At 47.3% G+C, this 71,419-nt stretch overlaps 1 protein-coding gene across 2 annotated transcripts; it reads left to right on the top strand.

Moving 5' to 3' along the window:
• The first annotated feature begins 48,670 nt into the window (after positions 1–48,670).
• CSRNP1 (cysteine and serine rich nuclear protein 1) lies at positions 48,671–65,248 on the top strand. Of its 2 annotated transcripts, XM_065832315.2 has the most exons (5): positions 48,671–48,843; positions 56,028–56,223; positions 59,026–59,285; positions 60,087–60,383; positions 61,479–65,248. In XM_065832315.2, the coding sequence occupies exons 2-5, from the start codon at positions 56,052–56,054 to the stop codon at positions 62,460–62,462; spliced, it is 1,713 nt and encodes a 570-aa protein (XP_065688387.1). In that variant the 5' UTR covers positions 48,671–48,843; positions 56,028–56,051; the 3' UTR covers positions 62,463–65,248. The 2 variants fall into 2 exon arrangements, with proteins under 2 accessions (XP_065688387.1, XP_065688386.2); XM_065832314.2 differs by lacking the exon at positions 48,671–48,843 and having other exon boundaries at positions 55,914–56,223.
• The last annotated feature ends 6,171 nt before the right edge of the window (positions 65,249–71,419 follow it).

Raw genomic sequence — 71,419 nt, 5'->3', positions numbered from 1 at the left:
GGAAATTACCTTGCAGAAACAGCCAGGAGCCCACGCTGCAAGGATGAGCAAGCCGGCAACAACTGCAGGAGCTGTGGGGTGCCCCATCCCTCTGATTGCAGCAGGTCAGTTGCGGAGCAGATCAGAGGAAGGGTGGGAGAGCCTTTTGCATGGGGAGCAGGTCAACCAAATGCACCCAGACACATCTTGTCCAGGTGCCTATGTATGGTATCTCAGTGGTGTGAGAAGGGTGTTCGCTTTTTGCATAATCTTCACCCACGCTAGATGAAAAGCACCTTTTTGGCTGTACAGATGCCATGAATACTTTCACAAAAACCTGTGGTTCTTTGCAATTTGGTGTAAGCTTTAAATTCTTTTTTTTTTTTTTATTCTTCTTCAAAATCATGAGGGACTGAAGGATGAAAGCCATTAACCTTATTTTCACAGTATCTAATGCTTCACCGTCCTCAACTGAATGGATCCTTACTGCATCTGGGGGCTGGTGCTGCCATTTAGCAATGTGGAGATGGGATGTGGATTTCAATTGGACTTAATAGCTTGAATATCTTTAAGCAACCGGGGTGTACAGATTTGTGGGCTATCACACAGGAAATCCACCGAAACGCAGGGAAGGGAGGTCATTTATCTAAAAATGTGTGACAGCTACCAGGCAAGCTTTTCCTCACAAATGGCAAGACTGATGAATTTTGCAGAGCCGAGTGCTGCAGGCATTGGTTTTGGATGTCTTGGCCACCTTGTGTCCTCTTCTCATAGTGTCTTCTCCAGGGAGGCCCATTCCTCTGAGGTGTAGCATAGGGTTGCTTTGAGAATAACGAGGGAAAGTACCGTCTTGTATTAAGGAGCTGTGGTTTCTACTCGCCAGAAATGAAAATACGAATGGATCTGGAGATTCTAGAAATTTAAAGGTTCTGCTCTACAGGTCTTGAAGGCCCACATATTTAATCTGATCTGGACATTTTTGTACCATCCTCAAAACTGTAATGGTGTGGGTGACATCCGTACTGAATTATTGTAAGAGGATTTTGTGTTTCAGTCCTGTTCCTCAGCAGCTTTGTCAGGGTGAAGTGGAAAGTTTTGTGGTTATGGTTTCAGGTATGCTGGTAGACACCCACTTTGCCTCTGTGATCTTCTGCAAGTCACTTCATCCCTCTGCTGCAGTTCTCCACCACAAAATGGAGGTAAAAAACCCTTCCCTGCCCCAGGGGCAGCCTTCTGAGGTCAGACGCTGTTGGTATCTGAGAGGGTCAAATGCCACCAAGATGGGAGAACCATAACTTGCTGCGACCACTTGGTTGCCCCAAGGTTGAACAGCAGAGCTTAAGGAAGCCATGAATCTGTACCAGTTCTGGATGGAGATAAAACTGAGACAGAAAACCTGAATATTGTGACACTTTCTATATTGATCCTACTGTTTGTCTTCCTAAAGCACAACAGCAGAAATGCAGTTAAATGTCACATCCAGAGAGTTTTGGCCTTAGTGACTGAGCAGTGATCTTCAGAGATAAGGGGCAAAGCAAGCACAGAACTCTTGTGAATGGCCTCTGTACACAAAATTACCAGACATTAGGATTTATTTATTTTTCCTGAAAAGAATTCTGACAGTGTAGAGTTGGTTTTGGTTGTTTGTTAGTTGTGTTTTTGTTTGTTTGATTGGACTTGTTTGGTTTGGTTTGGTTTTTTCTTTTAGAAAGACTACTCATTTAAAAAGTCTTCTTCTCTCTCCAGTTCTTTAAATGCTGCCGGACTGCTGGGCTGTGAAATATGATGTCTTTTTAAGAGTTTCAAGATTTTTGCCTAGAAGGAAGAAAACACTGTTCAGGTTGGTCTCTTGAGGGTTTAATGATCACATCGTAAATTTCTCCCGAGAAATGAAATAGCAGTCAGTGGGTAATACCCTGTCTAATGCTGTTTTTTCCCTGTCTTTTCTTCCTCAAAGACCCAGTCTGTCTCTTCAAACCTCTCAGATTTTCTGTGTAACGGGAGGATGCAGAGACGTGGGGTGATGTGCCCTTCACAAACCAATTCGACACACTCAGATTTTATTCCTGTTCCAGCTTAAATCTTCCTGCTTGATCTAAACCCCTTCATGCCCCAAAAAGAACTGTGTTCAGTGCCCCCAAAAGCCAAAGCAATTGAAATAAAGACACGTTCCTATATAGCTGGTGTGTTGTAGTCCACGCATCTGTGCTCTTGCATCCCAGCACATCTCAGAGGGCTTCAGCTTTTACTGGAGGGACACAGATATTGAAGCATAAATTATTTTCATTTCATCAGCATATCAGTGGTGTCCTCCAGGTTTTCTCCCCCTAAGCCCTTATTTTGGAGAAGACTTTTTGGGGTTAGAGTTCCTAGTTCTGGTACTAGCTTTCCTTTGAGACCATGAGCCATGTCTTTAACCACTCTGCACCCACATTTCTTCATAAACGCTACAAAATAAGGATGAACGATGTATTATTTGCAAGGGCATCACTACCCTTGAGCTGAAGACTCTTCTGACAGGTAAGGTTTTACCTGTTTTTTCGAACCACCCCAGTGTGTGACTCTCAGCCCTTTGGTGTCCAGGTACCTTTGTTGAAAAATGCACAAAATTCCCTTGTTATCTGTTTTTTTATCTAGCCTTGCAGCCCGAATCAGATTCAGGGGAAGCCAAGACGTGCCCTCCTTGACCTGAGAGCGTTTTTTAAGCCACATCTCACCCTGTTTGCTTGTCTTCCTGCTGGCCAGGGGTTACATCCACGTGAGAACAGGCTGCCCTAGCCACTCTCACCAGCTGCAGAAGAAAAGATGGTGGAAATGGCATGAGAGCCTGAAACACTGCACTGAGTTGGGTGCAATCCTCTCCATTCAGATCACCAAGTCCTGGTGTGTGTTTTTCGGGCAGCAAAATGGTCAGATTTGAAGAAGGGTTGGGAACCCATGCCCTCTCCTCACACCCACATGCCTGCTGTGCTTCGGTTTGCAAAGCAGCAGAGATAAGTGGTTTTAGTATCTCTGGGCAGATCTCTTCTTTGTTCTCTGTGTTTCGTGCTTCTTTGTTAGTCATGAACGCCATGGACTGCAGGCACAGGCAGTAGCAGTGGTGGATCTCTGGTCCCACCTTCCCACCACCTGATAGGGCTTAGGGCAGATCTTCACCCCTTGGGGATTTGGTTTCCTTCTCCTACCCTGTGAGTCAAGCTGCACACAAATCTTACACACAGCAAATCTTAGAATCATTTTGGCTGGAAAAGACATTTCAGATCATTGGGTCAAACTGTTAACCTAGCACTGCCAAGTCCACCTCTAAACTATGTCCCTAAAAACCTCATCTACACAATCTTGTACAATATTCCTTTACAAAACATGGGGCATCAGTGCTGTATTCCACTCTTACTCCTCTAGATAAATCTTCTGCATATCGGTATGTGGACATCAATGGATTTTCTGAATGTGAGACACAACGCATTGGACATAATTTCCTGACTGCTGGCTCTGTCTATACCTCAACAGAGAAAAATAAAAGACATTTTGCAGTACAGCTGGAGATGGGCCCAAGCCACAAATTCATACATGAATGAAGACGGAAAGTGTTTGGCTCCAGGGTTTTGGTTCTAGTCCTTAAATAAAGCAACTTAATTTACAGTGTGCTTGGCCCAGAGGAGCTCGTGACAAGGAGTGGAAATCCTCCACCAGAAGTTACAGGTTTCTTATGGAAATCTGTGGATGAGAATCCTATGGCCTCTGCTATGAAGATATTGGTCCAAATCATCAGCACATAGCCTTGTCATTTAAATCAGTGCTGCAACACACTTTCACTTGACATCATTGGCACACACTGTCTCAGTACACTTACATAACTGGTTTATAAGTATACTTTGTCCTGGCAGGATGCAATCCCAAAGGATGAATTAATAATAAGCCACATACACATACACACAATATTCAGAATTGCATAACAGTTTCAGCGGTGTACACTCCATGTAAAGCTGGGCAAACTGTATTTTTTTTCAGGTCCTTCCTCAATGGGCACATTCCCATTTTGTGCTGCTAATGTTTGCTGGATTTAGTGTTGCATGGATGGATGTGATTCAGTAAAACAGGCAGATACTGCCCAATCTAGAAGCATCCATTTAGTGCATTGAAAAAGCAGCAAATTACGTATTCCCTCAGAGAGATATGAACAGCTTTTTTGAATGAAATTTGATTTCAGGGTGCTGGGTCTATTCCACATCTTCTCATTTCACTATTCAGTCTTCTCATTTCATCTTCATGGCATGGTCATAATTTTTTCATGGTTCTACCGTAGTTTCTACAGGAAATAAACATCATCACATCTAAATAATAACATTACCTTCTTCTCTTGATTCCTCTGTAGCCTAATGAAGCCAAGAGCTCTCCTTCTTTTGGCAAAGCCTCTTTTCCTCCTTTCTGCTCCCAACCCATCTAAAGGGAAAGGGACTGAGACGGAGATGGTTGCACCAGCTGCACACCTGAATGTTTGGAAAGCAGAGAGGGGGCAGCTGCAAAGTTCCCAAAAAGTGGACGTTCCTCCAGCCAGGGCTCACGAAAATTTCTGCCTGGCACCCCACAAACACAAGGGCCTGGGGGTGGACAGGCAGCAACAGCCAAAAGCAGCTTCAGTTTCCTCTGCCAGGGCAAGAAAGGAGATCGTACGAGGCCTGGAGAGAGGCAAGGCTTTAGCCAAGGGCCTCAGAGTTAGTGAGGGTCTTTCTGTAAAGAGGTTTTTAGGTAGTGCCAGTAGAAAAGACCCCATGCTCACATGGCCTCACACTGTGCACACATTTCTGAAGGCATCTAGCTGGGATCTGAAGTGACCTACTCAGGAACCAGCTGGAGAGCAGGGACACGAGATGTGGTGCTCTTAGTCTTCACACCTGGCCAAACACCTGAACTACTCCTTCTTCTGCTGGGCTAGCCTTTCTCCCTCCACACCATGCTGCTAAACAGTCCCCATGGTCACACTGACCAGCTTCAGCCCTGGTCTTGATCAATTCTCTTCCACATTGTCCCGGGGCAGGGCCATGAACTTGAATCCAGATGGTTGTCAGGTTCCCTGCATCTCTCCAGAACTTGGTGATGAATCTCCTTTGAACTTTTTGAACCTGCCCAGTGTATAGTTGGAGAAGTCAGCCCGTGCTTGCTGGTAAGCAATGTATTACAGAGCCCTGTTGAGTACGTGCCTCCTGCCTAGACCTTCTAGCCACAAGGAAAGAGGAGACCAAGCTCAGTCGTGCTTCTTGCACTTGGTCTCAAATAGAAATCAGACTGAGATACAGATGCACAATGAGGTCTGTGCCTGGAACACCCCAAATCACACACTCTGGATTATCAGAGCTCTCTACCACCAAGCAAAAAAAAATCACATATTGGCTAAAAGCCGAGTCACAGCGTTGGCAGCCTGTTGTTACTGATGTCAAGCAAGCCAGTTTTCTGCCTGGCAATAATCGTCTGCGATCACATCCAGAATGCCAAACTTGCACCCGTGAGTCAGAGCAAGGGTGCAGGCAGTGCCGGGCAGGCTGAGAGCAGCAAAGCGGGGGGCTGTGATCTCATTTACACCATGGCAAATCCAAGTTAACTGAGTTTTTTTTTCCAAGCTTCTGCCAATATAACTAAAATCATAATCTGGCCTCCAGTCATTGCTTGGTTCCAGGGCCACGAGAATATTTTCTGCTCACTGCTAGGTGAACCATCCTCTCTGTGCCTCTAATTGGGAATTATTTTTTCCTTCACAGCAGCACTCAGGAGCGGCTGATAGACATAAAAGAAAAAGGAAAATCATAGCTGTTACCCAAAAGCCATTTATTTTCTGTGATTTTTATCGCGGGCAGACAGCTAACCCGCACAGCTGGGTGCTCGTGTCTGCCCAGCCCCGGGACGGGCAGATCTGGGCGAGATGCCTACCTGTGCAAGCTGCCTGTAGGAGCACGGCAGCCAGGGCAAGATAGCACGGGCTGCAGCAGGACCTGGCAAGCGGTAGCCCAGGGAGACCTCGCACGGCGGTTGCTAACATGTTTCTCAGTCAATTCCGCGGCTCCCTGAACCAGCTGGATGAAGCCAGACTTGGTACCTGTGGGATGGGGCTGCAGTGTGGAGGCTGCACAGAGGAATGTGCTGCATGGGCAGTGTTCATGGGAGATGTGTGCTTCTTGGCCTGTGGGTAAAACCATGTTAACCCTGTTGACGCTCTTCTGCAGCATTTGGGTGCATGGCCCCAGCATCTCCATCCCTAGAGCCATTCTTCCTATCACCCATCATCCAGTACTGCGTCTTACAGACTGAAGCACGGGAGGTTCCATCTAAACATGAGAAACTCCTTGACTTTAAGGTGCCAGAGCCTGGAACAGGCTGCCCAGAGAGGTTGTGGGGTCACCTTCTCTGGAGACATTCAAAACCTGCCTGGAGGCATCCCTGTGTGATCTGCTCTGGTGAACCTGCTCTAGCAGGTGGGTTGGACTGGATGATCTCCAGACATCCCTTCCAAACTCAACCATTCTGTCTTGGCTGTGAAAAGACAGGAGCTTCAGGGCAAGTAAAACTCACTCTGGGGTTTTCCATTGGCATTCACACTAGACGTGCTCAGATCACACCATGGCTGATGCTGGGTGGTCCAAGGCCCTCTTCTCATTCTCTCTGAGGAGGAAGAGTCAGGCTCAGACTCACATGTTGACTCCAGAAATACTTCTGGTTGTGTTTCACCTTGCTGCAGACTGTTCCTCTCCTCCTGGGACTCAGTGTCTCTGCTAGTTGCAAATCTCCTCTTTGTCTTTGGTGTCAGGCAAATCTGCCCTTGGACTTTGCTTGAGCAAATGACTCCAAAGCCTTCTCCTCCAGAGGCATTTTCCTGATTATTGTGCTAGTACAGCACGTGTGCACATTGAGACAGGTTGGGCAGCTATAGGGACATCTCCAAAGCCTGTCAGAATGCTGGGCCTTGCAATGGAATTGGGATCCTTGGCAGGGAAATGAGCTTCCATGGCACTGGCCAACAAACCTAAAGCAAACTGCATCCCTTCACACTAGAAGTCTTCAGGATGAAGGAAATCTCTGAGGGTAAAACCAAAGGAAGACACAGTGTGGTAATCAACTCTGCAATATGCGCTGAAGAGGGAGGTAAAATAGCCTGGGAAGTCCCCATGTGTAAGTCATCCCCTTCGATGTCCCCCACACTTGCTGTCCCTGCACAGCATCACTGAGATGGGAAACAAGGGTCCTACCACAGTGGCAGCTTGACATGATTTGCAAAGCAAGGCGGCAGTTGCGAAAGACAGTTTGGGAAGAAAAAAAAAACTGAGCTGGAAATTTAACTACCAATATCTGTGACGCAGAGTCAAAGGCTCATGCCAGGCCATTGAGATTTCGCAAGGAAAGTCCTGTCTGCTCCCTCACGAAAGCAGTGGGGACCTCAGCTGGTTTTGCTCCCAAGGCGTGACGCCAGTCATCTTGAACAATACCCAGTTTCCACGTCTCCTTGCTCATGTTTGCGGACTTTTGAGAGTTGCGTAATTTCCCCTTCCTCCATCATGCTGGAGAGGGTGGACACTAGCACTCTTCCCAGCCCCAGGGTCACAATGCTCAGCCTTTGAAGATATTTCCTTGGAGTCCTTGATCCTGAATTTCTTGGCCTCTTTGAAGTTTCCCCTTGATGTTAGTGTGTATCTGGATGACTCAGTTCCCTCCCTCTCTGAGCAAGATCAGATCTCGTTTGCCAAATTTGTCTTATGTCCTCCTGCTTAGATAACTTCCAGATACGTGTTCTCAGGCCACTGAGTCCAAGGGCTCTGAATTTCTGGGGGATTCCGCATGTACCGTCATTGTCTCAGTTCTTCTTTTGGTAGCACATTTCCCTGGCATGGGAGTCTTCGGTGCATCCCTGCTTTCTGAAGATGAAATCCTACAGCTCAGTTTCATAGGTCCCAGGATTTCTACCAACCTTAAAATGGGACATTTCACCCTCATTCTCTTCCAGACTTTCTGTGTGGGGCAGAAAGGAGGTAGAAAGAGCCGCAATGCCTCCCCTAGGTCCTTAAGAAAAGTCCATTTGACCTTTTTATTTTTTTCCTCCTTGAGGAATTTCTCTTTTGCTCACAAGTTTTCTGAAAAACTTTTCCAATAAACTTTTCCAGCTGCACTTGTCTTCTGAAGGCTGTTGTGGCGACCTTCAAGAGCATGAAGTTGCCCAAGGCTTGCATTAGCCATGCGTTGGCATGAGCGTACAGCCTGGCAGCAGACTTCACTGCCACACGGGGCTGGACCCAGACACAGAAACAGAGGGGAGGTGCCCTTATCTGCCATCCTCTAGACTTGATTTAGGCCTTTAATCTGGGAAGGAATTTGCTGCAGGTCAGGTAACGCCAGTGGATAGAAGCAGGATCCTCGCCATGTCCCAGCCCTGCAGCACCGGCCTCTTGGGCACATTTTTCACCAGGGTGGATATTAGTGCACTTCTGGCCAAAGAAACCAGTCCCTCATCTTCCTCTCCTTGCACTCACTGACCTCTGAAACCTGGAATCATAGAATCATTGAACAGTTTGGGTTGGGAGGGACCTTCAAAGCTCATTCAGTGCCACCTCTACCACGAGCAGGGACTTCTTCACCAGCTCAGGTTGCTCAGAGCCCCGTCCAGCCTGGCCTGGGATGTCTCCAGGGATGGTTCATCCACCACCTCTCTGGCCAACCTGGGCCAGTGTTTTACTTCTCTCATTGTAAAAAATTTCTTGCTTACATCTATCCTTTGGAAAAAATGAGGATTTAAATGATAGAAGCCAGCGGGCAGAACCCACAGCCCGTCCCTAGCTCCACTGGCACTGCTCTAATTAGGTGCTGTGGAGTCAGACAGATGAGATGGGGAAACCCAAGATAAACAGGGTTGTATTAGCGCTGCCACGCAGAGCCAGCGATGACTCTGCTCGTCCACGAGAGTAAAATCCTTGAGCCGGCAAGCCGGCCTGCTTGTGGAGCTACAACAAAGGATTCAAACGTGTTTCCTCTTGGAACAGGATGAAGCGAACCATCCGCAACCCCATCCATTGGGCAGGTTTTCAGCCCCCCTCTCCCCCCTCTCCATCCAGAGCAGCTCTGCTTCTCATCCACATCCACCCTCCCCTTTGAAAGCAAAGCTTCCTGCTCTGGGCTATTTCTGACCTCCTGAGCCAGGCTGCCAAGGTCCCAGCGATGAGCTGGATGCTGTGGCAGGGGGATGCAGAACCCCACATGCCTGAGGAGACTCTCAAGAAGCTGCATCTCTTTCCTCGTTGGAAGGAGGCAAGATGCTTCCCTCATCAGTCAGGTCCAAGCAGATGATGCTTTACCCACCCTCTGTGAGTCAAACAAGAAATTGTCGTTGTTTGGCCCCTGTTTTCAGACATTCCCATACTTCTGCATGTGCATATATTCCCTCCTATTCACACGGATGTATAACCAGGCAGCAGCTGTAATGTAATACCAGAGTCCTGTATATAGCTCTGAAAACACCACTGGAGCAGGCTTATTATCGTGAGACCAATCTGAGCAGGAAATATTATCATTACCAGGGGGCATTATTTTTTCCAATCACACTTCATATCAGTTGTCATCAAACCCCGTGTTTTATATAGTGTTACAATAGCCACAGTTGCCATGAATTGTCTCTGGATGGACTGTAAGTATTAAAAACAAAATAAGAAGCATATGTTGGAATGTCTGAAACTAGCAGACGAAACTCAAGGCTTTGACAACGTTACGGGTTTTTTGGAAGGAGCCAGATTTTAGCAATAACATTCCACTGTTGTTAGTCTACCCACCAGCATCTAACCTGCCCTATAACATCTCACTTGAGTTTACAATTTCCTCCACCTCCTGTTCCTCTCTAATGTAAACTCTCTGGCTTTTCTCGAATGTCTGGCTTGGAAGAGGAATAGCTGAGGCTCCAGCCTCTCAGGTGCCAAGTGGAAATCTTCTTTCACAGTAGACGGGCAAGAACAAATGTACAACCTAAGGAAAGTGCTTATCCACAGCGCTCTTTTTTTTTTCCCTCCTGCTCGAGCTGTAGCAAAATGTCAAAGGCATGATGAACACATTCCTTTGAAGCCATTCCACCGCCTGATGATCCATTTTGCTTACAAAAGGAATGTACATTCAGTGCTGTGATTTTTGTTGGAGGCCTCAACAGCCATGTAATAACTGCGAGGAACACTGCCAGGTCCTCCCCCCTTCCTTATGCATTCCAAAACTTCCATCCAGTGAGCAATAAATAGCAAAAAAATATTAATTACCCAAAGGAAGAATTCTCTCCTGAACAAATATTGGCTTTGTGACAAGAAGGAGCTTGTGAAATGCGTGTTTGCCTACCGAGCCCACTCAGTCTATTTCTGATTCCCGAAGAACATAACGACCTGTGTGCCAGATTTTGACTTTTTTTTTTCGCATGGCCAGCAAGAACTGCAACAAATATACAGGAAGGAAAACACCCTATTGTTGCTCTCGGTCTTTTGGTGGTTTTTCTTCTGTGTTTTTAACTGTGCTTTGCTTCTGGAGCTGCACAAAAAAAAAAAAAGAAAATAAAAAAGAAAAGAAAAAAAAAGTGTTCTTTTTTAACCTATTCACCAATTGTCCCAGCTTTCCACTGCTTAAAAATGTTCAGTAAATTAACTTAGGAGAAAACAGTTTTGAGTCACACAAACACACATGTATATGCATACTTTTGTATATATTCAGAGATACATAAGCATACGCTTCACTCTGGAGTCACATGGGTTAATGCAAAAAGCCTGCAATCCAATCCCTGCTCCAAAGCAAAAATGACGGGCTCCATCCTGTGCAAAGTGCTGTGTACAAGGGTCAGCCTCTGAGGAACTTGGTGTAAAAGAAGGTGAATACCTGACGTTTCACGTTTGGGATGAACACCATCTATTCTCATCCCTGCCAGCCACCCTCCAGGAATCACAGAATTATTTTGGTCGGAAGGGACCCTAAAGATCTTTGAGTCCAACCATTAACCCAACACTGGCACTAAACCATGTCCCCAAGAACCTCATCCATGTGTCTTTTAAACTCCTCCAGGGATGGTGACTCCACCACTGCCCTGGGCAGCCTGTTCCAATGCCTCACAACCCTTTCCAGGAAGAAATTTTTTGTAGTATCCAATCTAACCCCTCCCTGGAGCAGAATCTGTGCTCTCAGTTGGGAGCACCTCAAGACCCCTATCAGTTGGGGAGGTCACCCCACACGCACACCAGCACTGAGCTGGACGGACCCAGCAGAACCCAGGACTGGTAGATGGGGAAATTCCTTCTGTGGTGCGCAGCCTACACTTCGGGGTGGATGGGGGCAAAGTGTCGGTCCCCGTGCTGCAAAACTCCTGTGGCATGTCCCCAGCAGGTCCCACAGCCTCCGCACGTGCTCCCAAGCTTCCCTTTGTAAACGTGCTCAAATCAGTCGGTCTTACAGGAGCTGAAAAGCCATCTCTGTATTTGCTCCTTGCCTGACTTGTTTTTGGGCCTATATTTTTGGGAAAACAAACAAACAAAAACCAAACAACACTAAGTGCAGTGAGGGCAGAGAGAAGCACTTGGAGAAGACCAGAAGGGTGTCGAGGTCTGTGCAGCCATGGGGCACAGTAACCACAGTCCCAGGACATGTGCAGCAGTGACATTTCGAGTCTAAGAAAATGATGGCAGCCTTCCTGAAAGCAAAGCGTACTTCAAAACACTCAGAGGAGACCACCCAGAGAAGACATGCCTGGAGATCCCCAGCAGCCAAACTCTTACATGCTAAGCCATCCCTCATCTAAGTTGCCCCAGGCAGGACGAGATCCATTCAGAGGTTGTGCCCTTTTCTGCTGCTGGGAGCCAGCTATATTGTAAGAATAGGCAGTAGTTAGGAGGAGTTACACGGAATTATTTATCCACATAGGGAACTTTTAATGAACAGCATAGCAAATCTTTTCATTCAACAATTTTTAGACAAGAGCTATTTGTTAATATGACATTTTTCATCTGTACCAGTGCAAACATCCATCAATTTAGTTTTTTACACACAGAAAACTTATTTATTTCTCTTTCCAAAAAAAGAGAGGGAGGATGAATGAGAACTGGATGTATTTTGTTGTTGTTGTTTGTGGTGTGATTTGCTGAAAAAGGAAAAATGTCAAAATAGGATGTTGTTGTGAGTCTTTAATTTGGGGGAAAGGCCATTTTAACCACCCAGAATCACTTGATTCAATAAACATTGCCCAGCTCTAGTGTCATGTATTTCTAATCTGATTTCAGGAGATGTTCAGCACAGCAGATCATGCTGCCATGTCTTATCAGCTAAACTAAACGTTGTGGTTACATCAAGCAGCAATATCACAACAGGAACACTCAGTCTTCACAGGCAACTCTTGTAGGACCCAGAGCAGCGCTGTTGGTTTTCTGCACATCCTTAAAGCCAATTCAGCTCCTATTAGGAGAAAAAAGACAGGGAGAGACTGGATTGGGGATTGCAATGGTCAGCAGCATCTCTTGGGATTCTTTGGAACCTTAGATACCCGTCCTCGCCTTCCCCATGGCGGTGACTGTGTAATGTAGGAAGGATGCAGTCCTCTTGCCGTATTTATTCTGCCCTTATGCTGAGAATGCTGAGAAGTTATGATTTCTGCTTGTTGCCTTTTTTTTTTTCCATGCTCATCTACCCTTTCAACAGGATTCCTTTCCCCTTCGCCAGCGGACGTGAGAGTGGATTACAAAGTGATTCAGTTGGAAAAACTGCCAGAAATGAAACAAACAATCTATTAAATTGTTTTGTGCACAAAAATTCAAATTCTGGCTTAAGTTTCTAGAGCTGGAATACCACCCAGGGGATTATGTGCAGTTGTCTCCATCCGCTGAGTATTCATATTTTCTCCTGGTATGTTTCCCTGACCACCATTTGTGTCTGAGCAGAAGATAAATTTCTCTTAGTTTGGTGCTATTCCCGGGGCTTCCTTGGTGTTCACACATAAAACTGTAGTTGTGATAAACCTCTTGAAATCTACTCCACGTAAAGAAATAAACTGGTTTGATAAGCAGCATTCATCACACCAAAGTAAGAACAGGGTTGATTTCTATTGTGCAAAATCAGGTTTGGTGTCTGTGTTCGAATAGTAAACAGGAGGTTTCATGGGAAAGCCTGCTTGTTTGCCTTTGAATATTTTGGGTGTGACCCATTTGACAAGAGCAGACACCTAAATTGCCCATCTGAGCAAGTCTCCCCGGTCTCCCTTTGGAGTTGATGGAGATCTCATCAAGGGACTCAAGGGAGTCCAGGGCTGGTGTCTTCCACAATCAGGCAGCTAAACCTGGCCTGATGCCCTGTGCTTTCAAGTCCTGACCATGGTGGGGTCCCATGGGGTTAACAGAGGTGCTGGGCTGTAAAGCACGACGAGATGAATGTGGGGGTTTTTGTGTCTGTCGAGGGTTAGGATTGCGGGGTGACAATCAAACCCTGGCAGATGTATTGTTAACCTCTTCTCCCCCCCACTTCCCCCTTTTGCCCCTCCCTCTCCCCCCTTCCCACTCAGGACAGGCGATCGGGAGGGAAAGAAGGACAGAGAGAAGAGAGTTGGAAAAGTTAAAGATGTTTTACTAATGCTACTAATAAGAATAGAGAAAATAATACAAAATATACAAAACCAATCTTGTAAGTCTCAGCAACTGCAGAGCCAGCACCCAAAGTCCTGGATTAGACTCTGTAGCCAACCGGAGCTGGATTCAGTCTCTCACTAGGCCTCAGTTCGCAGGGACGACCAGCAAGGTCCTCTCCTAATGTCAGCCATGAGGAAAAAAAGGGAAAAGGCAAAGGGAAAAGGACCGAGATCCTCGTGATCTCCCACTTTTATATGAAGTATTCACGTGAATGGAATGCTATACACCGTTGGTCAGTCTCTCGATCATCAGTTTCTCGTTGCCCCTCTCGTGAGATGTCCATCCGTGCTTATCAATAAGTTTGCATTCCATTGCTAGGTTTAACCAAAGCATGTGTTGGGTTCTCCAGGAAAATGCAGCTGACATGAAGGCTTTAGCTGACAGGCAAATTCACTAAAAGAGAAACTTGTTTTTAACAAAACCAGGACAGTGTCGGAGCAAATTTTGGTGTTACGACATGCTGGAGGGCATGCTATCAGCAGATATGATAAACCCAGACCTTGCACTTCTGCAAGAACAAACCTCTTGTTACTATGTCAAGTTTAACCTCAGCACAGGTCTGCATTCAACATGAACCCTCTAATTTGATGTATTCAGGAGCGCAAGGTGGTTTGCCATGTTCCCATCACTTAAGAGGTCGCACTCTTCGCTATAATAACTCGGGCTGCATGCAAGGCCTTGTCTCTGCAAGGAACACTTGGCCAAAATCTCACTATTCTTGGTCAAATCTTGAGTTGGCAGCTGAGTACCTTTGGGGTAAGATATGGCCACCTACTCCGGGTGGCCAGCAGGACGGGGGATCGGAGGTGGCCTAGTTGTGATGCCATGTAAACACCCCTGCCTGCACCTCTCCCTGCTCAGAATGCCTTGGCCACCAGCAGAAGGACAGACCTCCCAAAATGACCACCAAAGGATTAATTCCTCTGCTCCCCAAGCTGCAAAGGGAGAAACCTCCTGTCCTGCCAGCGGGGAGACATCTCTTCTGAACCAAGGGGTTGTTGTGAATGTCTCAGGGCAGGGGGGAAGCGTGAGGAGGAGCAGATCTGGTTTGGCTGAAAGACAAATCCCCATTTCCAACTGGCACCCGGAGCTGTCAATACCCCGACCACACCTGGGCATTTCCAATGAAAGGTCCAATTTGCATCCGTGCACTGCTTTGAAATCCACCAAAATGCAAGCACTATTTCCATCTCCTGCTCTTCTTGTGTGGTGACGGTCTGTATTTGAGCTACGCACAGGCTGGAGACACAGCACATAATTTCTCCCAGTGAAGCAGAGACAGTCTGTCTTATTCCTGTGTCGCATCCTCTAACACAATGTGGTGTCGGTTATAAATGAACCTGAAATTCACGTAGCATCAAACTTTCCAAAATCCAGTCTTGATCAAGCCTCACATTCTGAATAGATTAGTGGCTATTTCTGTTTAAAAAAAAAAAAAAGCCCTGACCCAGTGAAAAATGTGAAAGGGAAATTGCAAATGTTATGCTTGTCTGAACAGGAGTCACTCTGGGAAGCACACTACAAACATATTAATTTCTGAGATTTCCCCCCGCCTATCCTGCGTACACTCAGACGAGGAATGCTCTGTTTTGTCTTACTCTTCTAATACGAACACTGCTTATCAGAGATGCACTAGTTAAGGTGGAGGAAATTAAGGTGACCTCTACTAGTTCAGGTCTTTATGCAATTTGAGACGGTCATTAGTCACATATTTTGGCATGCTGTGGATTAAAGAGGGACACAGACTTCCAGAGTATCTCAGGCCTTTTACTGTAGATTTTATTCTCCTTTGTATGACTGAACACCCAGGAAGGTTGTTTTATTCATCTGGCTCTTAAAACTGATTACTTTATACAATGCAAAAGAAATCTGTAGGTCTTCTCTGGCTCTTCGGGCTAATACCATGTGAAAAGCTCTTCCAGACTCAATGGAAAAAAATGTTTCCCAGCTATTAATCAAGTCATTGATTTAGGAATTTTGCTCAAGGAAAGAACTTAGCCCTCACACAGGGAAAGGACCATAAATCTGCAGGGGGAAGAACTTCTGGGGTCCGTTACTCATCCTCTTCCTGCCTGCATGAATAAAGTGACTTTTGCAGACCAGATGCAGGAGCCAGTACCGCACGAGCAGCAGGGAAATCCTCGCTTCCTTCTCTCCATGGAGGAGACACGGTTTGGACACATTTGGATGGAGCCAAGGAGGGAAAGGCAGAAAACAAGGTAAAAATCACCCCTGGGCTCTGCATTTTGTGCAGAAAATGCTGCTATTGGGGTACCCACGCTTGTTCCCACACATGGGTCTAAATGCTGCATGATGAGGTGCCACCAGACTTCTCTTTACAACACATCTGGACCCACTTCACTTCTCTAAGCCTTCACAGACCACCTCCTCCTCCACCACAACCTCATCCCACCCTGGCCATTGCTCTCATCAAGGCTGAGCTGCCCCTGGGGACAAAAAAACCCAACAGAAAAACACCCGGTAACTGCAAAAGGGAGCAGCCAGGGGCTGGGAAAGGCACTGATTTTGTGCCTTTATAGCTAAAAAGGGCTGCACACAGCTGATTTGAATAAGTTATCTCAGTGTTAAACACATCTTCCTGTTAGGGAAAACATTGCCTAAGACTGAAAGGGCTACTAATCACTTTTTGAAGCCGACTTTTTGTGTGGGCTTAGCGACTTTTTGGCTGTGTCCTAAATAGCACGACTCCCACTGACTTACTAGAAATATTAAGAACTAATGACTCAATTCCTAAGAATAATGTCAGGTGACTCTATTTATAGGTACCAGCCCTAAGCTCAAAAGCATTGACAACACCCAATTCTCTATTTTTCCGTCATGCTTTCCTATCACACCAGAATAGCCTGGAAATCAACACTTTCCACTGTTCCTTGTTTCTGGATATCTGCCCTTTCCAATCCATGTATCTCGCAACACTTGATTTCCCAGGAAGGGACATAAGCCGTCAACTATTTTCAGGAAGTGTCGGGAAGCTCAGCTTAAAATAGAGGTGGAGATGTTGCAGGACAGATGCAAACTCATCCTTCAGTGGTGGATTAGAAGCATTAGAGAGCACTTCTGAAGTGTAACTGGTGTGCTGGACATGTTGCTGTTAGAAACTATGGGGGGAAAGGCAACCCTGTTGTGGGGATGAGGATGGAGAAGCAGGTGATGGAGATGCATTGGGTGGAGGAGGAGATAATGGAGAGACAAAGCATGGAGAGGCAGCTTTGAAACTATTTAAGCTCATGGCAACCAAAGGACCTCCAAGCTTCCACAAACCTTCATAATCAGACCCACCTCAATCACTTTTGATTGCACTTTTCAAAGGTAACCCACGATCTTTGGAGGACAGACATTAATACTAGCCAGGCATCAAAATATTGTGGCAAGAAAGTCATATATAAAGAGATAAAGAAATCAGTACTGTATATCTGTAACCAAATAAAGAAAATAAACCCAATTAAAAATTAAAAAACTTAAATATAAAAAATTAAACACAACTAAAAACTCTACAGAACGTGTAGAAATAGCCATTTGTTACAGGAATTTCCAATGCCATTTGTTTCCTTTTAGGACTATGGCATACCTGTTACTGTAGGGCAGAAAATCTGCTTGCTCATGTTTATTATTTGGAGAGGAGGGGCGATCCCATCACGAAGGTGCTAGTGGAAGGACGGGCTGCATTTCCTCCTCGGCAGTGCTCAGCACAGCATCCCCACACCCACGGTCAGCACAGCGACCGAAGGCTATACAGCGTGTCTATGCAGCAGTGGCATCGGTGACTTCAGTGCCGAGGCACGTTCACCTCTTCTTTGGAAACTCTCTGCTGGACACATTCTTGCCCTTCTGCCGTTCAGCCGTGGATGAGGGAGGATGCTGGCGAGGCCGAGGGTGACTCATCCTCTGGGAAACGGAGCCTGGTGTGGCTTTCTGAGGAAAGAACCCATGAGTAAGGGCTTTCTTTCTCTTATTTTTTTTCAAGGGGAATCGGGCCGTGCAGGACAGCGGCACATAAATGGAGGTCACATCAAGTTGTTGGGGATGAGAGGAATTTTCAGGAGTCTCAGTGCTTCCCCTCTGCTCAAAAGCCACAGAACTTAAAGGTGTGGTTAGGGGATATTGCTTCCACATTTCGGGCAAAGAGAAATGCTATCAAGTAAGATGTATCTCCTGACAGCTCACTGGATGCAATTGTTTTTCAGGAGATGTTGCCTCTCCTGAAACATCGGTTTTGAACAATATTATTTTAACCAAATGTTGACCTGTTGCAGGATATTTTAAGGAGGCTGGGATACACATGGATCAAAACAACAGCCTTTCCCTTTGCAAAACCAATGGTGTGTCTTTTCCCACAGGATTTTTCATTTTGTGTTTTGTTTTGTTTTGTTTTGTTTTGCTTTGTTTTGTTTTTTGTTTTCACCAGTTATGCTTAATTACCAGTTCAGACAGCAAAACCAGTCCATCTCTGATTTTTAGGAGAGATGAAACAAGCCTTTCAGTAACAGCACCGCCCTGCCACAGCAGGTGTTGTGAACCTGTTGCTATTAGGAATCATTAGTCATGCAGATGCTTTGCCAGCAGCACTGACACACGTGCCTGGATGAGTTACTCTTTTCATAGAACGTCCTGAGTCAGAAGGGACTCACAAGGGTCATCAAGTCCAGCCCCCGTCCCTGTATATGACAACCCCACAGTTCACACTGTGAGTCTGAGGGTGTTGTCCAGTCTCTTCTTGAACACTGTCAGGCTTGGGGCTGTGACACCTCCCTGGGGAGCCTGTTCCAGTGTCCAGCACCCTCTGGGTGAAGAACCTTTTCCTGATATCCAACCTAAACCTCCCCAGCACATCTTTCTGCCATTCCCTCGGGTCTCATGATCAGTTGGCAAAGAAATTTCATTGGAAATCCTCTGCTCAACACCCTCTCCAAGCATCCTCCTGCCCTCAGCCGACCAATGTGCTCCAGAGGCTTCTTGCCAATCTCTCCCAGTCAAGGTGACACGAGTTAGCACCAACCTAATGATCACACAAGCTCATTTTCTCTATCACCAGTGCAAGGAGGGGAGCCAACAGCCAAAGGATGAGGCGGGAAGTGGCCTCCAAGAGGGGTTACATTGGGTGCCATGGGGAAGGCTTGTGGGACCTGGCATCTCCTCCCAGAACAGAAGATCTTGGAGGGGACACAAATGCTGTCCACCATGAGCTGGGGACTTGTCAATGAGCCTTCCCAGTGGCATCTCCCAAAGGAAGGCAGAAATAAAGCAGGAAGCCAAGGAAAAGCCAGCCCAGTTTTCTAACAGGTGGAGAAAGGCTGGAGTAAATAGCTCACTTACCCACATTATGTTCAACGAAGGGGTTAAAACAAAAGAGAAAGTCAGGGCTGGTAACACATCCCTGTGACAGGACAGGGTTGGTTAACAGGTCTGGGGAGAGGGAGTGTGACAATGTCCCCCTAATAACTACCCAGCTTTTGTAGGAGAGGTGACAGAGCTGGCACAGAGACAGTTAAGGTTCGTGCAGGTGTTTCCCTGTAACAGGCACTGTCAGGTACCTTTGCAGCCTTGATGACCATCTGGTTACTATAAAGAACAGTTTATGGGATCTCATCCTGGTTTTTGACTACTATAACATAAGTATTGAGAGCCCGTAAGTTATGGCTTCATAAAAATAACAGCTTAATAATGAGAATGACTTTCTCCTTCCAGACCATGGCAAATTCAGGTGTATTTTCCCCTTCCATTAGAATTGTAAAATGAGGCAAAAGAGACCCAGGCATCTAGGGGGAAAAAAACAAAACAACAAACCCAAAACCAGCTCACAAACCTCTCAGACCTCTGGTTTACATCACTGCGTTACCACAGCTCGAAGCTGTTTGCAAGGCAGGACTGAATCCCAGCCCCCATTTTGAAGAAAGGGAAACTGAGGCACTGGGCTGTGAAAGAGCTTGAGCAGCATCATCCAAACAGCCAGTGGTCAGAGCAGGAACTGCATCCTCTCACTCCAGTCTGCACTGCTGTGATTAAAGACACCAGCACAGCTACCCAAGAGTTGTCCCTGCTTTGTCACAGTTACATTTAGGCTATGACTTGGTCTTTCAAACTCATTTTGTATTTCCAGAAAGCAATAACCCTCTTCAGACCAAATATCTCCATGTTTTATAGGGTAGCAGGGCAGCGTGCAAATATATGACATTCTCCTTTCAAGAAGCAGCTGCTAAATCTGTCTCGAAAGTGTTTGTTTGTTTTTTCACAAATATAAGGATGGAAAAGGCCTTCTGCAGTACATTTCTTTAGGACACTGGAATCTGGGATATGTAAAATCAATGATTTTGAGTTTTTTCTTTTTCTTTTTTCTTGAATATATTCTCTGAATTTGTTCTTGCAAGAAAAGAATATTTGGATGAAAGATTGCAATTCAGTAGCTGAATTTCAGTGAGGGATCAGAGGAGTATGCAGCACTTCCCAGTTAAAACGAAGCTTAATATCTCTGACCTGTCTTAGTCTTATACCACCATAATCTCAAGATATCTGTATGCACCTTGCAAACTCTTTGAAGTAAGCTTTTAAAGACAATGAAATTACTTACGGAAGGAAATCAGTAGGTGTCTACTTTCTTAAATACCAGGAGAGACTTGACAGCATTATGGACATGAGTGCTGTGCATAAAATGCTCCGAGACTCTGCAGGCAAAGACCACAGGCAAGCACAGGACAGAGAATCCTAGAATCATAGAATAGTTTGGGTTGGAAGGGACCTTCAAAGCTCACCCAGTGCCACCCCTGCCATGAGCAGGGACATCTTCACCAGCTCAGGTTGCTCAGAGCCCCGTCCAGCCTGGCCTGGGATGTCTCCAGGGATGGTTCACCCACCACCTCTCTGGCCAACCTGGGCCAGTGTTTCCCCACCCTCAAGAGACACTCAACCAAGACCTGGGACAGGCTGTGGACCCACACACTGGCTGAGGGACCCTTATAGCACTTCATAACCTGCCTAGATAGCACAGAGATAGCCCCTGTATGGAGGGGTCAGGTGGTCCTGGAGACAGGGAGGGCATCGCTGCTCCCGTTGTTTGTCTGTATGGAAAACTCCCTCCGTTTTTTCTTTTTAGAGACAGGCCAGCCTGTGATACCTTGAGACAGGCTGGGGGAACTCAGGCCTGGGTGCTGGAGACCATTGGCTGCACGCCTGGGAGGAGGCAGGGGTGGGATTATCTTTCTTCTGCCTCCAATTTGACCTCTTTGCCAGCAGATTGTTCTGATTTTCCACATGGAGGAATCTAGGGACCCTCTCGAAAGTTCAAACTCCCGTCCTCTTCCCTCCCGGCAGCAGCAGAGCTCTGGGCTTCTGCAAAGCCCCGTCTTAGCGGGAACTGGTCTGCAGAGCAGCCGTCACAAACCCCGCTTGCTTCGTGCACAAACTTGGGCACTTCACGTCACTTTTATACTGGACCATGTGGGTTTTTGGCAAGCCAAAAACTTCCACGGGAGACCAGGAATTTGGGTTTGCATTTTCTGCTGGTTTTTACCACTTCGGCAAAAGACCCAGGGGAAATAGCTGAGATTATTTCAAGGCAAAGCGTTTCCATTTTTTCTTATTGCAACAGAATTTTATTTCAAAATTTGTGTGCAGTTAACAACCGAAAGGTTTACAAGTAAAGAACAAGAAACAGGGTTGTTTCTTTCAGATTTTTGCTTAGCTCGGAGAAGCAAAACATTTCTACCTTTAGTCAACCCGAATTCTTCCAGTTTTTTTAGCTCAGTTCAGCCAGCAAACCTGAAAGATCAGCTTTTTTTGCACAGCTTCATCCAACAACCTTGTTGACTTCCTATATGCTGGTGCAAGAATCTGGACTTGGGTTAACCAACTATTGTCCGTCAATGCAATGCAATATAATCCAGTAAAACACATGGCAAAAGCAAATACCGTCCTTCTGTCCTTTCCAGCTCAAGAAGGCATCTAAAAGCAGAATTTCCAAGTCTGTGGCTGGCGCACAGAGTTCCTACAATCACATACCTTAATAACAGGTCTTACCCAGCACAAGAACACTCTACGGAATGCACATTATTGCTCCATCTGCCCTGGCTGCAAACATTTATTATTCTCCGTGACACACGTTGTAAAATTGCACTGAGGTAACTACATCTAGTTAGTAATTTCCATTCAGATGAGCTGAAGGAATTAATGAATTTGGAAGATCTCAGATCTTTGGAGATAGGGACAGGCGATGGCACGCTTTATAATAATCACTCTCAACTGTGCACAAGCTTGAAACCACCCTACTAATCATCGGCAATCTAAGTGCTTATCAGGACAGAGGGAGAGCTCAAGCACCATTCAAACTCTCTAATAATGGTAAATGATTCCACAAATGCACGTGTCCAGGACTCGGGCTGCTTCCAGAGCTAAGTGCTTATGAAAACTTGAAGTGCTCGACTGGTTTTAAATCACTTTGCAGGGCTGACTGATTTAAACTACCAGAGCACTTCTCTTTTTCTTGTCTTTTTTTTTTTTTATGAACACTTCAATTTGGAAGCAAGTCAAACACTTCAGTTTAGTGGTTCGAGACCATACTGAACCGATTTAGAAATATGTCGGAAAAAAGAAACAGTAAATTATGGTTTAAAACCCTTTTGTTTCAGAGCGTTTACGAAGCAAGGATTGCTGCTGGAGCTGGGATGTATTAGCAAGGGCTGGAAGACGCTGGGCTGCAGGCATGGACGCTTATCTGTTTGATCACATACCTACTGCAGGACAGATCTGCCCGTGTGCTGCTCCCTGCCCTCTACCTTTGATGTGCTGACTTTTTTTTCTCTGCTCCTTAGCGGCCTTTTGTTGCAACTGGAAAAATTCCTCAGCTCGTAGATGCAGTGCTAAAAGTGGCCTGAAATTTAAATGTTGTGCATGGAAAAGGGAAAAGATGCAGCCCCCACCCAGGCTTTTTAAGTAAGCAGTACTGGATGCTTGGCAGTTTCCAACACCGACATCTTCATAAGCTGAAAGTGGAAGTTTTTGGTGAATTCATACCTCCCAAAAGACGGGATAAAACTGAAGCAAACAGCATAAATAATGGAAAAGTGAATTAGGCTTTAAAAATTCCGTCCTGTTTAATAATTCAGAATTATTATAACATGCTGAAAGGAACCTTTTTTTTTAATTACTTCTAGCCTGGCAAGCTCCCGTTAGTGCACACACATCTCCATCAAAAATCACCAGGTGACAAGAGCTGCATTAGTGTGAGACAAGCGGTGAAGTACATCCCTTTGGGTGTTTATCCACACCGAGGACCTGTGCAGACTTGTGCTGGAGAGGGAGGAGAAGCCACAGCCACCAGCACCAGAGTCCTGCCCCTGGATGCAGCCACATTCTGGTTTGCATAAAACATTCAAAATCAAACTCCCTCAGAGACAGTAAATCAAAGCTGCTTGTCACCATTGCTGGGAAATAAATGCAGCAGGAAGGAAACTGAGCTTATGGTCACAGACATGAACTGAGGTTTCCCTCATGTAATGTGGGGAGGTTGAGGGACAGATAGAGCCACAGCGAGTGGGGGAAGCAAGGACATAAGAGGATGGCAGGCTGAGCATTGAAGACAACATCAATAGAGCCTGAACGATGAGTCCTGCCTTCCTAAAATGATGGTAAACCTTGTTTAGCAACTCAGGCTATGGATACTACAGGTAGAGAGAGGTGTCACCTGCTGCTGGCCATGACCTGCTGGTGAAGGTTGAAACATGAGCAGACCATCAGCTTTCCCATCACCAAGAGCCATGTCTTCCTTCTTGAGCAAGGAACCTCTGTGGTGAGAGCCAGGAAGCATTGCCTGGGTGATACTCTCCATGAGACATGCAACCAAATGGCAGGCGGATGAGCAGCGAAGCTCTGGAGATGTCAGGAAAAGAGAAGAGCAGATGACAGCAGAAGAGTGGCAGATGTCTTGATTGATGGCTAAGAGCTCTGGATAGTTGGAAGAGAGTCCAGCTGAGTCACAAGTATCAGCATGTCCAGAAGAGACGAGGCTCAGGCATGGACCATGAAGTGCACAGATTGGGAGGAGCAGGAGAAAAATGCACAAAAGGCTCTTTTGTAGGTGCAGGCAAGCATGGCTGGGGTGTGCTCCAAGGTTGCAGCCAGACTCATTTATCATTTTGTGGGCCGTAATTTACAAGAAAATATAAATACTGGCCACTCACAGAATATACCCCACTCCCATAGCAAAGCTGGTAGGTGGAGGAACATGGTCACCCCTCAGCCACTACCTTCATCGTGCCATCTGGCTTGCTGTTGCCAAGCCCATGATGGCCATCTGCCTTGGGGCTGCTCAGGAGAAAATGAATTACACTTTTTTTGCAGAGACACAATGGCAGCTGGAGATGCCAGCCAAGCACACCTGAATAAATCAGGTCCAAATTCCACCACCAGAACTCAAAGAGAATTTGCTTCTGGGTTAGCCATGCTTTAGCCTCACCACACCAGCAAGGACAAGGCTTCCCAAGTGCTCTGTCATGCTCACGTTTTGCTGTGGTTTGCTTCCTCTGTTGGAGGATGCACAATGGAGCAGTCTGCTCCAAACCCTGCCTGGACTTGCTGGGGACAGGAGGAAACATCCCTTCACCTGATCTCCCAGTTCCCACATCCATCAAGTGAGTGCAGCCATTCCCATTTCCTTCGCGAAAAGCCTCAAGCAGGAAAAAATAGTGTAAGAAAAAAGTACAAGAAAACCAGAGTTTTCTTTGGCCCTGTTAAAACTGCTGTGAGAAAATGCAGCTGTGCAGGAGCATTTAATAAATTATTTTCTCTGCAAAATCTCGCTTTTTTTGTACTGACAATTATTAATTTGCCACCTTCTGCTCGTTGCAGCTCACAGACACCCTCACTACCACCACAGGCACATGAACATGGTCCTGAACCTAAACCAAGCATCTTTTCTTTGGGTGAAGGCTCCTGGGGGTATGAGGGCAATGCCACACTCTTGGACCGAGGCTGTTTTGGGGTCCAGGTTGGCATCCCTGCTCTGCCATGCTGTGTTGACATAACTCCGCACCTTTGCATTTTGCTCCATAGGCGAACTCTCAGGGATTACACCTTTCCTCCCTTGTGATCTGCAAGACACCAAACATACTCCTGCAGACACCCAAGAGCCTTGGTTTCATTTAGGTCTGGAGGAAGCCGTGTTGTTCTCACACAGAAGAAGCACCAGGGCATAGATTAAACCCTCTCAAGAGACCGGAGTTTTCCACACTGCCTCGTAAAGGGAGGAACACGCCGCAAGAAGAAAAAGCTCCTTTGTTTTGGATAGCAGCTGTAATCTCCACATCAAGCACATGTTGGAATCCGTAAGTGGCCATTTAGCCATATTCTGACAGCAGAACAAGCAACCTCGGGGCGGCAGCCAGGCCTATTTATAGAGAGGAGCTTTGAGGTAATATCCTTACCTTGGATGCACTGTCTCCACTTAAGAGCCCAGCTTACAAGAGAAAGTGATGCCAGACAGGCAGACAGCAAGGAAGGAAAAGAGTCACGGCTCACTCTGCCTGGCTTGCTTTGCATCAGAACAAATCAAGTTTTACAATAGAAATCTCTGAAAACTCAGTTCCCTCCGAGGTCTAAGAAGAAAAGGAATGGCAGGAAATAAATAGCTGTAGAAGCTCCTCAGGCCAAACCTGTATAAGCACTTCGAGTTAATGTGTCACTGTTGTCGCAGCACAAGAGCGTTGGGAAATCGTGAGCTATCCAAGAGGTCAGAGCTTAGCCCACAAAGTGTGCTGACCTTTCTGTTGATGTTACTGATGACACACAATGGTTTAGGAGAGCTCTTGGACACTCATTGAGTGTTATCACGAATCAAGGCTATCCCCCTCCATATTGCATCAAATATCAATGCTTCGAGTGTGCTGAGGCCAAGGTATTTGGTAAAAATCAAGCAGTGCCAGCTTAAGTGTCCTATATAGATGGACTGGGATCCAAGTCTGGCTAAAACCAGAAGGGTTTGGAGCTGGTCTGGAACTCCTGAGAAATGTGTATTTTTCCAAAATAAACAGGAATCATGTAAAGCATGAGAAGGGGAGAGGACACGAAGGTAGCGGTGAGACCCTTTCAATTAGCAGACGTCTTTGAAGGGTTGCACTCAGAAAAACAGGGTGTCTTGGCCATGGCCTGTAGAGATGATAGTCCGAGGCTAAACTGGCTTAGGACTACACATGGTGGGATAAGATTCATCTCACAGCCAAAAATCCTAAATTTAGTCGTTTCATTTAAATTTGACTACACTACACATAGGTCAGCTGCGATTCTGTTCTCCCATTGCTGTCTCAAGAGGGATCACACTGGCCTAATGTGGGTGGTTACCTTAAGGTATGTTGAATAGAAAAGGTTCAAGAGCTGGGTTGGGTGGCCCCAGGCTGGTGTCTTCACCAGAAAATCCCTTCTTCTTGCTATCATGAAGAGAGTATGACTGCTCCCAAGCCTCAAAGTAACAGTACTCAGAGTGGTTTTAACAGCAGCTGAAGGTTAGAGCTCAGAGAAGGGCTGTTCGTTGCTGTGGCTCACTCATCTTCCTCAGAGACAACCTCATGTTGTTTCTGGTTTTTGGCTAGTACAGCTGGCTTCATAACCTGTGTACCAAAATGGTGGTGGGCCAAGAACCACAAAACACATCTCAGGTACCATATGGACCAGAGGAGATGCTCACCCACTCAACCTAGGAGTCCCACACTGGCTACACCAGCCCAGGTTCTTCCAAAGGAAGGATGCTCCCTTACAACAAATGTTGATTTTGGTTTACACCTTGGGTGTAAGAAACCATTTCAGCACACGCTAAACCTTTAGATCATACTTGTATTAACCTGATCTTCTTCTGAAGTTCCTCCTCCATGGACGTACAATGCTCTCTGAGCTATAAGTATTTTATTTGTCAAGTAAGAAGAAGAGTATCTATAAGAATCTCGCTTTGAACACTGAAGCTGCTCTAAGAAGATTCCCTATAGTTCTCACCCCCACAAGTGAGTGGGGGGAACATCCCTCTGAGATACTCTGAGCCCTTCTCCTCTTCTCCGAGTTAAAGTAGCTGCTGCTGTTGCTGCAGGGACAGCTGAAGAAATCCCGGTGTGGGAGGAACAGAGAAGCTGGCGGGTATCCAGCATCGGCTTCTGCCGTGGGAGGAGAGCCCTGCTTTCCAGCAGATGCTTGGATTTAACAGCTCCTGGAGCCTGTTCCCTTATCTTCCAAAGACATCTTTAGCTACTCCAAATTCAACAGAAGCAAGGATCAAAATGGGAATAGGTATATTTTCTAATAGGCATGAAAAACCCAGCAGATTGAGAAGAAAATCCGTATGTGTGTACAGATACACACACACACACATTACGTGCATTGTTGAGCTGCTTAAAATGGCCAGTTTCCTAAGACAAAAAAAAAGTTGAAAGAAAGAATTTAAGTGAAAATGTGTCTGATAATTACAAATTGGGTGGAGCATGTTTTACTCTTGCACCAAAACCCCACAGCTGAGCCACTGCCCCAGGTGCAGGAGTGAATATGGACTATCTATAGGATAATGTCTGGGTGTCCATGCACGAACAGGACACATTCAGAGGAAAGAGAAAGCTGATTTTAACAATAAGTATAAATAAGAAGTCAGAAATTGTAGGATATTGATAAAGGAAGCAGAAGGACAGAGGGAAGAATTATTCAGTAAATATGTCTGTACTGTACTGGTGAAAAAAGCCCAATGACAGAGTCTTATTATGTGTTAAAAATTAAATACTCCCTCTTTGCTAATACTTCTTGTGGTCATTAAGCAGCAAGTGACTACAGCTAAATGGATAGCTTGAACCCCAGGATTTCCACCAATCTGCTCAAGGGCTATTTAGTATTGAATTTCATTATTTCCAGGGTGTCTGTGGGTTAGAATTGGAGACTGTATCAATCCTAGCACCATAATAAACCGCTGATAACTGCATCAGTTCAAATTTACTAGATTAATAAAGCCACTAATGTAGTCAATACCAATCAGCACCGGTCTACGGAAAGGAGATCCTGTCAAAGTAAACTTACCTTTTCGCTGTTGATAGCGACAACAGTGTTAATAGAGTTGGCACTTTATAAAGGTATCGGTAGCACAGGGTATTTTAAGCTGATTAAATCCACTTGGCATACGTAAAATCTGCTAAGAACTGGACATTTGATAGATCTCAAACCCTAATTGCAACAGGAGACAGTTCATTGAGCTCCTGTGCTTCTAGCGGTTCTTTGCGGAGCTCAGTTTTTGGCTTTACACTCTAACCTTTTTTGCTAGAATTCTGGAAAGAAACACATTACTGGTGTTTGCAAATGATGGGGAAATCTGGAAACTGCCGAAGAAAGAAGAGGTCGGGGTAGTGGGTCCCTTGATTACCTGCTACGTTCATTGCAGGCAAACTATATTCAATACATTTTGTACATTTATCCTTTGAGGAATGAAGAATTTCTGTGTGTATTTACTGTATAGGTCAGTGCCCCAGGAAGCAGAGATTTTGGAGAATATCATCCAGGGGTTTAGAGGGATCCTGAAGGTAAAAACCAGACCACTGTGCAGAACAGCGGTCTGTATCTGGCATGGATCAGACAGATGCAAGATTTGACTCAGTTGTACTTCTGCAGTTGAAGCAATATTAATAAATTGGAGAGAGTCATAGGACCGATGAAAGGATTTGCATGTATATATGGCCTAAAGTGAAAGGCTTAGAGGGACCTCAAGATGTCTAGAAAAGCCAGTAAGCAGCTAAGGGATGAGTTGACTGTGGTACGTCATAAAAATATGATAGATATTTTGCTTCTCTGATATGGGCATAATAAGATCGGACATCAGAAAAATTCAGCTGAACAAATTCATATCAGAAATAAGATATATATTTTTCAGCAATGAGAACTATCAACCACAGGAACCATTTTCTAAGATTTGTATTTGATTTTTCCATGCATAGAATTTGTTTAAACCAGACAGGATATATTTTTTTGCTAAAACATATATAAATGAATAATAAAAACAAGGAAAATTTCCTCCTGGCCTTACAGTTAATAAATAGAAGTAAAATATAAATCTATTAGTTTTCTATTTGCCCAGGATCCTGGGGATGCCTAAAGGATGATAAAGCAACCTACTTTGCCTCCTAGAATTGGGACAGAAGTCCACGATCAAAGCGATCAGCTGCTTGAAAATTCACAACTAAATCGGTTGTTCTGCAGGTCAGTCTTTATCCATCAGGTCATGGAAATTGTCTCCAGTGTGTTTGGTCATTTTGTCTTTCAGGTCCTGCTGTAATTAGCCAGATTCTGTGGTGTGCCTGAATCCCCCTATGGGCTCACCCAAACAGAATAGTTAAAAAGAACAGAGAATATAAATCTAGAGTCATTCTGTGGTGTCCTCTAGTCTGGCTCTTCTGAATCATCGATTAATGAGATACTTAATCACATTAATGTTTTCTCTAGTCCTGATCAGACTTGCTTGTGTGCTTAACTTTACTACGTTGACCTACTAATTAATGTAAACCAGTTATACGCAAACTTCCCACTGAGCTCAGGTAAATTTATCTACTAATGCGCTAATGGTTACTGTGTCACAAGCGAGAGCAGAACATGATCACTGGATTTTTTTTTAATTAATTAGCTTGTCAAGCTTATTTTAAAAAGGAGAAACTTGAGCCTAAGTTTGCCTGTCAAGCAAAAAAAATACTATGGCTAGACAGATTTTCCAAAGCATGAAATTCAAGAGGAGTTAGGTTTCCCTTTGTGCCTTTGAAGAGCTCTTCTTCGTGTCCAAGAGCTTCATCTTGACTAATATGCTCCAGGCACTTACCCAGAGCCAATCCTGGGACATTTTGCTCTATTTCCAAAGGACTCCCGTGCTGCCAAAAAGACACTGACCAGCCCAGTGGTAACTGCAGCATCTCTAAGGTTCATCCCCCCTTTTTTCATGTATTTAAAGACTGGTTTACAAAAATGCCTTTGCACACTGAAAATCAGACCGTGACGTGATGACTCTGACCTATTTCTCTATCATGGCTCACACGTCTTGTTGACAGCTCCTTCTGAAGAGCCCTGGGGTTTTCCAGCCATCTGGGCTCAGAGCAAGGACGATGGATATTTGTTGGTGGACACTGAGAGAGGCCTTTCCAGACTCTTCAGTCAGGCCCAAGCAAGCTTTGAATACGAGCTGCTGTGTTTTTGATTAGCTAAGTAGGGTCTGGATGGGTTGCATGTGATATCCATGTAAAGCATCTTATTTTCTCATTCTCAGGATTGATTCCAACAGAGCTGCTTTGCTTCGGAAGTAAAGGGAAATTCTCCATGTCACTAGACCATTGCAGGATGCGGAGAAGGAGGGAAAAACCTCTTGTAATGCAAGCCCAGATGTTTTTGTAGAGGATTTCAGCTGAATGGAAGGAAATTTAGATATTTAGATTTACTGGTAAGATAAACTTTATTAAATGGGTGACTGATTGTGGGCAAATTATGAAAGCAAATATGTTAAACCAAAGTCTGGAAGCATCTTATAAGAGACATATAGTTCATCTTTCTTAGTTTTGGGCGGTTCTGCTTCTGCTGTGGATAACTCTGATTTGCTTTGCAATCTCAATAAGTTTTGCCTTGTATATGTGCCTTAAAACCTTCTGTTGTCCTTCTGAGAGGGCTTTTCCAATGCAAATGCTCCTCATAGAGTGAGAGTTAACCTTCAGAACAACCTGTGCCTATGAGATTAATCCAGTTGCTCATCATGTAGCATGTCCTGCCCAATGTGCTTCCATTTATGTTTCCTTTCCCCTTATGGAAACTGAAGTGCAGAATCAAGCTCTGAAGTACAGCCGCTTTTTGCCATCCTGTTTAAATCACCTTTCTCTCTTCAGAGAGACCAGTCAGCTTGAATGGAGCCATGTGAGGACCAAGACATACCCATGAACTGGGCATTCCGGAGCATTCTTCAAATATCAAGGACTCAGGGGCACACTCCATGGCCCAAGGAGTTTCTGGGCAGGACAGAGAGCAAGAAGTGAGACGAAGTGCAGCAAAGGCCAATGCATTCAGTGAACACTGATGCATCATGCATATTTTATTATTCCCGCTTTGTAGGATTCTCACAGGATTTCCTGGAAAACAACAAAAAAATGCACCACATTAATATCCTGAGCTTGTCAGAGTGCTGCAAATGTGCTATATGGATGGGCTGAGCACACAGAACAGGATGTGCCCGGGGCAGGCTGAAATCCCAGGCAAATGTGTGATGGTCCAAACCCACATAGCCATCATCCCAACTCAGAGACACAAGGGCTGGTTGAGGAAACCTGGGGAAAAGTTAACCTCCCCCATTTATCTGTCTTTTTTTTCCCATACCTTGAGGTTTTATGGAGAGCTAAGATACCAGTTTTGAAGGATTTTTAGGTGGGGAAAGGAGTTTGATGAAACTGGCCCTTGCTCAAGGAAGCCTCTAGGCATTAAGAGCCCTATCTGAACTCATGCTTGGTTACTGTTTAGCTGGCCAATTTCCATTTAATTCTTTTTTTTTTAATATTTAGAGTTATCTTTGACTTCAAGCCAGAAGGCTTGGCAGCCCATGTTGGCTGCAGCTACAGCAGCAAACCAAGCTGAACCAGCTTGCCCCAGCCTTTCTTCTGGCCCTAAGAACAAGCACCAGGACATGGTGACCCTTCTCCGTACAGTTACCTCTTTCCACAAACTCCTCACAGTGGTCTTGCCTATAAGGTCACATACCCTGGCCCGTTCAATGCCCTGAGCCATAACCAGATGGGGGCCTGCTAGTTTGGCACGGGTCAAAAATCATGCCAGGGAATGAGCTAACTTCTTGGTGATCACGGGAGAGTGTTTGATCCTGTGCCCTGGTTCTGGTTAGGTGCCAGTGTAGATGTTAGCGTTCAGACCACCTACTACTGAGCCTAATTCAAGTGTTGCCATGGCTCCTTGTAGACCTCCATGGGTCTGCAAGGAAGCAGGAACAAGTCTGTCAGCCCGGGGTAGCAGCTCCAATCTCTGCAGCAAAAGTGCCCCAGTGACAAAACGTGTAGGCAACCTGAATGTGACCCAAGTTCATCTATCACCGACCTCTCCTGACAGGCTATGTCTGGGATAGGGAAGTGTTATTGCCCTGTTTATAGAATTACAGAATCATAGAATGATTTTTGTTGGAAGACACCCTCAAAGTCATCGAGTCCAACCATTTCCCCAACACTGACACTAAACCATGTCCCTAAGAACCTCATCTAGGTATCTCTTAAACCCCTCCAGGGATGGTGACTCCACCACTGCCCTGGGCAGCCTGTTTCAGTGTCTGACAACCCTTTCCAGAAGCAATTTTTCCTAATATCCAATCTGAAACTCCACTGGTGCAACTTGTGGTCATTTCCTCTCATCCTATCACTTGTTACTTGGGAGAAGAGACCAACCCCCTCCATGCTCCAAGCTCCTTTCAGGTAGTTGCACCTTATGGAGATCACATAGGAAGGTGAGCAAAGCCATCCTACATGTTCTCCAGCTCCCTACCACCCTTGCGTTGCACCAGGTGGGTTCAGTCCCGGTCTGTTCCCCATTTCACTTTAATTTGGGGTTGCATATAAGTGACTTTTCCATGCAAAGATGATGGAAATACTCTGTTTTGAGGCTCAGCCTACTCTTTCTTCATAATCTTTTCTAGTGAAAATATTTATTAATATGCCACCACTGCATCTATTGTGTTTTGGAGTGGCAAGACGGATGTTGTGTTTTAATGTTCAGCTAGACATGAAGAATCAGCATGAAAAGCTTCAAACTTTTAACCTTTCATGTCAGAGGAACATGGAGAGGTGTTTTTCAGAGCCAGGCCGGCTAGAGAGCCTTGGGAATGTATGAAGGTATTTCACTCCTCAGACAAGCAACGTTCAGATGTAAAGAGAATAAAGAGATAAAGAGAAATTCTCTACCAGATCTTAAACTATGTTTTCCATCTGACCTCTAATTCTAAAGAAAACTGCACCTTTTATTTTAAGTTTTTAAATCTCAGCTACTTAAGGACTCTGCTTAGTAGGATGTGCAATGCAGGAATATCTTGCACAGCTTCTAATATACCAGCATTATAGGTTATATTTTAGGGGTCTTCTTTTATTTAATTACAACGTAGGGGTTCGATCTGCAGCTGTAGTCAGATTTACCATGCTCATTTGCACCCTGCTACAGCAGCAGTGTGTGGTTGCTGATCTGTTAACATGGTACGAGCAATTTGGGTGATTTCTCTCCTTTTATTGCTTTTTTTTGCATTTCCCAAGATCTTGGGAACTTCATGTTTTATTGATGACGTTTTTGCCTTTCAGGTGGCAGAGGAAAGCTCACTAACCTAGTAGGGAGTGAACTGCAGACGGAGCGCAAGACGAAGTTTATTATTGTTCTGGCAAGCCTGGTGAGTCTTAGGTCAATCTTTTCATTTCAGGGGGGCTCACAAGGCTGAGATTTGACACAAACTCTCAATTCTGCTTTCAGAGAAGAAGATATAAGGCATAAACCACATACCTGCACAAGGATGATCTACTCCCAACTCTCCCAGCCACACTGCCAAGGAGACAGACAGGATAACTCTCAATTCTGGCTCATTATGGACTTGATGGTTATCTCCCTTGTAAGTTACTAAACCCATTTTTTTTGTTTTGCAACACATCAATTTTATGGCTGAGGCTGAAGTATTTACTCGTCCTTGGGGTTTGCAGTTGTTGAGATACAGGATGGAGACACTTGCATGTAAAATGTGGCTGAACTCTGCTATCCGTTCAACGGAGAGTCAATAGTGCAGGAGTTAATTCATGAGAAGAAGGGAGTGAAAACACACTAAGGTCAGGATCTCATGACCCACAGTCTGTCTATAACTCTATCTGAAAGACCTTGTAATAGATAGGTATGTGGCTTGGAAAACGCACAATATTGTGTTTAAGTGAGGCATTTCACAAGTTTTGTAACATCACACTACTGGCAAACTTTCTCTAGCACGTATCATATGCAGATCAGAGTTCTCTGTGGGATGGAAAACGTTAGGGTGATGAAGGTTTTAAATCTCATGACACACAAATTGATACGCCAAAAAATATTTACAAGCTGGTGAGCGTCCCATAAACTCACTGCAAAGATTTTTCTCTTCCGCTAATTTACACCAGAGCTCTCGTCCTCTCCATAGCATCTCCCAGCAGCCACGAAATGCCAAGCCCAGGTAGTTTCTCCATGTTACTCACTTGCTGCTCCTGCTCACAGCACCATGAGATTTGTGTAGTGTCAGCATTGACGGTTGATTTCCTGGCTTTCCATCAGCTCTTTGCTGGTGTGATGCAGACAAGGTTCAGGTTTCCAACTCGGGAAATCTCAGGGGGGCGAGAAGCCCACCTTGAAGTACCATTTCAAGGCATCTTCCTTTCTGTTTTGCCTTTAAAATAGCAAACTGCTCAGCCCCAGAGGGAAAGCTGCAGAAAGCCACCACCTCTCTAGTGAAACATGGACCTGGTGAAGCACAAGAGCAAAGCTGAGGTCATTAGGGCTCATGGGCTGGATGTTTTCCATTTGATCAGCTGGCCCTGGCAACCAGAGCTTGAGATCCCGTGCATCAACTTTGCTCCAGACTATCGTATGAGGGCTGGATGGGGCTTGACATGGTCTGGGAGATGGAAAACTTTCGCAGGCTTGCAGGTTTGCAGTGTGGACAGTAGGTTTGATCTTTAAAGGCTGCGGCGATGGCATCCAAGCGGTTGGTGGCATGGTCACACTTGGCCAGATGCTCTCTGCACCAAAGCCATTCTCCTAAGTGGACCCAGGAGATGACCTTGCTTGAAAAGAGAAAAGGAGGGGAAGAGAGACAGGATTCCCTAAATCCGGACAAGGTCTCTGAACAAGACAGCAACACAGGCTGCTGTGGCCAGGGGAGGTGGCAGGGGGCAGGGACAGCCACCACAGAGGGACAGGAAGGAGCCACCGCTCTCTGCCACCTCTGCTTCAAACCTCATGATTCCTGAGACTGCTGCCAGCTTCTGGTGTGAATCGGGGTAAAATCACTGACTTTCGGTTCCTCATCTGCAAAATGAGACCTGTTATACTTCCCTTCGGAACTGTTCTCTCTGTTTACAGCATGGGATGGTTCTGATGGAGTGTGTCTATTGCTGCCTGCAAGTGCAAGCTCCACTCAGGATCTGGAGGTGTTGCTGGAGTGTTGATTCAGGGGCATATTTGCACCCCAACCCTCAAGGTTGCCTTTGCCCATGGAAGGCCCCTTCGTCTTTCACTTACAGGTTTTTCTTGCAGCAATTTGAAAAATAAAGGGCAGGAGGAAGGAGGGAGAAAGCATTAATGCTCCAAAATCAGTTCCAAAAACATTTCCATCTTCCGGCAGAATAGCAGCTGTGGCATGTTCAACGCTGTGTTCGGTGTAATGGCCACCAGCTGCGGGGAGCCGCTTTTTTATTGACCAGAGCATTTCCTCAGGGCTGCAATAGATACCAAACACCTCCGGCTCCAAGTTTTGCAGGTGCCCGGAGCTGGCTGTGCCTTCAACAGCTTTGCCAAGGAACTTCTGAGGCTGAATTTCCCCCACATCACCCCTCTCCTCCTGCAGCTCTCCAGCCTCCAAACAGCAGTGATCTCGCTCAGGATGGGGCAGTCAGCGCCCAGGTCTTCTTGCCCAATGCTCCTTAAAGCCCAGTGCACACCGGTCCCAAAGCCACGGTAATTAAAGGGCATTGAAGGAGGTAATACCAAAGATAAATCACATAGCAAGAATAATTTAAAAATAACAAAAACTAAGACTTTGATTAAAGAAGATCTTTTGAGGAGGGGGCTGGATATAATCTTTTTAAGTGCTCTATTATAAGCACCGAGTTATAAATAAATCCATATTTTAACATCTGGGATTCATAACATCTTGCTGACAGTCAAATCTCACAAAAGATGTGGTGAGTTCTACAGATGTGGGAAACCTCATTCAATGAGCTGCATAACAAAGGAAATCTAGTTCTTTTTCATTATTTATTGTTAACTCTGTGTGTCTCTGGTGACCGGTAGAAGCGGCTGGGTACAGCGGACCTGGCTCCAGAGGGGGAGCAGAGCTGCGGAGTCACCCCTGGTTAAATGTCCCCTTGCTCAGAAACCCACAGCAGCATCCTTGCCTTAAAAGCAGGGGTGAGACAAATACTCTGCACATCATGGGCTGCCTGCAGCGTATAGGATTGCAGTCCCTCCCTGATGCTCAGGGCTGGATGTTCGTGCAATAACAAGGTCTGCAAATAGTGAGGGACGAGAAGGAAAGCACTGCCTGGGGTATTAAGAAGACACTAAGCTAAGGGATGTACCTAAGATTTGCATGAATGCCCCATCAGTCCCAGCATGGCACTTTAGCAAGGTGAAATAGGGGGAAGGAAGAGAAAAGAAAGGTCATGACACCCCATTTTTCCATCTCACAAACTGTCATGAGCCACCGCAACTCCTCCAGCAAGGGTGTAACTAATCAAGGCTACGGCCCTAACATTTTATAATTAGCTGTTCTACAGTCTCAAAGAAATGAGGGGAAAGTATTGAAATATTTTCTAGCAAAAAATAACAGCAACCCTATTACCACAAACTAGACCCAACACTTCTACTGTCACAGGCTTTACAGCAAACTGAAATCTCCTTTCTACCGGGTAAACCCAAGGAAAGTAAACAGTTTATTATGGTCGCGTTTAATTTGGGCTTACACAAACTTGGAGCACTGAAGCCTGTGTTTAATGCGTTTGTGGTGGTCGGGAGGTTTTTTTTCCTCTCCAAATAGCTTACCCATTGATTTTCCTCTTAACAAGTGCTCTTGTTCTGACAGTCTCCGTGTTCAGACTAAGAGGTCGCAATCTTCCCGTCGGTGATATCCGAATCCTCTAGTCGTGGGCATGGTTATGTTTTCACTAAAAGAGGATTATGACCTATTAATCAATAAAGATGAAGAGGGCTAGTAAAGCCATGACAAAGACGTGGTTATTTTGCACAGCCCTGGAGAAACAGGCAGTTGCGAGAGGTATGAAAGAAAGCAGCATCTCAGCAGCGTTGTCTTCAGTCATGGGATTTCTGTGTCCAACAGGAATGGGTGGTGTGAAAAAAAGGGTCCTGCAAAAGAGCTACTGTCAAGTCTTGAATGATCAGTCTGCTATTTCATTGGGACCAACACAGTACAGGTGCTGAGCCATGGGAGAGAGGAGACTGAAATGCTCCCCTGCTCTTCTAAAGGTTACGAAATTGGTGAAGGGCTTGGAGGGGAAGCCGTACGAGGAGCGGCTGAAGTCACTTGGTTTGTTCAGGCTGGAGAAGAGGAGACCAAGGGGAGACCTCATGGCGGCTCCAGCTCCTCACAAGCAGAGTAGGGGGGACAGGCACCAAATTCTTCTCTTTAGTGACCAACAACAGAACCCAAGGGAATGACAGGAAGATGTGCTGGGGAGGTTTATGTTGGACATCAGGAAAAGGTTCTTCACCCAGAGGGTGCTGGACACTGGAACAGGCTCCCCAGGGAGGTGTCACGGCCCCAAGCCTGACAGTGTTCAAGAAGAGACTGGACAACGTCCTCAGACACACGCTGTGAACTGTGGGGTTGTCCTGTGCAGGGACAGGAGTCGGACTCCATGATCCTTGTGGGTCCCTTCCAGCTCAGGACATTCTATGATCCTACGAAATCTCAAAGTGCTTTACGCCGGTGGACAGAATTGTCTGTATTTGACAGAGGGGGAAACTGAGGCACACAGAGGTGGAAGGAGTTGTTTGTGAGCCTGCAGGAAATGGGAGCCAGGGCTGGAAAACAGAAAATAGGCTTCGTGAGCTCAGTGAGTCCAGCCCAGCTGGCTGCATTGCGTGACTTATGCTGAGAGGCTGGCAGGACTCTAGAGCTGAGCTAAAGCACTGAAACTGTGAATTTCCAAGCTTTCAAATGTTTGGATAGGCTATAAATATAATTTTAAGCTCCTAATCCCTCCTTGTCAAAGGGTGTAATTTTTTTTTTTCTTTTTGGTTTCAACCTTCCTTCTTTTTTCGTTTTGCTGAGCAGCCTCAGCTCTGACATCATCTGAGAATTTCATTTAACAAAACGTTTTGAATCATTTGTGCTGGTTCTGGTGACTCTGCCAACGGAAACATCCCCTGCAGCAATTTTTAAAACCTTGAATGTGCATTTTTTTTTTCCTCTCCTGCAGTTACATTCAGAGCAATTCTCTTCCCTTAGCTCCTGGCCAGCTGTCCCAGAGGAAAGGTTTGCTCCAGGATGCCAGGAGAACATGGCTTGCATAACCAGGGAAAGCTCATCTGGATACAGGGCAGCTTCCCCACATGTCCCTGTCCCCTCTATCAGTCCCTCCTGAGTGAGTACAAGGAGGAGGAAGATGGGTTGAGGGAACATTTGCTGCGTGCCCAGGGCTTGGAACATGGCAGGGCGGCTGCATCACCAAAGCGACAGTGAAACTCAACAACTGGTAAAGGGAGAGGACATCACTGGGAATGAAAGCTGTGATCAAACCACACTCTATACCTACCAATATATGTATTTTTTTTTAATTATATGACAGTGTTTGCACCTCCTGCTAAGCAACATTGCTCCAGAAATTGATGTCCTTGTTTCAGGTTCTCCTTCACCCTTTTCAAATTGTTGCATGGAAGCAGTAACGTCATGTCCTAAAGCCAAACAAGGCAGAGATGCAAGGATCCTAGCCCTTGAAGTCATATTTAATACTCAACAGCCTCCAGGTATCAAAAACAAGCAAATATACAAAGTGTCCCTCAGATATGCACAACTGCCAGATGTCATCCTTGTCGTGACATGCAATGGGTAACAGTAGTTGGTGTCTGAGGTCGGTTTTAGAAAGCAGGAATGACCTTTGCAAATCCTTTACCCTCAACCATGTGTTTCTGACCTACCAAACCCAAAAGACATGCATTAAGAGCCTCCTCAGAAGGATTAGGACTGGGGGAATGAAGCCATAGGTTATTTCCAAACACAATGGCCCCTGAGTCCCCCCGGAACCACCCCATGAAACCACATTGAGACGTGTCTCTTCCAACAGCAAAAGAGACTCCAAAAAGGGAAGCATGTGAGATTTTATGGCACTATTGTGGATCTATTGATACTATTAGAAGCAAACGCAAACACACTGAGGCTTATAATAAGAGGGTGTAATAGATAGTAAGTGCAAATGACTCATTCACCGAGATTTTCCAGGATTAGACAGCAACAGAAGGGCAACGGCTGTGTAAAACGGACTTTACAAAATAATCTTCTAATAAGATTTTAATAAACCTGTTAGTAAATTATAATGCTCGACTTCAAGAACTGTTTCTCCCCTGCAGTGTTTTCCTGTGGAGTTAAAGCTGCAATGTTCTCCAACGTGCATGATACAACCTTGACTACACCATGGGCAGAGCTGGGCAAGGAAGGGATTCCTTGGGTCAATGGATGAACAGAAAATCACACTTGTGGGGGGAAGCAGACTCCTAAAAAGCTGTTACAGGCCCCATGCAACATAACTTTTTTGAATTAAACTCAATTATTTTTTTTTATACTGCTCTTCTTGTCTCTTCTTTCTGTTGTCTCGAGCAGCTTAGTTTAAAAAATAATATAAATGGTGTTTCTTGAAACAAAAAGCTCCCTCTTTTCATTGCCCTCCAGACTGCATGTAGCAAACACTGGCTTACCAAAGCCTTCCCCTAAATCCCATGTCTGGACACGCATGTGCAGGGAAACTGACACATTTTTGGTGCTTTTCTTAGAAGTCTGTCTCCTGGGGTCAAGTCATTACATGGTAATCTTGGCTTTCATTTGGAGGAGAGAACTCATTTTTGCAGCTGCCACAGCTGAGGAGAAAAGCTGGCATGTGTAAATGTTTAGGAGCTTGAAAATCAGAGTGGAAACCAAAAAGACCCAAGTTTATCACCTCTCCTGAGTCCTCTCAGAATTGCAGCATGGTTGTGCTTAAGCTGGGCCTGGCTAAGTTGCTCTTATTTCCTATGAGTTTATGGGCATTTTGGCCCCGGCAGGACAATGTTCATCTTCCTTTCTCGCTTTCTCCCTCTTGTTAAATGGGGTATCAATGATTTATCCTGTTGTCTTATAGAGGTTTCTACCACCCACAGATGTCACCATCATGTATACATTATGTTAACAGATGTATCTCAAAGCGTATACACATCTTTCACGTTTACATTTTTACTCTTTGGGGAAAGTAAAGGGACAGAAGCATAAATACAGCTCCTTGGTTTTACAGGATGACTTGGGGGACATAACCTTCCGATGGGGTGAGATACATCAAAACACAAATCACCCACACTGCTACACTGGAGACAGGTTACTTTGTGGGGCTGCCCAGGTCCCTAACACCTTTGCACAGTTAACAGGTGTCATGGGAGGCAGAAGGTTGTGTCCTCCAGGACTGTTAGTAGTGCAGACTTTAGGAGACACACAGACTTCTGATGGTGAGCATCCCAGGAAAGCAAGAAGTCCTTTCACACAGGGACAGGAGGCCAGTTCAGCACAGTGTTGCTCCACGGATCAGCCCTGACTCACACCACCACCTCCAGCATGCCATTTGTCACCCCTCGGTGACAGAATCTTTTTGGTTGGAAGAGACCCTCAAGATCATCAAGTCCGACCATTAATTAACCTGATACTGGCACTAAACCATGTCCCTAAGAACCTCATCTATGGGTCTTCTAAACCCCTCCAGGGATGGTGGTGACTCCACCACTGCCCTGGGCAGCCTGTTCCAATGCCTGACAACCCTTTCCAGGAAGAAATTTTTCCTAATATCCAATCTAAACCTCCCCTGGTGCAACTTGAGGCCATTTCCTCTTGTCCTATCACTTGTTCCTTGGGAGAAGAGACCAACCCCCTCCATGCTCCAAGCTCCTTTCAGGCAGTTCAGAGATCAGAAGGTCTCCCCTCAGCTCCTGCTCTCCAGCTGAATGCCCAGGTCCCTCAGCCGCTCCCATCACACTTGTGCTCCAGACCCTTCCCCAGCTCCATTCCCTTCTCTCAACTCGCTCCAGCACCTCAAGGTTTTTCTTATCATAAGGCTCACCAAAATTTCCCATTGTCTTAATTTATAGCAGGGAGGCTAATGGGTCTGACCAAGCAGCCCCAGCAAGGCCTGTGTCCCTGTCTCTGCCCGTCACACCCCAGGTGAGGCTGATGGGTGCTGGGATGGGGGTCACAGCCCCTGTCCACACAGCAGGAATCTCACCCCGCAGACTCCGCAGAAGGTGGCTGGGGGCTCTGTAACCTTTTCAAGCGCGGCAGACGGCTGCTCCACAGACCAGAGCCAGAGCTCAAGAGCATTTCTAGATAAGCACAGCAAGCTGGGGCAGCAGCACCTGCTGGGAAGGCAAAAAGGAAAAGCCCAGACTGATTACCTGTTGCAGATGGTAGAAGAGGTGGATGCTCCTGGGTCCTCTGGGGTCAGGCCACCAGTTTTTGAAGGTCGCCTGTTTAGGCTGGCAGTGAAATTACCAAAGGATCAAGATTTTGCCACAAATGGTAGTTTTTCTGTGCACGTTCCACCTTGCAATGCAGAGCTTGCTCTGCCGAGGTACATGTGTGCAGCAGGTGCCTGCAGTGAGGTTTCAGGATTCCGATAGAAACACCTGAACCCCTGCATGGGGTAACTCAAAGTCCCTGTTTTTGGAGCTTACCCACTGCACTGATACCAGAGGAGCCTGGCAACAGCTGGCATAGGCTCAGTCTCAAAAACTTGTGTCTGTGGCCCTCCTTCTCCAAAAGGACAGCCCCAGCTTGGTGCCTCAGTTTCCCACTAGTAAAACTGGGGGTAAAAGCCAGGTCCTGCTCCTCAGGGTGCAATGAGGGTGGCACGGTGACACTGGGGAGCACTGAGACCTCAGACGTGGCAGTTATATCAGTGGCCCTGCTGGGAGCTAAACAGCTTTACAGCAGAGAAGAATTTGGCTCAGAAGCCTCAGTATTGATCACAAGCATTTCAGGAGCATGACTTGTTACCAAGCCCATAAAGCACAAGCAAAGACAAATAATAATTAACTCTCTGTATCTAATTCCACGCACTTACCCTTTTCAGAGCAAATTTTCCATGCTGCCAGGACCATGCTGGTGGCCCTGGGCAAGTGTCAGAAGGATAGCGACAGTTCACAGATAAAACCAGCACACAAATGCAGACCTGATGCTCTTTTTGTATCTGCCATTTTTTAACAAGCACCGTCATACGGAGCTCTGTCATTGAGAAGAAAGCACCAAAATGTCACCTGTGACCACCATGGCCACCAAACACTGCTTCAGATTGTGGTGACTCAGTAGATTTGTTGTGAGACTTGCTGTGAATTCAGTCAATCAGGTTAAATACATAAAGATGCACACACATCTATTTGTATATGTGTATAATTTGTGCATGTGTTTTAATGCTGTTTCAGTCCAGCTCAAGAATCACAGAAGCTGCCCAGGGGAAGCAATGCCTGTGTCCCAGTCCTGTGGGCTTGCAAAAACCTTCTTTAGAGGAGAAAATTGAGCTTTAGGTATATAGTTATTTTTAATGGCTTTAGATCCTGGCTTTTCTGCTCTGAAATGAAGCACTTGCAGTGGCTTAAGGAGTCTCCAGCCCTCTCCTGCCCTGGCAGTGCCGGAGGAAGGTGTGGAGGCTCCCCAGATGTTCCCATTCACAATCCAGACCTTTGACTCAAACTTTGCATCAGAATAGATTCGTGCTGAGATTCTGGAGTCTGAACTCACGGGAGGCAGGGGGGCTGTAACTTTTTCAGACAGCTCAGGTATTTCCTCCAGAGCTTGTCTGTCACATCGCGGCAAATATGTTTGCTCCAGATGGTGCTTTGCTGGTTGAGAATGGGGGGCGATGAAGGCTTTAGGATGCCTCTTGCAAGGAGGGCAAGGGCTGCTGAGGGCTTGCAGGCAAAGCCCCATCCCCAGCCTGCAACCAGACACAGCAAGTCACACCAGAGGTGTGACATCCCCATCATAAGCCACCAAAGTGACAGGGCAAGTGGCTTTCCAAAGTTCATGGGCAGAGACAGTGGCTCGAACCCCAAGTGGTGCCAGGCCAAACTCATCACCCTACCTGGATCTACGGGACGGGTCTGGAGCAGCTTCACTGCAAACTGATACACAGACAACAAAAATCGCTTTTTCTCTCTAAAAGCTGCCACCAGCCAACCCAAGAGAAGCGAAACAACACTCACACCCAGTCTCCCTCGCAGTTTACGATAAAGAGCTTTTTGTTGCCTTTTTAATTTGCAAACTTTCTCTTCTGCCATTCTCATGTACCACGGTTCCGGAGAACTCACATAATTATTTTTACAAGAAACGCTTTCAGACAAATAAGTCTGGGGAGGTTTGTAATTTCTATTACCTCATGGCGACTCCATTGATAGACAGCAGCACACCTTGGGAGAATTAGAGAGCATAAAGTAATGGAGGCTTTTGTCCTCTCAAGACAGAGCTGCGAGAGCTGCCTGGCTCACTGCCAACACCACCAATTACCAACCTGGAGCAGGAGACAGGTCCTAGCGCTGAAAAATGACCATTTTCCAACGAGCCTGGTAATGATGGAGCTGTACTGTAAGCTACCATTTCCTTCAGAGCCTGTGAGGCATCCAGGACCACGATGAATATTTTAGGCCTCCTCGATGTTTAGGGATGGTTGTCATCCCTACTTCTGGGGAAAGACAGAGTTTCTATTTCTGCTTCGTGCTTTTGCTGATGCTCGCAACTCTTCCCTGGCTTCTTCATTTTTTTGGAAGCCCCTTCTGCCAGGTTGAGCTTAAAAAGCAACTTTGGAGGCACTGTCATTGGCAATTATGCTTGAAAGCCAGAGATTTAATTATTGTGCGAGAGCGATACCCTCGAAAGAGAAATTGCTACGGTCCCATCACTTGAGACATTTCAGCGCTCAAACAGACGACTCACGAAATGTCAAGGAGTGAAAAATACAGCACTCATGCATTTCCCACCTCTAAATCTTGGTGCGAGGGTTTCTATTGACACCAAAGTTAACTATTAGTTGGGTTAATTGAGGACACAGGTGCCCCACTTGAATTCAGCTGGCTGGGTAGCACATTTTATTTTGTCGTACTTATTTTCCTTGCCGCTAACCACTGCTAGTGAGTGGTTGAAGCCACACGGCACTTTCACAATTCCCATTTCATGCCTGCATTTTAAAACAACATTTATTCCCTCGGGTTGATGATTTTTGCGTGTTTGTCGGGAGGTCAACAATTATATCAGTACTCCCCAGCAAACGGGTCATATTATCCATCTCTCTCAAATGTATGGGGCGCCTGTACATTCAGGAGAGCCCCATCTTACGGTGCCTCTATCTTTACTGAGGATTGACAGCATCACAAAATGCATGAAAGAAGCACATTTCAATAAATGCAAAAATAATTACCCAGAGAGTATATAACAGCAGGGAATATAGGGCCTTAAATGCTAAAGATCTGACTGTCTACCAGCGTCAGCTCAAACCAGGAGCAGGTTTGCAGAAGCTGATGGAGTTGTGCTGGTGGAAAATCAATGAGGAACCGGAGGACACCTTCTATCACATCTTCATGGCTGGACTCACTCACCCAAGGCTGTCCACATCCCTTCCACTGTTCCCAGCACAGGTGAACAGCTCAAAGAGCAGCTGGAGCAAAGTCTTTGATTTTCCACCTTTATGTCCATCTTTCAGGGGAAAAAATAAACATAACAAAACAACCCAATGCCCTTGTTCAACTTGCATTTCAGACGCGTCGGGTGGGAAGGAGCCCTGGCACCAAGACAGGCAGCCCATGAGCAGCTGCGGCAGCTTATTGCGATTGCACAATGTGTTAAAAATTAAAGCATTCACTTTATCTGCATGTGAAACAGGACAAGTTGGGGACACAGGGTGAGTCGGGGCCACTGCACCAGCTGGAGGTGATGCTGGACATGTGATTGCTCAAGGAAGGTTGGTTCAGTGGTGGTGGTTTCTTTTCCCATGTCCCTCTGTCTTTATTCTCAGGTGGGTTGCTACAGTACCCAGCAGCAGGTCACAGCCAGATACAGCTGGTAAGCCATTCCAGAACCGTGCTTGGGATGTGTTTGTAAAATCAGAAAAAAACACTTGTATCTCCAGTCCCAGATATTCCTGATTTTTCCATCCCCAAACACCAAGAGGCTTTTTACCCCAGGGACAGTGATTTTCCTGCTGCAGGGCAGACACAAAATAGGCAGCGAGGAGCTTGACATCCAGAGCCTGCCTGGTTCACACCTCTTATCTCACCACCCTGTGCCTCACGCAGACACCTCAATCTGGTCGTCTCCCGCTGGGCTCCCTGCCCCTGCTCTGTGGCGGTTGCTCTCTGCCAGGTCACTTATCACCACCAGGGACATTCAGCAGGGAATTTCTTCCCACCGGAGCATCGCTTGAGTGGTGCCCGGCCAGGAAAAGCAGCTCCAGGCTGGTGCTGCCAAAGGAGCAAGAGGGGGCTGAATGGGGTCTGCATGTTGCTCTGGTTGTGCTGGGAGAAGAGGATGCTCCCCGAGAGGTGAAAACACCATGTTAAAAACCACACCAACGTGGCTCAGGTTAAAGAGAAACAGATCTATTTTTTTCCCCTCTCTCTCTCTTGAGTCCATTTGTTGGAGGAAAGAGGCTCAGAGATTCAACAACAAAACACACGTTGAGTGAAACAGGGATATTTCATTCAACATACACAGGAAAACATCTTATGCTGGTTGAGGGCTATTTATATTTCTGTTTAAGCTTCCCCTTATTTATGTAGTAGCGCTTTTAGGTTGATTTTAAAACAAACAAACAAAAAGATGCTGCTTCAAAAAGAAAAGCCAGAAAGTTTCATTTCAAACCTCTCTTCTCTTTCACACACACACACAACTATGGGCAGCTTGAGGTCAGAATTATTCACCACCTGATTGAATCACTAAATACTTTCTGCTATTCATGGGACTCCGTCTCTCACTGGCTTTATTTTGTTAAAACTAATACAAGCAAGGGAGAAAATGTGTAACCCGCAGGTCACTGGCAGCCTCTCCGAACGTTTTCCAGGGTATCCCCTTTCCCTCATACCATGGGTTTCATGCCAAACGCAGCCCGGGGATGGTGACAAATGACCCCCCCACTGCCCTTCATCTCATAGACACGGTATATAGAGAGGTGATATTATGTCTTGGTCCCACCACAGCAAAGCCCACCGGGTCCCCTGGGGTTGTGCGGTGAGAACTGCCCGGCGCCAGGACCCGTTTGGGGCTCAGCAATGGGTGTTGTCTCTGAGGGGGAGGAAATGAGGAGCCAGCATATAACCTGAACTGGGTCACCCTCGACCCAAACCCTGAAGAGGAAAGCCTGCACGCATGACGTCTTCCTGTTAGGAAATATTAATCACAGCCATGTCCAAACATGGTAAACGAAACCTCAGGAAAACCACTTCTTTGGCGGTCGAGTGCTGTACGCCGACACATTCAGGAAGGCCCTCGTGCCTCAAAGACAGGGCCCACCCGTCATCAGGGCACCATCTAGAATTACGTATTGCCTCCATGACATTTGCATCTTTGAAGCAAACTCTCAACTCATCCCTCCTGTGCTTCTGTACAGCTAGGGGCTGTCACTGTGGTTTCATGGGCTGGGCAGAGAGGCACAGGGTGGCAAACCAAGAAATCAGAAGCATGGGGCAACCACGAGGTTATGGAGTTAAATCAAGTACGGCAGTAAAATCAGCTTGAAGTTGTTCTCAGTCCACCCTGGTTGTTCACCCCCACACATCACTATGGTTTGCTGTCCTTGCAGTGGTGCCATCAGGGTGACCGGTGGGACTGCCCCATCAATCACACACACTGGGCAAGATCAGAAGTAAAAATCCTGGTGGCATCACTTCCCATGTTGGTATCAAAGTGGCTTTGGCACAAGAGAAGACCTTTTTCCCACCATTTCAGCTCTAATGTTTGAAAGCTTTAACTGGTAAAAGGACTAGGGGTGAGATTTTCACAGCAGTCTCCTCTAAAAGAGCCATACCACACTGAAGCTCTCACCTCATCTTCACTGCTCATGGTCAGACTGAGGACCTTCCCGGTGAGATACTCTTGCTACCAAAACCAAAAGGCATTCTAAGAGGTTTACACCTAAAATAATATCCCTGGAAAGAGGTGGCAGATGCTGGCTCACAATACTCTGTGGGAAGAACCCCAGAGCTGAGGGACTCACAAAAAAACATGGATGCAGAGGGGAATTTGAGGAGACCTTGGTATTGCCAGCCTCATGCTCCTCCATGGAGCCAAAGAGCACAAATCATCCCACCTTCATGGACTTGATCTTACACAGGGACTCCTGCAGCTCGGCTGTACCCAAGCCCTGTGGGGTATAGCTGGGTGACATTTTAAAGATCTGCACCAAGAGCAGGCAGCTTCACAGCATGAGGACTCTGACCATGCCACTGGCTGTGGGCCCAGCCCCAGCTCGTGGGGTGAAAATCCAGCCGAGTGCCAAAATTGGGAAACACTAGGTCAGTCTGCACCTTGCCAACCGCTACAAGGGGTTTGATCCTGGCAGTGATGATCTCTGAAAGCTCCTGGTGGTCAGTGGGAAGCATGTGGAGATCCTCAGCTGAACACTGCAGTGACCGGAGCTGGGCAGTGACCTGGTGCAGGTTTCAGGATGGAACCCCCATCCCAGCTGTGCTGGGAAACAAACTCCCCAAAATATTGTGCTTCTTCCTTGTGGGGCCTTAAATGTCTCTGGGGGCCACGCCTTGCTCATAGGGCCAAAGTCCCTTTCAGGGACCCAATTCTCTCTGTGGGACAATTCGCGCTTGTGAGGCTCAAACCCATTTTGGTGGTCAACCCTTGCCCATGGGGCATAACTCTTTCTTGGCAGCCCAAATCCCCTTGGGGGATTAATCCTTACTTGTGGGGCCCAAATCCCCTTGACCCTTACCTGTAGGGCCCAAACATCCTTTGAGGATAAAATTCCTTTGAGTCAAAAGGCCCCCCTGGGGGCCAGGCCTTGATGCATTTTGGGGTCTACGCCTGTTTGTGGGTCCCCAAACCCCTGTGGGCTCCAAATCCCTGTGGCACCCAAATCTGTTTTGAGGTCCAAATGTTCCTGCAGATCCCCAGCTCCCTGTGGGACATAAACCCCCCCATGTGACCCACATACATTTTGGGGTCCAAACCTGGTTTTGGGTCCAAACCCTTGTGAGTCCCCAACTCCCTGTAGCCCCCAAATCTGTTTGGGGGTTCATGCCTTGCCCATGGGTCCCCAACTCTCTGTGTTGGGACACACACCTCTATTTTAGGGTACAAGCCTGTCTATGGGTCCAAACGTCTTGTGGATCTCCAACCCCCTGTGGCACACAAATCTGTTTCGGGGTCCAAATGTTGCCTGCAGATCCCCAGCTCCCTGTGGGACACAAACCCCTTATGTGACCCACATCCATTTTGGTTTTGGGTCCAAACCCCTTGTGAGTCCCCAGTTCCCTGTAACACTCAAATCTGTTTGTGGGTCCTAGCTGCTTCTGTGGGTCCCCAACTCCCTGTGGGACACAAACCCCGCTTGGGTTCCACATCCATTTTAGGGTCCAAGCCTGTCTGTGGGTTCAAACTTCTTGTGGGTCTCCAACCCCATGTGGCACTCAAATCTGTTTTGGGGACCAAGCTGTTCCTGTGTGTTCCCAACTCCCTGTGGGACACAAACCCCCCACGTGACCCACATCCATTTTGGGGTCCACATCTCTTTATGGGTCCAAACCCCTTGTGAGTCCTCAGCTCCCTGTAGGACTCAAATCTGTTTGGGGGTCCGAGCTGTTCCTGTGGGACACAAACACGCATTTTAGGGGCCACGGCTGGTTGTGGTTCCCCACCCCCTGTGACTCCCAGCCCCCCCAGCTGTGTCCCATTCCCAATCTCTCTCTCTCTCTCCCTCCCCCGTTCCCCGCTCCCTCCTCAGCGCGGGGCGGGGCGGGGCGTCCCCTCGGCCCTGACTCAGCGCCCCGCCCCGGGGCGGGGGGGAGCGGGAAGCCGGGCGGGCCGGGCACACGCCGGCCCCGCTCCTGTCACCGCCTGCGTCAGAGCCCGGAGTTTTCCACTGACGAAAAAGGGCAGCGCGGCGGCGGCGCAGCCCCGGCAGCGGCAGAGCGGGAGGCGCCGCGCCAGGCACCGCCGCTGCAGCCGGAGCCGCCGCGCCGAGACCCGCCGCCGCCGAAGGTAGGGCCGGCCGGGGGCAGCCGGCGCCGGGATGGGGCTGGCGTGGGAGGGAATGGGGGGTCCGCCGCGGCGGGGGGAGGTTTGCTGCTCCGCCGTCCCGCTCTGCGGGTCGGTGCGGTGTCCGGCGCGGTGCTCGGCCGTTGGGGGTCCGGTATAGAGCCGGGTCGGTGCTTGCCCGCCGGGGTCCGGTGCGGTGTCCGGCGCGCTGCTGGGCTGTCGGGGGTCCGGGGCAGAGCCCGTCCTACTCCGCCGTCGGAGGGTCCGTCTCGGTTCCCCGCCGCCCAGAGCCGGGCCGGCGCGCCGCAGCGGCGCCGTCTGGCCGGGCTGCTCCTGCCCGGGGGCGAGGGGAGCCCGGCGGGGCTGGGGCTGGGGCCGGCCCGGCGGGAGCGTCCGGGACCCCCGGGGCGGCGGGATCGCGTTCCCTGGGGGCGGGGGGTTCGCTGTTCCCCGAGCCCTCCCGCACTTTCCCCTCGGTAGAAAACCCCACACTATATATACGTGTAAATACCTATATATTTATTTAGAGTAGTGCCGAGTTTCCCTCCCCCCCCATCAGTTTAAGGCTCCGCTCCATCTTTACGGTTGCGGTTCCAATTTTCTGATGTTGAAAGAAAGGCTGGCGGGGGGGTGGGAGGCAGAGGGGAAGCCTTGCCGGTTCGCTCTTCCCCAAATCTGCCCGGCTGGGGATGCTTTCCCGTCGCTACAGCAACACCTACCGACCGGCGCACGGATGGACAGACGGACCGATAGAGAGCGGGCTCCCCCCCCCCCGCCCCCAGAAATAAAAGAAAAATGGGGGCTTTAACTGCACACCTGAGACGAGAAAAAAAAAAAATGACCTCACACAACCCAAACTACTAAATTTTCTCAGTGTGTATTTTTATTTTTTGTATGTCCCCCCCCCCGGCATCCTCAAAAGTGGCTGTCACCTCCAAGTTACATAATGTCGCTGTAGGAAGAGGCTGACACATAGGGACAACCCTTTCCTAAAGCAGCCCTGCCTTACCAGCGTCTGGTAATGACAATGCCTCGGTGGGATGGAGAGAAAAACCTCACGGCCATTTACAAACCTCAGAGTCTTGTCGTTTGTTATAGGGAACTCATCCGCAGTTATTATTTCATTTTAATTTTATTTTCCCCCACTATATATATATATATATATATATACACACGTATATTTCCCCCTCTGCTGAGCGGTTTGCAGATGAAGCCCATCAAGGTTGGGGGGGTTTATTTTTTGGTTTGTTCTCTGCGTGGAGAGACTCAGCAGCTCCCGGCAAGCCTTTAATAATTCAGTGCAGGAAATGCGGTCGTATATATAGCAGGCAAGGTAATGCACGGCGTGTACCTACAGGAGGACAAATATGGAAACCTGGTGTGAATTATTCATGAGGTGTAATCAAATAGAGGATTTTCCTAGACAAAGCACACTTCTCTGTTTTCATATTTATTACAGAACAATCTGCGCTGAGTACATTTGAACCTCGTTTCATTTGGGCCGTGTTTGATAACCTTTAATGTATTTGCTAATGTTTCTTATTTACCTTTCAAGCGGCCAGTGAGAAAGAAGGGCTTGATAGAAAAATCTTGAGAAGCCCTTTTCTTTGTGGCCTTCCAAAAATTAGTAGATGGAGTAAATGCCTCTGATGCTCTTTCCTGGGGAAGGTGTTTTGCCTGTTTAGTCTCTGGCAAGAGAATAAACTCGTGGTGCTACGAACTGATTCATGCTCCTGCTCCGTGGCACAGGGTGCGTTGGGTTTTGCTGTTGCATAGTAGGCAGAGGCTATTTTTAACCAGAGCAAGGTTATGAAACCTTAGACCCAGCTGAGTGAAAATAATCTGGTCTGAACTGGAAAGCACAGCTTGCGTGGCTGGGGACACACGTGGGGACTGGAGGGTCCTGATGGGATGATCCCGCTCACCTTGACCCCCTGCCTCGGTCAGCCCCGAAATTGGGAAGTGGTGTCATGGCAGAGGCTGTCACAGGGAAACCACTTAAGTAAATATGTAAAGAATTAAGAGTAGTTAAATGGACGAGCAATGAATCAGTGTTGATAGCGCGGTGATTATTAAGTAACCCAGTGGCATTGCTGGACTCACCGCTGCTGTCAGACATCAAATGTCTGGGATAGCTCAGCGGGAAGCTCCGCTCCGCACCAGTTTTTGGCGATATTGCACCCCAAGGTCGCCCGACTCACCACGAACATCAATGTGCAAATAAAACACCCACCCAAAAACTTCCCTGGGTTTGCTCCACGAGTCGCGCTGGTAGCCGTACCTGGCTAAAATATGCGGTGGTGCTTTTTAAACTAATATTTACTCCTGCTAGACCTGCACAGCCACTGTGGCTCTGGGGGAGGGAGCGGGAGTGCTCTGACTCACGGCTCAGCAGTTGGTAACTCGCTCCCGGTGTGCCGGGAAGAGTCCACCTTGGCTTCCCTGGGCTGCAGGCAGCTCCCTGTGCTTGTAAAGGCAATAAACTGGCTCAAAAAGTCACTCGGAAAGAAATACTTTTCATACATTGCCCTGGGATCCGTGCCTTTTTCGTTTGTTTTACCCAAATTGCTTTGCAGAAGAAAGTTTGCTGTCAATAGCCCGTGCGTGGATTTGGGATCCTTCCATCCTTTAGGATGTTCCACCGACAGAAAGCCCGAAATGTGAAATATCGTTGCACGTAGGTGTTCTGAGATACCGTGGGAGTTGTGGCACGAGCAAACGCAGCCGCAGGGCGCGCTGGGAGAAGTTTGTTTTGCTTTGCTTGCACTGGTGCAAAAAAACATATATAACCCCAAAATAAAGAGCTAAACATCTCTGCATACTTCTGCACAAAGCCACGATGCCTCTTTGTGCAGTCTCTTATAAACAGGCTAACTGGACACTGGTCGGGGTTTTAGTTGCCTTCCTCTGCGCTTGGCTAAACAAATGCCAAACCTGCTTAAATCTAAATTACTCGAAATATTTACTGTTGAGACGTCGTCCAAGAGGAGGATAGTTAAAACATTAATTCCTCGCATTCCAGTGTATTAGGGCTTTGGCCTGCGACTTGCTGAGCGCCAGAAATGGGACTTTGCAGATTCGATTCCCTTCCCCCCAACTAGATGGCCACCCCCACCCACTCCACCCCCCAACTTTAATGCTTAAAAAAAAAGGAGGGAGAGAAAGAGAAAGGAATGCACATCTGGGCTAAATATTTGTTAGAAAGTATTCCCAGGATAGTGGGAGTTCTGGTGCCAGAGAGGAATTCCTGCGGGTTTGATCCATTGCATTATGTACTTGTTCCAAAAGCTGTTTTCAGTAAAATAGATGGGTAAGAAGCCTTAGCCAAGAACAGAATGTCTTTTTTGGCAACTAAAATGAAGATAGGATTATTTTATTTCAGGTTATGCAAAAAAAAAAAGAGAAGGAGAAGGTGGTAAAATTCTGCACTCAATGGTGCCTGCAGAGATTTGCAACGGCAAGCACAGATATAAATATATAAATTTTTTTCATGCTGCCGCACACGTTTTTGTGACTTCAGTGCAAGACGTAAATGTGGATTTAAGATTACACGTGGACTTACTGCAATTAAAAGATCCTCGCTGTGTCTGAATTGGCCTCTGGGTTTTTTTGGCTGAGCGGCCAGCGGTTTGGGTGACATGGGTTTCGAGGCAGCATCCAAATCGCTGACGTGAATTCTGCTCCCAAGTGTCAAGAAGAGGATGGTCTTTGACTTGACAGCAAAACCCCCATCTGGAGGAGTTTTTGGGGGTGGGTACAAGTAGATACCAATGGGTGCAGCCCCTTTACATCACATGTAGCTCCTGAGAAAGATTTGAAAACTTGACCTGGAAAACATCACAGCTGTAAATCAGCAAAGAGGGGGAAGGCGTTACGGGGGGAAAAATGAATGTGTTTTTGGCTGGTGGGCAACAGGTTCACCAGCTTTTTCCCATTAATTGAGAAGCATGTTTGCACGACACTTACTTTGCATTAACAAAACAATGCGTGTTTTGAATAAGACAGCATGCCAAAGGTGTGTTTTTTCTATGCATTTGGCTTATTCTGGTAGGAGATGCGCACACCTCCCTTCATCCTCCTGCCAGACATGTCTAGTCAGTGATGATAATATTTAACAAAAAAGTAAAACAATTGCAGTCTTACACACAACTTGCCTTGGCTCTGCCTTGTTGTTTGTGTTATTTTGGTTATCTCTCTTGAGGAAAACACTCCGGTTTTAATTGCTCTGTGGTTTAGGGGGAGGCGATGCGGCTTGTGATGGGCGCCGTGGGGTTTGCAGGTGACCTGAGCATCAGGGGCTGCATCGCTCTGCAGCATCGCCACGTCCACCTTCTTGCTTCTCTGGGAGTCCTGCAAAGCAGGTAGATCCTGGTAGAAACAGATGTAACGTGGGTTTTGGGGCTTATTTTGGGCCAGACCTTGGAGTTATCACTATTTCAGTGGTGTGACCGTGGCTGCTCCACCACTCTCCGGTATCTCCTGCAAGGCTTAGATGTGATCAGTGTCGCATCTCCGAGGGTGTTTGCCATTGGGTATGTGTCCTACGGGCTTTCTGGGGAGCTGCTTTCCCCCTTCCCTTGGCTGGATGGTGACATCCTTCTCCGGTGACATCGGAAGTGTCATTTGGAGCAGGGAGCAGCTGCTCTGTGGCGCAAACTGATGTTTTTTGAAGCCACGTGTGGCTTTTTGGGGGGGTTTTGTGGTTGTTGTTGTTTGTTTGATTAGAGTTTTTTTGTGGGTTTTATTTGCAAAGTTTTCGGCTGCTCTGGGTGGGCGAATGATTGAGGGAGTGGAGCAATTCCTGTGTGAGGAAAGGCTGGGGCTCTTGAGCTTGGAGGAGACTGAGGGGCGACCTCATTAATGTTTACAAATATATAAAGGATGTGTGTCAGGAGGATGGAGCCAGGCTCTTCTCGGTGACAACCAGTGGTAGGAGAAGGGGCAATGGGTACAAACTGGAACGCAGGAGATTCCACTTAAATATGAGAAGAAACTTCCCGGTGAGCGTGGCAGAGCCTGGCCCAGGCTGCCCAGGGAGGTTGTGGAGTCTCCTTCTCTGCAGACATTCAAACCCGCCTGGACACCTTCCTGTGGAACCTCAGCTGGGTGTTCCTGCTCCGGCGGGGGGATTGCACTGGATGAGCTTTCCAGGTCCCTTCCAACCCCTGACATTCTGTGATTCTGTGACATTGGGTTCAGCTGGGATGAGCAAACCTCTGCCTGCAGCCCAGGCTTTGATTCGAACCCTTGCCATGGATTTGGGGGGCGTTTCTTTGCTCCTGGTTGTTTCTTAACGCAAGCACGAGGCAGAGCAGAAGGCACAAAAATATAATAGAAATCAAAGGGTTTTAATTGCAGCTGGGTTTGGGCTTCGTGGCTGCCCGTGAGCTCCGCTTTGCCAGGAAGGGGTTAACCCAGGTGTCAGGTAGGACTTGTGCTGCTGGGACTGGAGGGTGGCCAAATCCACCTTCTCCCCATCTGTTTGGGATTAAGGCCAAAGAACCAACAACCCCTCTGTGGTAAAACCACCTGCAGCTCCAGGCCTGCTGAGGAGGAGGAGGAGGAAGGATGGAGGGAGTTGCCTCTCCCTGGCCCCCAAGTTTGTTGGGCGGTGGGGGATGCAGCAGCCTGGTGCAGTGAATGATTAACTTCTTCTGGCCGAGCAACTGCTTCATCCAGGGTGGTTTTTTGACCTTTTAGGCAACTATTGTCTCCTGGGAAGCTGTTGGTAAACATCATTAACGAGGGCTTGGAAGGCACCGAGTTGTGCTCCTGTCCTGCCAGCGCTGTCGCGATATTGAAAATCCCATCATTGGGAGGGTTTGGAGCTGATGTGCTTGGGGCTGTCAGGAAGGCGGGTTTGGTGGTTTGTGGGTTGTTTCTTTGTTGTGTTTTTTTTAATTTTTCAGAGTCTTAAATTAACCTCAGACATGCAAAAGAGAGTGAGAAAGTGCTACGGTTACAAAGAATAAATTTGGCGGGTCAAGGAGTTTCAGGTGTCAGGAGGGGACCGGGTGTCTGGCACCCCCATATCTGCACTGTTACCGACCCAGGGCTGTATATATCTGTCCCAGTATCATCCGAATTTTAGCGATACTTTAGGTATTAGCTCTGGTTTTATTGAAGGACCAGGATGGCTGGTAGCATCGCACAATGCTGGGGCTCTCCCTTTCTTGCTGGAGGGGGTTTCTGGGCTGGGGTTGCATCTCTCCCACCCTGGTTGTGCCTTACAGCCCTGTGGGATGGGCTCAAAGCAAATCATTCCTCCAGCAGCAGCCTGGTTCTCAGCTTTGGATACGGCTCACTGGCTTCAGAATAAGCTGGCAGTGACTTCTGCAGAAGCGGGGGCATCTGCTAAGGAGTTGCCAGCATCCAAAAGGAGAAATTGTCCATGCAAGAGCATCCCAGGTTAGGTGGGATTTGCCTATTGTAAGCAAAGTGTTGGCTTTTGTGGTATTTCAGGAGGCAGAAAACTCGTGAACTTTATAAAAGCAAAGGTAAAACATGCAACGAAGTTGTGCTTTGTGGGATTTTTTTAGGAATCTAAGCAAGTACAGAACTCTATTGTTTTTAATTAGCTGCGTTGTCTTTAATTCCTACTATGCTTGATACATAACCCAGCCTAAACAAGAATAGCTTATTGAATGGGGGCCTGACTATGAAAGGCACCGTGAGGAGAAGGGCTGTTCTTCACAGTTGATATATTTGTATTTCAGTGCTTCATTTAATAAGTCTGTTTCCCCAGGGGGCTGTAGCAAGTAAATCATGCCAACAGATTGTTCTCTGCAAACTGGCTTATTTTTGTAATTAGCAAGATGTTAAAGCTGTAACTGCATAGAAAGCGATCTGGGTAAGGAGTTAATGTAAAAGAGTTAGTAAGCAAAATGTAATACTTATTGTTTGATAACGTTTGTGTTGATTGAATTGGTTTCTGGACAGTTTGTTGTCTGTGATAGTTGGGTTTTTTATGCAGTGTTGTAAAATGGGAGAGAAATTCAGTAGGTGTGTGCAGAGAGTGTTAGAAAGGTGGTGTTTGTTTTGGAGAGAGCACTTTTAGGGAATCACACCTGCATGGGCAGGTGGACCTGATGGAGAAGTCTTGCTGGGGGTTGAAACCCATCCTGTTCATCACCAGTAACTGCCATCATTTCCCTCGCTTTATGTTGCTTTTCTCCTTTGTTTTCCAGTTATATGAAAAATCTGGCGTCACCATGAGCGGAGTGTTGAAAAGGAAGTATGAAGAGCTGGGGGATGACAGCACCTACTGCTCCTCCTCCTCCTGCTCCCCGATCTCCTCCTCGGCGTCCTCGGGCTGGGAGTCGGATGAGGAGAGTTCCCGCGGGGAGAACAAGCCCAGCTCTGCCTTAACGCCCAGCTTCACCCGTGAGTATCTTCTCTGGGATCAGATGTGCCCGCACATGGGTTTTTTGTAGCATGGTGGTGGGTTCGTCACGTCTGTTTGTGCGGAGACCCCTTTGGAGCACACACACCTTCAGGGGTGGAAATGGCCGTAACGCCAGCTCCGTGTCGTTACACCAATTTATCTTGTTTTTTGTAGTCAGCACATTCAGGGTAGTCTTTCTCGGCCCTTCCTCCCAGTATGTATCATTGCGTTAGGATGGTTTTGCTGAAATTGTGATTTCCAGGATCAGAAAGCCAAGGACCTGAGTGTGCAGAGACAGGCAGGTGATTCCAAGCTGGTTGGACCATCCCACCATCCTTCAATGTCCTGTCAAGCTATTCACAGAACCACAGGCTGGCTGGGGTGGGAAGGGACCTCTGGAGATCATCCAGTCCAACCCACCTGCTAAAGCAGGGTCACCAGAGCAGATCACACAGGAAGGTGTCCAGGTGGGTTTGAATATCTGCAGAGAAGGAGACTCCACAGCCTCTCTGGGCAGCCTGGTCCAGGGCTCTGGCACCCACAAAGTCAAGAAGTTTCTCCTCATATTCATATGGAACCTGCCTATTCCATAGGCAACAACTAAACAGGCAGCAAAGACCCATAACGCTGGTTCTTAAAAATGATTAACCAGTAGCGTAATTACCATTTCAGAATGTTTTCTACGTATGCTGGGTGCTGTGCCAAAGAACATGACACATTTGACATTGCCTCTGCTCTTACTACAGATAAATGCTGTTTTGTTTCCCCAGCAATATCAATTTTGAAAGCTCTTTAGGAAAACACACAGAGGACAAGGTTGTAAAATCCTTTATCTGCCATGTGAAGGGAAAAATAAAAGATACAATAGGGGACCATCTTCATGGAGGAGAAATAGTCCAACCTAGTAAATTATACTGAACACCCACTGTATATAGCAGTTAAGGTCCACTTAGCAGACATACACAAACACGCAGCGGTCTGAAAAGCCTTTAGAAGTCTTGTAATAATAAAGAGTCTCATTCTTGCTTGTCTTCCCAGGTTTTGTGACAAAACAATGAACTTTTTGTGCTCTCTGGCTCAATTGGAAAAGGGTCAGGGATGGGAAAACAATTTCAGAGGGGGGGGATGTGGGGAGAGAGAAGCAAATGCCAAAGTGCAGCAGCTCAGCTGATAGATGATCACGGTGGTTAACTTGCCTTTTGATAAAGAGCTAATGTTTTAGAAGATTGAGTCAAGGTTATTATGAAAATGCAGCACGCAGTGCAGAGATATCATCAAAGCGACTGCAGAGCCCAGTGTGAAACCCTCAGCTCTGTAGCAGAAGCTGCTGATGCAGCTGGTTGAACACGTTTTGTTTTTTGTTGGTTTTCTTTTTCCATATGAAACTGAAATGCTGTATTTTCACCAGCAAGACCTGTGAAACGTGGGTGCAGCTAACTGTCCAGTCTTGCATTTTCCCAGCGTTTGGGGCCAGCCAAACCAGCTGAGCCCCTTGGGTTTTTTGGTTCTTTGCTGTGGGGTTGCCTGCGGCTCTGCCATCCACAGAGCGGGGCTGAGATCCTGGCTCTGCAGGACTCACCCATTCTTTCTGGGTTGCTTTTTTTTGCCCTGTTCTCCATGGCAGCAGCCAAGACATCCACGTACCAGCAGAGAATGGCGCTAAAAACCCCCATCACTGAATTTGTGCGTGTCCGACTGTCACGCTTGCGGCAGCGAAAGCAACTCTGCCACGCAGCGTTTTGCTGTGCTTCCCACGGCCAGCTATGCTCGTGGAAACTCATTGACTCTCAATCTGCCCTGGCTAATTAGCCCACCCCCATCTGCTACGCTTGCACGTGCAAACGCGCAGAACTGGGTATCTCTGGAGAGGCTCCGCTTTAAATGGTGTGAAGCGTGTTTCAGCAGTTTAAGATAAACCAGAGTCATGTCTTGCCGTGTTTACCCTGGAATCACCTGTGCGGAGATTAACATCTTTGCAGCTGCTCTCAAACGAGTCTCTTGAGAATAAACTATAGATTCGTAGTTCCTCCCAGTGGATGGTGAAAGGAAGTGCCAGAAAAACAGCCGTTTTGGCTGTTTTCTACCCTGCCACAAAAGCTGGAGCCAGGCAGCGCTGGAGTGTTGGTGCTCCAGCATCCTGGGAGTGAAGCAGGAGCTTCTGAACGTGGGGCAGGGGACTTGGGTGTAGAGCAAGACAGGCATGTAGGATGGTTTGTTGCTTGTTCGTTATGCTCTGCTGCACGTGAAGAATAAGCGAATGTGCGTTTCGTGGAGGAAATCAAGCGGGAAGGAGAAGCAGCAGCCGTTTCTTAGGGTGAATCTCATCAATGACTCCGAGGCACTGGGACTTGGCTTAGTTTGCTCTCCAGCCTCATCCCACCTTTGCATTATAGCATTAGAGAATCATAGAATCATTTTGGTTGGAAAAGACCCTCAGGATCATCAAGTCCAACCATAACCTAACTCTAGTACTAAACCGTGTCCCTAAGAATCTCATCTAAATGCCTTTTAAAGCCCTCCAGGGATGGTGACTCCACCACTACCCTGGGCAGCCCATTCCAATGCCCAACAACCCTTTCCAGGAAGAATTTTTTCCTTCTTGGCTCCTAAAACACCAGAAGCCATCAAGCGACGTTGTTACCTTGTCCCATCATGTCCCTGTCGAGAGAGTAGTGGCAAGTCCTGCCTGTTTGTCATATTTACAGCCTGTTTGTAGTATTTGTATCCCAGTTGCAGGATGGCAGTACTGACTTTGTGCCTCTTGTGTTGTTTTTTTTTCCCTCCCCCCACCCTGTTTTTAGCCACGTCTATCCTGAAGAAAACCAAGCGACTAAAGAAGAACAATGTGGAGTTTGACCGGGTCACTGTGTTTTACTTCCCACGCTGCCAAGGGTTCACGAGCGTGCCCAGTCGTGGGGGCTGCACCCTGGGGATGGTGAGCAAGCACAGCTCCTCCCGGCAGTTCACGCTGGCGGAGTTTTCCAAGGAGCAGGAGAACGTTCGCCGGGAGAAACTCGAAGAGAAATTGAAAGAGGAGAAGTTGGAAGCGTTGAAATGGAAGGTGAGTAGGAGCGTGGGGCTGGGTTGGTGAGGAGAGGGTGGATGGGGTGTTAGTTAATGGCTGGTTTGTAGTAGGAGCCTGTCTGGGATCATGGAATCATTTTGGTTGGAAGAAACCTTCAAAATCATTGAGTCCAACTGTTCACCTGACACAGGCACTAAGCCATATCCCTAAGGACCTCATCTGCGCATCTTTTAAACCCCTCCAGGGATGGTGACTCCACCACTGCGCTGGGCAGCCTGTCCCAATGCCCGACAGCCCTTTCCAAAGGCCTGGGGGTACCTGTGCTTAACCCTGTTTGGGTTTCAAAAAAAACCACAGGCTCTGGTGCAGGATTTTCAGCTCAGTTCTGCACCCTTGAAAGGTGGCGGAAAATTGGCTGAACCGTATCAGGTGTCTGTGAGGTCTTTGTGGCCTCTAATGCAGATTTTGGTCCCAGGGTTGGCTGCCACAGGGCGGCAGATCTTTCCCTTCTTATTTCTGCTGACAGAATCACAGAATGATTGGGGTTGGAAGGGACCTCTGAAGATCATCCAGTCCAACCCACCTGCTAAAGCAGGGTCACCAGAGCAGATCACACAGGAAGGTGTCCAGGTGGGTTTGAATGTCTGCAGAGAAGGAGACTCCACAACCTCCCTGGGCAGCCTGGTCCAGGCTCCGGCACCTCACAGGAAATAAGTTTCTCCTCATGTTTAGATAAAACCTTCTGTGTTTCAGTCTGTGCACAGACCAGGGGATGCTGCTGGCTTTATGTTCCCAACAGGTTCCTAATGCTTTGCCCTTTTTTTTCTTTCCCCTCAGTTAACCATGAACGGCACGAAGGAGTCAGAGGAGGCCAACCAGCTTACCATCGACGACATCTCTGACGACGACATCGACGTCAGCAACGTGGACCTGGAGGACGGCTTCTTCCTCCAGCCCTACCCCGCCAAGAAGAGACGCGCGCTGCTGAAAGCCGTGGGGGTGAAGAAGATCGACAAGGAGGAGAAGCGGGAGCTGCACAACATCCGTCTGTCCCGGGAGGACTGTGGCTGCGACTGCCGGGAGGTCTGCGACCCCGAGACCTGCAGCTGCAGCTTGGCAGGCATCAAATGTCAGGTACTGCCCTCGCTTCTGGGCGGGGCGGGGGGGAAGCCGTGGCTCCAGCTGATGTATATGTTAAATAAAGCGGAGGGGTTTTGAGCAAGCAGGACAGAGTTTGGGCAGCTCGTAAAATGCATCTGTTTCCACCTGTGCTTTGAGCGAAGCAGGTGGGAAAACCTCTTGGAGATGCTCCCCAGGCTGTGAGGCAGATGCTGCTTGCAAGTGTCTGCATCCCGAAACACAGGTGCAACCGTCCACATGCTGACGTTGCAGCCGCGGGGATGCGGCCCAGCCTGAGGCACGAGTGTCCGTCCCCGCGAGACCCATGCCTGCTCGGTCTGCTGCTGGGGATGGGCCGCCTGGGAACGTCTTGGCAAACAAAAGCTGCTTGCTCCTTGTGTGAGGCTGCGATTTCTCCTCCTCCCTCTACTGTGTTTGTTTTGTTGTTGGTTTATTGGTTTATTTTTCCTTGTTGAATGTGGGAGTGTCAGCTGAGCATCAGTTCACAGCTGGCTGTGCAGACCACCTGCAAAGTGGGGTGATCCCTCTATCTTCAATTACCTTATGATATTATTTTTATTTTTACGGATGCCTGTCCAGCTGTCTTGGGGGAACCATATTCCTTATTCTGGGTGTCACTCACTCCCTCGACGCCGTGGCTGCAGGCTGGGGCGGTGTAGGTGGGTGTGCACGGGCGGACAGGTGCTCCATGTGCATGTCACAGCCCCCCTCTAGCGGCTGATGATAATGGGGACATCGAGGTGCTGCAGATGCCCGTTGAGAAATTTGACCTTGTCTCTGCAAGGGGCAGAAGCTCATAGTAGAGATAAGGTGTTAAATACCGTGATGCAATATCTACAAGCTCATGATTGCCCCCTTATGTCTCCTTTTGGAGACATATTTTGCTTTTTTTTGAAATGCTTTAACTTCAGTTGTACTAAAATCCAACCTTTTTTATGACAACACTTCAAAGGAGCGGGGTGTCTTTTATTATTAGATATTTTTCAATCTGCTTTTAAACCCCTCAGCTGTTACTTGGCTTCTCAGGGTGGGTGAGTCGCGAGTGGTTTTCGGGGTTCGTTCCTAACCCTCTGCTCCTCCTCGCACCAGATGGATCACACCTCGTTCCCTTGCGGCTGCACCAAGGACGGCTGCGGCAACACCGAGGGCAGGATCGAGTTCAACCAGGCCCGCGTTCAGACCCACTTCATCCACACCATCATGAAGCTGGAGCTGGAGAAGCAACAGCAGAGCAGCGAGAAGGCAGCGGAGGCCGAACCCCCTTTTCGGGAGCGGCTCCCGCCCTTGGGATGCATGGCGGGGAAGGGCTCTTTGGAGGAACGCGCCGTGCCGCTGGCACCCGCCTTCCAGTTCAGCCCCGACCTGGAGGCCCTGGGGGAGAACAGCTGCAGCAGCGACATGACGGACTCCTCCATCTCCTCCCACCCCAGCGAGGACCTGGAGGAGCCCTACGAGAGCCTCCCCTCCGACAAATCCCAGTCGGACGTGGACGACGACGGCTTGGCCCGCATCCTCCACTTCAACGACTCGGACGCCGAGGAAGAGGGCGGTCGCGGCCAGGATGACCTGAGCTGCTTCAACCCCACTGACTTCTTCATCGAGGACCACGGCGGCGAGGCCAAACCTGTCCCCGGCCACTTGTCCCATCTCTCCGAGTGCCTGGACGAGAATGCCAACCAGGACGGCGGGGGTTTGCTGGAGGATGCTGCCCACGCGCGGTGTGACGGGCTGTCCTGCTGCGCCCCGTCCCCAGCCGAGCCTTGCTCCAAGAGCTACGCCGACCTCAGCCTTTCCTCCGACTCCTTGGATTTCTTCCAGTCTTTCTCAGACTATAACTTGGGACCCCTTTACAACTCCTTAAAGGAGTACGAGAACCTCGATAACTTCTCAGCGTTACAGTTTCAGTTGCCTAATTTCCCCAGCTTCCCACAAGCTGGAGATCAGGGCTCCTGTTTCTTGGAGTCCCTCATCGGTTTGTCAGAATCCGTCCCCGAAACCCCGGCCCCTTTCACAGACAATCAACTTTTGGAGGATGCCATCAAGTCATCGCTGATGGAGACGGTCAAAGTGTGAAATGCCCACATGGCTGGGGCGGCAAGGACCGGTGCCAAAATGAAACCCGAAGAACAGCCGGATGGGCAAACTTTGATAAGGATGATGTTGCTACTCAAAATAAGGAGGAAAAAAACCATCAACAACAAAACTTTCTAAGCAAACAAACTATTTTTGGTCTTTATAGAACGTGGACGTTTTGACATACTGCAGCTACAATCAGTTCTCTCGCTGTTTGTGCAAAAGTTTCTAAACTTTCATGATGGGGTGGGGTGGGAGGGAGGGAAGGAAAAAAGACTTTCACGTATGAATTTCCTTGTGTTTTGTATGAAAAGACCTGTTGAGAAATACTCCTCGCTAACGTTGCCAGTCGTACACACAGCCCCTTCTAGAAACGTTTCAGTGTTGCAGGAACTTCTTACGACGACTTTTTGAAGCTGTATTTATTGTGAAAATTTGTGGTTTGCGTAAGAGTTAGCCCGACACGCTCTTACGTTTAAATCTGACAACGTTTACAGAAGAGATCCATACACTATATACGTAATCATTCTTCATCTATTTATTGCAAATTCCAGAATTTAACTAGCCACCGAAGCTTGAACTAGCATGAAACCTTATTTAAATTGGTAATACCTCAGATGTATTATGTGCACAATCTTTTTTTTTTTGTTGTTTTTTGCATAATATATCTGTATTTATTTATTTTCTACCTGTAGTACATTACTAGCACTGTGGTTTACCCATGACCTGGAAGGGCAGTAAGGTCTTCAGCAGCACCCGTCCTAAAGATGATGTATTTTTCTGAGTCTGAAAGGTGCTGGCTGTTGGGTCTTCACTTCACATTTCTAAAAGAGCCGAATGCAAAGGGCTGAGAGGGGGGAAATGGGGGAAACGTTTGTGCAACGTCCTTTGGTTTCTTATCAACCCTCTAGTAAACATGGTGATGATGTCTCATCTCCTTAACATCTCAATGGAGAGCAAAACAACCAAAACCTTCAGCTATTCCAGAAATAACACGAAGTAGCTCTATTTAAAGCAAACAGAAGAAGTTTAAACCCCTTCTCCTAAATGATAGTTTATTTAATTTCCTAAGGATTTTGGCCGTGAGCTCTGTCGTGATCCATTACGGTGCCTGAACATGTGGAGGAACTGATAGCGGTGGTGATGGGGGGGTTGTCATGGGAAGGACCTTTGAGCAAAGCCAACACCAGCAACACCGTGCTCACGCTCCTCAGCAAGTGCTCCTTAGGGCTCCCTGACGGCGTCACAGCAGGGTCAGACTCTTTATGCTATTTTTTTAATATATTTACATATAGGCAAATCGGGTAAATCAAGTAAAATTAGATGGATATGAAGGTTATTGGGTTATTTATCCTTTGAGCACGGTTTTAGGGGGGAAAAAAAATAACGCCTGGAAACAAAGCTGAAAAACGCAAAAGCTTTTGTGTTTTTAAAGTGCAGGCATCGTGTTTAGGAAGAATATCGGGGACCCTCTTGGCCTTTTGCTGTTTAAATCAGGCTGAGAACATGACACTATTTGGCCGTGAGATATAACTGGACATAACACCTGTGATACACTAAGTGCCTACGCCAGTGGTGTGAAAAACATAACAACAAAAAGGGACTTGGGAAGCTACTGGCTTTAAATCCCACTTGGAAAATGTGATATTGGGAAATGGGAGTGATTCCTGGTGGAGACACCCAGACTGGGGAAATGAAATACCCAAAAATATCGATTTGAGTTTGTTTTTCCATTGGTTGAGCTGTTTATATCCCTGACAACAGGGATGGTGCTCTCGGCTACCTGCTACAGGCACCTCGCGCAAACCTGCCGGCGGTTTAGGAAAGTTCTGGTGTACAAATGTGGCGGAGACTGGGTTGTTTGGGGTTTATTTTAATCGTTTTTTACTCCTATATTTAATTGTGCATCTTCTCTGGTATTGAGCCGGTCAACTTGGAAGCGGAGCTGACCCGCATCCTCCCCCAAAGCATCGTCCCCGGGGATGTCCCCACTGGGCAGGAGGGCGACTGCAGGAATACTACTGGCAGATGGAGGATTTCCTAAATATATATTATTATTATTATTATTATTAATTATTATTATTTTGTCGTCGTCGTTTCTGTAGGTTGAAAAATCCCCTTCAGTTATCTCCTAGGTGGTAGTTTCTATCGTTCAGACCGCATCAAAAAATACTGACAGTTGAAAGTCTGGTACCATTTCTATTTATTGGCACTAATATATTTTGTAACATTCCTGGGTTTCTCTGCGTATATATATATATTTATATATATAAAATATATACATATATTTTATATATATATATACACTTTTTTTAAATGAATGATGGGGGTAGACTCCTGCTTTTGTGGATTTTTTTCTATAATTTATTCTTTGTGTTGGTGCCAAAAAAAAAAAGAAAAAAAGATATTTTTCCTTTTTTTTTTCTTTTTTCCAGGGCACTGAATTGTAAATACACAATTATTTTTTTCTTCTCGGTATCTGTGTAAAAAGTTGCCTGTTAAACAGTTTAAAAACTGGGTATTTATTGACACAATCTGTAATTATCTAATGTATTGATTGAAACGCTTTGGTTTCAACATAGCTTTATTTTAGCTTTCTTTGTGTATATATTGTGATTATGTTGCTTAAAGGTACAAGTTAAAAAAATGCTTTATTTTTACCTTATCCATTTGCATTTGTTTATAAAAAAAAAGAAGCATATTTGTCTACAGCTGCTGTCTCTCATTTCATCCAAGCAATATGAAGAAATTTCCATTACACTTTCAATAAAAGGATTTTGTTGGAATACGGCAGCGTCCTCACCCTTTTTATCCTTCACTGTGGCTCAGAAATGTGAGTGATGATAGAATCATAGGGTGGTTTTCGTTGGAAGAGACACTTAAGATCCAGCCATAACCCAACTCTAGCACTAAACCACGGCCCTAAAAACCTCATATATACATTTTTTAAACCTCTCCAAGGATGGTGACTCCACCACCTCCCTGGGCAGCCTGTTCCAATGCCCAACAACCCTTTCTGTGAAGTAATTTTTCCTCGTATCCAATCTGAACCTCCCCTGACACAACCTAAGGCCATTGATGGATGTGTACTCTGCATTGTATGGCGTAGTTTGTCCCTTTTTTGTTTGTTTTTGGATTTTTTTCACCCCTTTTTGAACATAAAGGATGTCCTGGGGTTCCCACCACAGGATGGGAGCATCCTACCAGGGCCAGCTGTCCCATCCTGGTGTCCTCCAGGAGTCCTGAGTTTGGGGAACCCTGTTGTTTCTATCACCCCAAAAGCAGCCCAGGGTGGAACATCCCCCTGCCCTCCCATGGTGGGTAAGGCATGGGGGATGCTGAGCACCAGTATGGGACCAGTCCCAGCCATAGGGTCTGTCTCTGGAGTGAAGGGGACATGTCCCTTGGAGAAACCATGAAGCCAGGGCAGCTCATCCATCCCTGTGGAGATCTCCTCCATGCATGGCAGCTGGGTACGCAAAGCAGGGGGGTCTTCCCAGGGAGCCTCCAAGGTGTCCCCAGGCCTTGATATAACCTCAGCACTGACATGTAGTGAGGAACAGTACCAAAGCCCTTGGAGGTTGCACGGCAGAACCTCTTGGGGCAGCTGGAGATGCACAAGGGGTGTCCTGAAGTCCCTCTGAGTTCATCCAGAGATGATGAGTTTCCACAGAGATGGGCACCCAGTGCCAGCCCCTGCTTTCAGATTTTAAGCTAAAACAATCATGTTTTGGCTGGGAGACAATCTGGGCTGGCAAGAGTAGCTTGTCCCAAGGCTGGGACTACAAGGGACCTATTTGGCAATTTATGTAATTAATCTGAGGGCAAAACCATGATGCAGCCTCTTGCTTGGAAGAGCAAGATCTGTGGCCTGGAAGAGCATCTCCTAGAGTGTCTCTGGCTGCTCAACCGTGCCATGGCAATGTCCCTAGCACATCACCTTGCGGTGGCACGTGACAATTGTCCTGTTCGAGTTGCTTCCTGCTCCAGCAGTGTCGTCTGTGTGACACGATACCCTTTCATGTTTATTTTTCCCCCTAAGAAAGGTTAAAATCTGGTGCATGGGGCTGTGGTCCGGCTGTGTTGTTCCCTGAGCTTGCTTGGCTTGTGGATGGTGGCTGTACCTCTCCATAGGACGATGCAGAAGGGAGCATCCCTATGAGCAAGGAGCATATAGGAAAAACCTTGGGAAATCCCAGAAATCCCTTTCCCTTGCAGGCCACAAACTGTCTCTCACCGCCCTACAGCGCCCCTGGGGCTGCAGCCAAAAGAAGCATCACCACAACCCTGCATCCTGGGGGAAAAGTCAGGGAAAATATGCTCAGTTCTGGCAACAGCATGAAAATAAGAAGAGGGTGAGGTTGTGAGCCAGCACATGGTGTGAAGGAAAAGCTGAATAAATCCCAGAAGCCTGGATGGGGAAATGCACACCTATCCCATGGGCTCACGCCCAGCAGCACGGGCATAAATCACAACCACTGGCATTGATCTGAGAGCAAGGGAAATTGGCCCAAGAATGTTATTGTCTTGTTTGCCATTGGGAATTGGCTTCTAAAGGTTGCCATCTGCCCTCAGAGCAAAGCAGCTCAATTAGCTGAATAAATTATTTGTTACAAATTATTTGATGAGCCATAAAAGCACCAATTCTGAAAAGGGGCTGTGTTTTGTTATTTTGTTTGGGGCTTTTCTGTTTGTTTTTGGTTTTGTTTGGGGGCGGGGGTTGTCTATAATTCCCCATTACGTTAATTATTCTCTGATTGGGAGGAGAAGACCTCCTGATGCACAGCTCCTGCTGCTACACTGGTGGTTTTTCACGGCGATGCCTTTGAGCCATAGCCCGACGAAGGGCATCAGGGCCGGGGGACCCGCCACCCCCCAAGGGACAGTGCTGAAACATCTCCAAGCTGCCACATCCCATCAACCAGCCTCCAGCATGGGCATCTGCCAGCCCAGCATCTCTGCAGGGACGTGGCAGAGTTTGTAACAGAGTCTTTGTGCCCAGAGGAGTTCATAGAATAGTTTGGGTTGAGAGGGACCTCCAAAGCTCATCCAGTGCCACCCCTGCCATGAGCAGGGACATCTTCACCAGCTCAGGTTGCTCAGAGCCCCGTCCAGCCTGGCCTGGGATGTCTCCAGGGATGCTTCATCCACCACCTCTATGGGCAACCTGGGATAGCGTTGCACCACCCTTGTTGTAAAAACTTTCTTCCTCACGTCCAGCCTGAATCTCCCTCCTTTAGTTTAAAACCATCACCCATTGTTCTATCACAACAGGCCCCTGATAAAAAGTCTGTCCCCATCTTTCTTACAGGCCCCTTTTAAGCACTGAAAGGGCACAATAAGGTCTCCCCGGAGCTTCTCTTCTCCAGCTGAACACCCCAATTCTCTCAGCCTGTCCTCCCAGCAGAGCTGTTCCAGCCTCGGATCATTTCTGTGGCTCCTCTGCCCCTCTCCAGCAGGTCCATGTGTGTCCTGTGCTGAGGAACCAGAGCTGGACCAGCACTGTGGGGGGGCCTCAGCAGAGCAGAGTTCATGTTTGCTTTGAAGTTGTTCATATTGGCTTTGAAGAGCAAGGCAGGAGAAGCCCTGGAGGAGTTTCCCCGGCTGGTTGAGATCATCCCTCTGCCAGGTGTTGATGTTAAAGCCATGGCCTCTCTGCTTTTACAGGGCTGTACTGTCAAAGGGGTGCAACCAGACACCACCCTCAATTTGCTCCATGGCCACGGCAGGGTTGAGACCAGCTCATCTTCTGCACACACCGGGACGGACGTGCCCCAACCCGGTGACACAGAGCTGGGACTCACACCCTGTTCAACAGTGGGCAACGATGCTCCTTCCCACCCCAGGAATCGGTGATTCATTGACCCCAATTAAACCCATCTGTGCACTCCCCACCTTGCTTAGGGCTTCATCACTTTATTTAACTTTATTTCTTTTGTTTTTTTCTCCGTACAGCCACCCTGTCTGCTTTGCTCGTAACACCCGGATGCACAGAATTACTCATCACCCATTTTCGTTTCATTTTTAGGTGCCTACAAGAGCCGAACCACGCGTGTAGCCACCAGGCTATAAAGCATTTCTCCCCGGTTGGTGGAGCAGCCTCCGGAAAAGAGATGAGTCATTTGGCGACCGAGGGACGGGGACATGGGGACAGGCTGCAACGTGACGTGAGGCTCCTCCAGACCTGGCGCCGTGTGGGAATGAGACACCCAAGGACTTTTCTCAGCAGGAACAGCTATAAAATGACAGGTAGGATGGACTTTATCTCCATCAGGGAAAAAAAACCCAACCCCGCAGCTCCAGGGCAAGCCGAGGTCAGGGGTGTTGGCTCTGCAGCAGCGGGTGATACCGTAAACCTAAAAGCAAGTATCCTTCATTGGCATTTCTGCAGGGCCGGATCCTGCACGCAAAGGGCTTGTGTCCGCTTAGAAGGTGAGGGCATTGGGAAAAAACAAAGAAACAAACCTTTTCTCATTGCTTGTCTGGCTGATGAAAGAAAAAGGCAGGTTTGCACCGCATGGCCGAGCAGCGTGACACCGCGGGGGGGTGAGGTCGCCCCAGGCCTTCTGTAAAGGCGATAAACTGCATCCCAGGTGATGCTTCTGCAGCCTCGCTGGCTTCAAGAGCTCTGCCGCTGTCAGGGGCACTGTCTCTGTCCATGCACATATATTTTCCATGGATTGAGCAGAAGTTTGCAGGCACTGAAGTTCTAACTCAGAGCTGGCAATTGTCTTGGGTTTCCTGCAGAATTTGCTCTCATGGACATGTTCCTGTGGACCGTTCAGCTGCTGTTTCTTAATGATGTAATGATGTTCAACATCACAGAAATCCTCATCATGCTGTAAAAAAGTGTCCTCTCCACCAAATAAACCCAAATTACATACTAAAATAAAAACAGTTTGATTTCTGCACCCCCTCAGCATCGGTGCTAAGTGTAGTGAACAAATATAAGTATCCTGGCTTCAGTGTCGTCCCTCCATAAACCAGAAAAAAATCCTATTTTGCCAGAGCCCTGGCTAAAATGAGAATTTGGATAAGCAGTTAATAGAGAGAACTGAGTTTTCTCCTCACAGTCATGACCACTTGGAGCTTTCAGTGCTGCTTAATCCACACATTTCCATCAGCTTGTTTGATAACTCTAAACCTGCTGCGGAGTGAATGGCAGTATTGCCATCTACCGGCATTTTGCCTCAGATGGCCAAATTGCTCTTGGGCAATGCTTGTTGTCCTCTGTGTGACCAGAGGTGCCATGTATGTCACTGAGATGTCATATTAAATATATATATATATATAAAATAAATTTAAAAAAATAACAAAATGGCTTAAGTGGCCTGCTTATGTCCAGAGGAGACCTCCTGAGGCTTGGCTGTGTTTCCACACCTGGCCTGCCACACACATCCACAGCTGGAGGAAACCGTCTCCAGAAGGTAAATGCTCAAAAAACCCTACGGATGCTCCTATCTTTTGGCCAGGGAAACTCAGTGAGGGACCAAAATGCCTGTGGCTCGTTATGCCCTGACTCCATCTTATCTGTCGGTGCATGAAACACACTAAAGGGGCAATATCTGCAACCAGCAGACCTGAAATCATTTGGTACGAACGTGGAGGCTGCAAAGACCTTCAGGTCAGTCCAGCCAAGGAGGCTGAAGGGCTTGAGGTGGCCTGGGGACCTGATTGCTCAGGGAAGGCATGAGCCACATGGCCAGGGTAAAACATTCCAGGAGATCCCTGCCACCAGGATGAATAACATAAAAAGATCTCCCTCCAACATAAACCTGCTTCACTGAGATGCCCTGTGTAGGAAACTACTATATATTACACCTCCCTTGAAATAAATACTTGGCTACTACTTTGGAGTAAATAGAGGTGAGAACTTAATGATCCATTGTGGTCCATTGTGGTCTTACTCCCAAATATACATGATTTTTACTTGCAAGTAAGCAAGGCAATGACTGGATGAAGGAGTGGTTCAATTTCAACTAGAGATTTTGGGGCATAAAAGCCCAAAAGTAGGATTTGGATGAGGAGATGTCTATAACCGGAACATCTCTATTCAGTTGTGGTGTGACTGAAGGCCCCATGGCTGAGCTCATCTCCATGGGACCTTAAATCTCCCTGGTTCTGTTGTGTTTTGGGCCGGTTGAGATGCTCAAAGGTATAAAGACATCTCCATGGGGCTGGTGGAGATGATGAGGGCCCTAAGGAGAGCTGTGTCCCTTTGACACAGCACAATCGGATGGATGGGATGGGATGGGATGGGATGGGATGGGATGGGATGGGATGGGATGGGATGGGATGGGATGGGATGGGATGGATTCTCCTCAGACCTCCCTAATGGCACTGAGCACTGTACTTGACCCCAGCACCTCCAAGCTGCGTTTCACGGCATCTCCAGCCTTCCATTCCCAAAGAGCTCAAGGTGGTGTAGCTGGTCCTGCCCCTCACCAGAGCATCCTACCTCTGGTGGGACCAACCCCAGGACATAAGTGTCCTGTTACCACGGTTGTCTCCTTTTTCTGCTCCCCATAAAGACGTGGAGAGCACCAGTTTTACGAAATCTAGTTGGTTCCCTGGTTTCACTGCATCCTCACCACCCATCTTTGGAGAAACGGATGGGAACATTTGATGTGAGCACTATCGTACTGTGCCCAGCCGTGTTTTCCCAATACCATGGGATGTTACATCGCTCTGACACCTCGTATGTTCAAACAATAAAACCCATGTGAAGCACAGTATTTTCCATGGTATCACAGCTTTGCTGGGGAACAAGTAGCTCTAGCAAGGCTCAGGGATAGCGAGAGGTAAATGAGGCCCAGGAGAAGCACACACGCTGTCTGCATGCTGCCAGGCTATCGCCTTCCTCTTATCCTACGTAATAAATCATAGCTGAGCAGCACAAGCTGTTCCTGTCATCGAAACACGGGAAGAAAAGCTCCTCTTGGCACTGGGGAGGTGAT

Source organism: Patagioenas fasciata, chromosome 2 (assembly GCF_037038585.1).
Source record: "Patagioenas fasciata isolate bPatFas1 chromosome 2, bPatFas1.hap1, whole genome shotgun sequence".
In the NCBI taxonomy this organism is placed as follows: domain Eukaryota; kingdom Metazoa; phylum Chordata; class Aves; order Columbiformes; family Columbidae; genus Patagioenas; species Patagioenas fasciata.
This window is presented reverse-complemented; position numbering and strand designations above follow the sequence as displayed.

What these genes read in the sequence shown, in the direction of transcription:
- CSRNP1 (XM_065832314.2), top strand. Translation starts at nt 55,929, where the DNA reads ATGGAGAAGTCTTGCTGGGGGTTGAAACCCATCCTGTTCATCACCAGT. An exon ending in CTTAACGCCCAGCTTCACCC is followed by an intron (nt 56,224 to 59,025) that starts GTGAGTATCTTC and finishes CCCTGTTTTTAG; the next exon opens with CCACGTCTATCCTGAAGAAA. An exon ending in TGGCAGGCATCAAATGTCAG is followed by an intron (nt 60,384 to 61,478) that starts GTACTGCCCTCG and finishes TCCTCGCACCAG; the next exon opens with ATGGATCACACCTCGTTCCC.